Source organism: Nerophis ophidion, linkage group LG03 (assembly GCF_033978795.1).
Source record: "Nerophis ophidion isolate RoL-2023_Sa linkage group LG03, RoL_Noph_v1.0, whole genome shotgun sequence".
Lineage (NCBI taxonomy): Eukaryota > Metazoa > Chordata > Actinopteri > Syngnathiformes > Syngnathidae > Nerophis > Nerophis ophidion.
The window spans coordinates 52,755,999-52,828,087 of record NC_084613.1 but is presented as its reverse complement, the minus strand read 5'-3'; the positions used below and the strand labels follow the sequence as shown (position 1 = coordinate 52,828,087).

The 72,089-nt window shown below is 40.4% G+C and overlaps 1 long non-coding RNA gene across 1 annotated transcript; it reads right to left on the bottom strand.

Annotated features, from left to right (window-relative positions):
* Positions 1-30,260: 30,260 nt before the first annotated feature.
* Positions 30,261-34,788, bottom strand: LOC133548787 (uncharacterized). Its single transcript, XR_009805967.1, has 2 exons — positions 34,526-34,788; positions 30,261-30,412 (listed from the first exon to the last, which is right to left on the bottom strand). It is a non-coding gene; the product is annotated as an uncharacterized LOC133548787 (long non-coding RNA).
* Between the last annotated feature and the right edge of the window lie 37,301 nt (positions 34,789-72,089).

Here is a 72,089-nt window from a genome sequence, read left to right as displayed (position 1 = left end):
TCCAAAGTTTTAGAGTATATCCCCGGTTTTTAATAGTCAAAGGTCGAATCCATTGGAGGAATTAACAACATTTTTAAAACCTGATTACAGCAGTATATTGTAGTATATTGCAAAATCATCTACAAGTCAGTCCATATCGAAAATGATGTGCTGTATATCTGAGTCTCTGCAAGAGTAAACCCTGATGGAGACTAGTGGCACATGGCAAACAAGTCCAGTGTGTTTAAAGTTTATTGATTGCTGGGGTCATTCCTGGGGCATGGGTGATGCAACTGGAGAGGCAGACTTGCTTGGTGTTTCAGAGTTTATTTTTGGAATGAGGACGTGTAGCTAAACCATTCTGGTCTTTGACGCCTTAAAGGCCTACTGAAATGAGATTTTCTTATTTAAATGAGGATAGCAGGTCCATTCTATGTGTCATACTTGATCATTTCGCGATATTGCCATATTTTTGCTGAAAGGATTTAGTAGAGAACATCGACGATAAAGTTGGCAACTTTTGGTCGCTAATAAAAAAGCCTTGCCTTTACTGGAAGTAGCAGACGATGTGCGTGTGACGTCACCGGTGTGAGGGCTCCTCACATCCTCACATTGTTTATAATGTGAGCCTCCAGCAGCAAGAGCTATTCGGACCGAGAAAGCGACAATTTCCCCATTAATTTGAGCGAGGATGAAAGATTTGTGGATGAGGAAATTTAGAGTGAAGGACTAAAAAAAAAAAAAAAAGTAAAAAAAAAAAGGCTATTGCATTGGGAGCGATTTGGATGTTTTTAGAGACATTTACTAGGATAATTATGGGAAATCCCTTATCTTTCTATTGTGTTGCTAGTGTTTTAGTGAGTTAAATAGTACCTGATAGGTGAAGGGGTGTGTCCACGGGTGTGTTGATGCCAGTCTCTGAGGGAAGTCCCGGCAGCTGCAGCAAGACAGAAGCTTTGCTGATCCCCGGTAAGAGGCGACTTTTTACCACAATTTTCTCACCGAAAACTGCCGGTTCACATGTGGTCGGGATCCATGTTCGCTTGACCGCTCTGTTCCATAGTAAAGCTTCACCTCCGGGAATTTTAAACAAGGAAACACCGTTTGTTTGTGTGGCTAAAGGCTAAAAGCTTCCCACCTCCATCTTTCTACTTTGACTTCTCCATTATTAAATAAACAAATTGCAAAAGATTCAGCAACACAGATGTCCAAAATACTGTGTAATTGCGCGATCAAAAGAGACGACTTTTAGCCATAAGTGGTGCTGGGCTAATATGTCCCCTCCAACCAATAACGTCAAAAACACGCATCATCATACGCGTCATCATTCCGCGACGTTTTCAACAAGAAACTCCGCGGGAAATTTAAAATTGTAATTTAGTAAACTAAACCGGCCGTATTGGCATGTGTTGCAATGTTAATATTTCATCATTGATATATAAACTATCAGACTGCGTGGTCAGTAGTAGTGGGTTTCAGTAGGCCTTTAAGTCCTGTTTCTTTATTTTTTCCTATTTGGCATAGGGGAACTTTGTTATTGCAGTAATCATCAACATGAACACGAAAGACTAAACCAAAATGAGAAAGTGCAAGTGTCTTTGAAGACCACAGATCTAAGACATCAGAAACTGTGTTTCCATTACCCCAAATTAATGGGTAAATTGTCGTTTTCTCAGTCCGAACCACTGTTTTTGTTGGAGGCTCCCATTAAAATCAATGTGAATATGTGAGGAGCCCCCACACTTGCGACGTCATCGTCTGCGACTTCCGGTAAAGGCGAGGCTTTTTCAGGAAGTACCAAAAGTGGCAAACTTTATCGTCTATTTTCTCTACTAAATCCTTTCAGCAAAAATATGGCAATATCGCGAAATGATCAAGTATGACACATAGAATGGACCTGCTATTCCCGTTTAAATAAGAAAATCTCATTTCAGTAGGCCTTTAAATGCTTGACTACATCTTACCTAAAAGGTAGGATATATTTTTAATGATTTGTTTCTCTGATTCACTTGTCGGCTTTTGCTCTTGCACGTTTACTTTTATGTTTCCCTTGGTTAAGAGCAGGATTGAATCGATCTCAAGTTCAAGCCCTTACATACCTAGTACATCAAATCGTACGTGTGTTTCTTGAGTGAACAGCAACGCATAACAATTTGTACATCTAACACAGCAGCTCTCCTTGGATTTTGGTTTGGACAAAAATGTTTCTATGGGTAAAGACAACGTCAGATCTTCACCCTGGGAATTTTATTTACAAAATACCTAGTGGACACGGTTTATAACATTAAAATTAACATGTAAAATAGATTTAAAAAAATCCCCATGTGGAATAAACTAAGTTGACACAAATGGTTCCGTACAGTGGACTATCAGGGCAACATTAAAATAAATAGGAGAAGTGCATAAAAAGGTAGCCTTGATAGCACAAAACTATTCCAAGAGGGAGACACTTTGAAATGGAAGAATTCCTATTTTCTGTCAGCGCCTCAGCTCATAAGCTGAACTGGATATTCAAACCGTTTCACTCCGAGACGCTCTGATTTGCATAACCTTGACAGAAGCACTCAAGTGACTAAATTGAGCTATGATGGAGTCAAAAGAGGGACATGAAAATGAATTCCGCAAAAAATTTGAAGAAAATAATTACACCAAAGTAATTACAAAATTAGCCTTTCCTTCCAATGTGACATGCTTTAAACCCACTTTATCAGAAGGAATTTAATCATCTGGACTCAATTTAAAAATAAACTTTAATGGCAACAACTTATGTCTGTGGAGACAGTATGCATACGTATATTGTGGCATATTAAAACGTAAAGCTTTAAAACATGATTGTGAATACTTTCATTTTGTAGATCATTGTATTCTCAGTGTCGTGATCCTTCATGACTATTTTTGTTTTGTTATACACTTCCTTTGTTCCTTGTCGTTTCCTGTCCAACAATCTTATTTTGGTTTCAATTTCCTGTCCCGGCACCTCTGTCCTGAGCGCTGCCTCCCTCACCTGTCTCTGATTAGCCCTCAAGATCCACCTGTTCCTGGTCGCCAAGCAGGCTGCTAATATGCCAGCCTGTGTCGAAACCTTGTCATTTGTTTAGTATACTGGTATTCTGTTAGTGTGTTTGTGTTCTGTTAATCTTTGTTTCTACCTAGCTTTCCCGATGCTTCCGGTGCATTTCCCAGCTGCACTATAGATTTTGCTTTGTATAATAATTTACCTGCGCGCCGTGTCATGTCTCCTCATCTGGGGGTCACGTTGCAAGCAGCGCTCACCTGAGCACTCAGAGAATTAAATCTATCCCTTAGAATGCCTTAGAACACAGGTGTCCAAACATTTTCCCCTGAGGGCCGCACATTGTAAAATTAAAGCATGCGGGGGCCAATTTGACATTTTTTATTTCCAAAACCAAGTCAATGTATTTTCTAATCCTTAGGGCTTCCCTAAATTTTGGTGAACGTTAAAAGTTCCGTGTACCCAAAAGGATCATAGTCATGCTGATCCGCCTCCGCTTGGGATGTTTTCCTGCTGGCTCCGCTGTGAACGGGACTCTCGCTGCTGTGTTGGATCCGCTTTGGACTGGACTCTTGCGACTGTGTTGGATCCATTATGGATTGAACTTTCACAGTATCATGTTAGACCCGCTCGACATCCATTGCTTTCCTCCTCTCCAAGGTTCTCATAGTCATCATTGTCACCGACGTCCCACTGGATGTGAGTTTTCCTTGCCTTTATGTGGGCCTACCGAGGATGTCGTAGTGGTTTGTGTTGTGGTTTGTGCAGCCCTTTGAAACACTAGTGATTTAGGGCTATATAAGTAAACATTGATTGATTGATTGATGATTAAAAATAAGTCATATGTATGGTTTGTCTTAGAAGACGTTTCGCCGCTCATCCGAGTAGGCTTCATCTGTTTGTGCTCATAGACTAAGATTGGTCAGGTGTAGTCCAGGCGCAACAATCGATCTCCGGCTGGCTACATTTTACAAGAAAATATTGCAACAGCGCTACTTGTAACTATTATTAGGCTGCTAGTTCATCAAGAGAAGGACATACGAACAATATGCTGAAACATATTAGATTGGTCAGCTCTCATCCTAGGGAAGGGGTTGGCAACCCAAACCATTGAACGAGCCATATAAGACAAAAAATACATTTATACATTGCATTTATTTTCACAGTTTATGAACTTGCATTCATATTTTGTTGAAGTATTATTCAGTAAATATATTTAAAAAGGATTTCGAATTGTTGCTATTTTTAGAATATTTAAAAAAAATATCATGTATATACCCCTTGGCATACCTTCAAGTACTCCCATTTGAGAACCACTGGTCTATAGGTCCATACGATATATAGATATCTAATGTATTCATACATTGTTTATGTAGGATATACGCATGTATATATAACCTAATCATATTGTTTCTATAACTTAAAAATAGCTGACTGTTTTTTCCCCCCCTTCTCTGGGATTATATTCCCAGTTCTGATCTCAGACGTCTGGTCACTTATAGCATATAAGAATATTCTATTACAGTTAAGCAAATTATGAACAAGCCAAGACATGTGTCCTTTATCATAGTTACACGTATGACAAAAAAGCGCGTGAGTATCAGTGGTATTCAGTGAGGTAATATGAATTAAATGTGCTGACAGTTAATTGCTCCTGCCAAAGGAATTGCCCTGAGTGGATCGGATCACCACTCCAAGATGGCGGCCGCGCGTCACGTCAGCAGCAACAGGCAGTAGCGCTCGATGCTGCGTCTACTTATAAGATGTCTATAGTTATTACGTTAGCAGTGAGTTTAAAGCCTCACTGATTTAACTACACAACAAATAAAAGTTACGTTACTCAGCCAATAAACGTTAGCTTACATTCAAAACGTACCTTTCTTTGTGCAACTTCAAATGTCGAACGAAGTTGGAAGTTGTTGCGTCTCCGTCTGTAATCTTCCAACCGCATGATTTGCATATGGCAATTCATGTTTTGTTGACCAAGTCGTAGTTTTAATACCCGAACGAAACACTTTATGGCATCATTTCCTCACTTATTCTTCTGTTGTTTGAGAGCAGTTCTGCTTGGTTTTCCTGCAATTTGATTGGATGAATGCCGTGTGACGAATATAACGTGGATGTAATTTGATTAGCTGTTGTACTGACAGGTAGCGCACAGGCTGTCATCGCACACATGTTGACAAACGCGCGTACAAAATGGAAGATACGGAGCGCTCCTGAATAACTTTTTAATCGTTGGGTTTTGGGGAAAGTTGCAAGTCATGTCAAGTCAAAAGGCTAAAGTCCAAGTCAAGTCCCAAGTCATTGATGTTAAAGTCAAAGTCGAGTTACAAGTCTTTTTACATTTTGTCAAGTCGAGTCTAAAGTCATCAAATTCATGACTCGAGTCTGACTCGAGTCCAAGTCATGTGACTCGAGTCCACACCTCTGGCCTGAACTATGGACATAAACAAAACACTTACTGTGAAAAGTTAAAAACAACAGAGCAATGGCATGAGCACTATGGCATGGACCGCATAATCATTCGAGTATCAGGAGTAATGTCGCCAGCCTGACTACCTGGCAACTACAGGCTTAAATAGTTGTGTCATGATTGACAAAAGGTGCGAGTGTCTGAACACCAGCAGCATGTGAAAATTATGCCACCATGGCAACCAAAACAAACAAGAGTGCATCAAAAAACAGGAACTAATAGAGTCCAAAAACAAACTGAACATAACCAAACAAAACATGACCACAGAACATGACAGAATGCAGCTGAGATAGGCTCCAGCGACCCCCCCATAAAAGGGACAAGCGGTAGAAAATGGATGGATGGATGGATGGCTGGATAGTCTTCATAAGACTACATTCTATAATTAAGGCAATCGATTTGAGGGTCCCTGGCCCATTATCACCAAAGGTATATGTTTATAGCTTTTAGGATCAACCAATGACAGCTTTTGAAATAATGACTCTTGTCAAGCAACGGGGTTAACCACACCGCCTCACTGAGATAGGAGTTACTGTCCATTCCTTGCTCAGAGTTCTCTGAGAATGTTCTGGAATAACTTCTAAGCTAAGACTCCTTGCTAGGAATTTTTAAGTAAAGTTGGGCGCTCTCTGAGAGAATTCTCAGAATCTTTAGGAATATGGGCCCTGGGTTATGGTCTGCTAAGAAAATACCAGTTATAATCGGGGTCAATGGGGCTGAGGCAGTTCTTAAAAGAAAATGTGTTTACTTTATTTTTGTATCCTCTGTTAACAACGTTGCAATCAAAAAAAATAAAAACTCCCTGGAGAAATTTCAGACTGCTAGCTTTCAATCTAAACCGTCATCTCAGATAAGGAACAGGGTTGCACAAGAGATAGGATAAGCAGCAGGAAATAAATGAATGCAGAAAATGTAATTTATGATTGTTGCACACTTGCAGCACAACTAACTAAAGTACTCAAGGTGACCTATCATTTTATGTCATATTGGGTTGTATGAAAAAGTTATATTGCAAAGTAATTGTAGTGAATCATATCCAATTGCCAATCTGCCTATACATTATTGTCAGTGTATTATGGTATCAGCATGTAAGTGGCCTCTAACAAGTTTTGTTTTGCTTTGTTCGTGTTAATGTTGACATCAGCTGGTGTTTACTCTCTAGTCAGCATGCAAAGTGTGTTTTTTTGGCTTTTAGAAGTATTGTACGCATCTGAGTGTACCTTCAGCGTCTGTTATTGTGTGCTGTGCTCATGCAGTCAGGTAAGCTTCTCTAATTGCTGTGAGATGCATTAGCACTCAGCCGCCTCTCTCTCTCTCCGCCTGCGCCTTTGTTTTTCACCCTCAGTGGCAGTCTGCGGGCCAGAAGACAATCAGAGCAGAAGGGTCATTTTCTGCAAGAGCTCACCTCACTCCTCCTAGCATCGTCCCTGACAGCCTCACGCTCGGCAGGAGCCCTAAAATAACACTTGACGCGTGCGAGGCTCAGCCCTGATGAGGCTGCGGAGAGACAAAATGTCAGAAAACAAACACTCCATCATTTTTGCTTAATTTCCTCCGACACTGGAGAAACACACTCACCTGAAAGGGTTGGAGAGGGATGTGGTGACACTCAGCATTATCTCTCGATGTGGATCTGCTGCTTTTGAGGCAGAGGATAGAGCAATTGTGATAAATAAGGAGGGGTGTTCAGGAGAAACGGCTAATTGTGTAATTGCCATGACTGACTTCTGATTTAACCTCTTCTTGGTAAAGATAGTGTCTCTTTAATGAAACACAATATTGTACGGGAAACAAGGCTACAACAATTAGAGATTAAAATATACAAAATATCTTGGTGGTTTATCGTAATCTATTCTGGTATATTTCACATTTGTTCGGATCCCCCCAGAAAATGTTCTCATCAGAAACAATGGAAATAGGATTTGTCTTCTCCGGGGTCAAACTGTAGCCATCATAACAACTTGATTAACTCTAGATCTATGATAGGGCTGTCAATAGATGCAAATGATATAAACGGCCCCTCTAATGCTGACAACGTTAGCAGTTATTTCATAATTATGGACCTAAAAATGATGTCAACAGGTAAAATCCCACCCAAAAAAGACAGAGTATTGGTTTTAGGCTGACTTTCCAACACTTTTTGGAGCGTCCGATTTTAACTTCCAAATGCTACTGATGTGGCCACAGGATAGAGTTGCCAAACGGGAAAGGTTTTCTGAATTCTTTGCATGCATGTTATATAATTTTACATTACATTTTCAATAATAATAATGTCAGTAAATTATGTAAGAAACCCCCCCCCCCCAAAATTCTGAGGTACATTACTGTTTTTCCCGGACCACAGAACGCACCAAATTATAAGGCGCGCAACTTATTTTTGGAATGCGTTAAAATGTTGCATTGATTTTGTTTTACAGATCATCTTCAAGTCGCTTTCTGACAGTCATTTCAGGATGCACCGTTTTGTGGCCAGTCTTATTTACGTGGCTCACCTTCGACAGCGTCTTCTCCCAGTCATCTATGTTGTAGCGGTGTAGCGTGCAAGGACGGGAGTTGAAGAAGTGCCAAAAGATGAAGCTAACTGTTTTAATGACATTCAGACTTTACTTAAATCAATAACGGAACAGCATCTTCTCATCCGTGGATCACGAGTACAATAACAACGCCGGAAATGTGTCCCGTGAAAAAACGTCCGACTGGAGCGCGGTAATAACTAAAGTTCAGTGGTACAGAATACATTTTGTTTATTTTGTTTAGAGTTTAGGTTGGATTTTGGGTTTAGATTTTGTGCGCTGCATAGATTTTTCGTGCACCAAGGACACAGAGCAGTGTGCTATTGCGCAGGCGTGTACGTTAGAGGGAACCTTGACTATAACGTTGGACTACAATAACGGATTCGCACAAAGCTTTTTGGGTGAAACTTTACCATATGTGGAGATAAAGCTTTTTTCATAGTTATCTTACCTATTGGTAACTGTTGTTGAGTATTTTGGATCTGCATAAGTCCCATAAATTTGAAATCAAACCATGACCGATATATTTGGTTATGCATAATAGGTACTCTTTAAAACACACACAGCGATTATTTACAGCAGGGGTCTTCATTGTCTTTTCAGGCCAAGAATCCCCTAACTGATGGGACGGTGACCTACCACATCATTATCTTTATGAAATTGTGTTTAGATTTAAATTGGTCCTAAAAGTACCATCTAATGTTGTACCAATACCAATATTTTGGTACCGGTACCAAAATGTATTTCAGTACTTTTCGGTACTTTTCATAATAAAGGGGATCACAAAAAGGTCATTATTGGCATTAATTTAACAAAAAATCTTAGCGTAAATTAAACATGTTTCTTATTACAAGTTTGTCCTTAAATAAAATAATGAAAAAACAAGACAACTTGTCTGTCAGTAGTAAGTAAGCAAACAAAGGCTCCTAATTTAACGACTGACATATGCAGTAACATATTGTGTCATTTCTCATTCTTATATTTTGTCAGTAATATTAAGGACAAGTGGTACAAAATTAATTGTTAAACTATTTGTTCATTTACTGATAATATCTGGTTATTTTCTGTTTCAACATGTTCATTTGAAATGCAATATTTACCTATTCTTCTATTGTTTGATACTTTGCATTAGTTTTGGATGGTACCAAAATTTGGGTATCAATCCGAAACCAAGAAGTTCCAGGATCAGAGATTGGTCATATTTAAAGTCCTCATGTGTCCAACGACATATTTCCTGAGTTTATAAACATACTGTAAAAAATTAAAAAAAAGAAATAAGATTTTGTGATGCTAAAAAATATTGATGTCATCGTCGTAGTATTGACTAGATATTCTAATGTACTTGGTATCTTTACATTGGGCGTTAGGTGTAGATCCGCCCACGGTGTTTGTTTATATTGTAGCGTCCCAGAAGAGTTGGGGCTGCAGGAAATTCTGGGAATTTGTTCTGTAGCGTTTGTGTTGTGTTGCGGTGCAATTATTCTCTCAAAATGTGTTTGTCATTGTTGTTGCCATGGAGACAAGGATTAGGAATTTAGAAGTAACAACACTGCAAATGGTGCTTAAAGAAATTAGCCCCATGTCTTAAATAAAGCACCTCTTAATGAGGGTGTTTCAGTATTATAACTTCACATTTATCTTTAGTTATGAAGTCAAAATTCATCCATTCCCCCTTTTATGTCTACACACATTGTCTGCTTGTAAGTACTCCGTGATTGTACGCTGCCGCAAACATGCTCGTCTGACTGACACTATGTATCGACGACGACGGGTGGGGAACCGGTACTTTTTAGAGGCGGTATATTACCGAATATGATTCATTAATATCGCAGTACTATATTAATACCTGTATACCGTACAGCCCTAGTACCTTTTAGTTTGTAACTAGTGTACCAATCGTTATCTGGCAAATAGTGCGCTAATAGCTAGCTGGCAATGAGAGTTCTAATCGCTAGCGATTCGAATCTCCTCCTTTGGGGATCTCCATGCGGGTTCACTGTTGTGATCCGGTTCCCGGATCACATCTTTAATCTATGTCTGAGTCCCTTTTGTTGCGATCCGTTACTCGGATCTTCACGTTATTGTTTATTTTTCCATCTGTGTTTTCATTCTCCGTCTGACCTGCTTACTTCCCGCCTAGTCCATCACCATGGTTACCTATTAGTTCCAGCTGCTACTCCCGGTCCACACACACCTGTTTTTCTAATCACCTTCACTATATACGCCTGCCCCTTCTGTTCTTTCTTCCTGGGTTCATAGCTTGCTTTCACGCAACATTACATCTGGTATGTATTGTTTTTTGCTAGCTCATACGTTAAGCCATCTTGTCATCTTTAGCTCACATGCTAATCATCTTTGTTTTTACATTTATGTGCCTACGTGCCAAGTCTATGTATTTTTGTATATCCTAGCTCTCACGCTAGCGTCTTTGGTTTCCTTTTTCTTACCTTCAGTGTTTTTGTTTCATAGATCCCTTTTATTAAATAAATCGTTTAAATCTTACTTTTGTTGTGTTCACGTGTTGACTCATCCTCGAGGGAATCGATGCCAAACAGGCGCAATAGTATGAACCCACCAAGAAAGAATTCCTTCGCGTCAAACCAGAGGAAGGAGCCCTTCGACGAAGGTCTGCGGATGGAGTTTATGGCTTGGAAGAAGGAGAGACTCCGGTGTGGGCCGGAGGTGTTCTCCGAAGCCGCTTACGCTGCCCCGAAGAGACGAGGGGTCCAATGGAGGTTTCCCCCTCACGGCAGTAACGCTCCTACCCCACTTCATCCTTACTATGGACACAACAAACTTCACCCCGACCAGGATTCACCCTTCAGTACCGGTAATCCTGCTTGTTTTTTTTCCAACCATTCTTCCGACCACCATGACACTTTCCCTGACTCTAGCGATGACGACATTTGGGGAACGCCCACCGGTGACGCAACACCGGGCCCTGTTGTTGACATTTTTGCAGAAGATTTTTATATTGTTGACTCTCATTCTCAACAACTTTCTAACAATAACATTTATGATAAAATACAAAATTATCAGGACAGTTTTTCTTTTTATTATTCTGGTCAATCTCAGTCATCTGCCTCTTCTACCCCACCTTCTAAATCTCATTACCCACCCAAGTCCAAGGGTTTTTCTCTTTTTTCAAAAAAACATTCTGGACAAATTAAAGGGGTGACAAATCGCGCATTCGAAATGCGTCCGAAGCGTAACAGAAAACATCCAGGCAGAATTAAGGTAGCAGTTCGGTTTAAATACTAAAACAATAATCAAAAACAGGTGTGCGTCAGAAAGTAAGTGCAGGTGGAGCAAATTAAGTCGCCATGGTGACAAATACAAACAAGGAAGTGCTCAAACAAAGGGATCAGAAGAGTCCAGAAATAATCAAAACACAAAAAGGGACTCAAACATAGATTAAAGATGCGATCCGGAAACCGGATCACAACATTCACATGTTCTCCCTGTGAATTCAGGGATTTTCTACGGGTACTTCGTCCCACATCCCAAAATCATGCATATTAGGGTTAGTTGGAGACTTTTATTTGTCAATAGGTGAAAAATGGTTGTCTGTTTATATGCTGCCTGCGATTGGCATTGATTGATTGAAACTTTTATTAGTAGATTGCACAGTTCAGTACATATTCTCTACAATTGACCACTAAATGGTAACACCTGAATAAGTTTTTCGACTTGTTTAATCAATTCATGGTAACCAGTACAGGGAAGCGTACGCTTTCTTTCGCCCAAAGTATGTAGAAGTAGAAGCAGTACCTATTTTAGAAAAGGATTTGAAAAATTAATTATTATGGCTTTGTTTCAATCAATATTCTACTTGATTATGTTTTTGCACACATTAACAACCCAAGTAATCATTCCTCAGTTGGTTGAAAGTTTGACACTAGGACTCAACATTGTCGTGTTTATGATACTATGTGAAGCCTACTTCACACACTGTGCCCCCAGAGAGTTTGGAAAGACACCTCCTTTTATTATTTGCTTTATCGCTGTGCTGTGTGACAGCTCATTTGTTTACAGGAGAGGGATTGGAGGTTTGGTGATCCGAGCAAATTGCAGCAGAAAAGTACTTCAGATGGGAATGACTGTAATTAGTTTGCTCTTAAATATGGAACGCTCTCCTAATGTTTTTGTTTATGTGGGGCAGCTGATCTGTGACCTGGTGCGGGGGCGTCCCACCGGCAGGTTAAAATCACTTGTCATGCCAGAGATCATCATCATGAGCTTCCAATTGTTAGCGGGGAGGACCAATCAACGCAACACATGCAGGGCCAACTCTCTTAACACCATCCTGTGGTGTATGTTTGTGATTACTCTAAGAATATTCCTTTTGCTTTACATTTTCTTTCACTTAGATCAACCAGATACATTCCTTAGACTGAAAAGTATGTATTAATTCATTCATTTCTGGGTTCTATCTTTCCCTAGATACTCCAAAGATTTTGTTTAGTCTTACATGTTCATTTTGATGAATGACGCATCTATGTCGAACAACAACAAAAAGTACGGGATCTAAGGCATCAAATACAGAAATATTTTACCTATACATCATCAAGTCCAAAACAAACCTTGAAAATCACCAAGCAATTAAGCCAGCTGCATCACCCCTGACCCAATCATCGCTGCTCTATGAACACATTGGACTTGTCTTCCATCGTCCAATGAGGAGGATGACGACTTCCCCATCAGAGCTTATTCTAGCTCTTCACTGAACGGCAGATGCATTTTCAATAGAGACCAACGCTGTAACGTTTACCTGTGACCTGTTTTAAATAAATCTTCCATTTGACCCGATTCTTGACTGTTCAACAGGAGAACGCGGTGAACTTTAAGGATCATTTTACCCTTGTACAAACTTAAGATTGTCTGTACACACTAGTGTTGTCCTGATACCCATATTTTGCTACCGGTACCAAAATTATTTCGATACTTTTTGTTACTTTTCTGAATAAAAGGAACCATAAACAATTGCATTACTGGCTTTCTTTTAACAGAAAATCTTACAGTACATTATTAAATAAGTTTCTTATTGCAAGTTTGTCCTTAAATAAAATAGTGAACACACAAGACAACTTGTCTTTTAGTAGTAAGTAAGCAAAGAAAGGCTCCTAATTTAGCTGCTGACGTATGCAGTAACCTCCATCCATCCATTTTCTACCGCTTATTCCCTTTTGGGGTGGCGGGGGGCGCTGGCGCCTATCTCAGCTACAATCGGGCGGAAGGTGGGGTACACCCTGGACGAGTCACCACCTCATCGCAGGGCCAACACAGATAAACAGACAACATTCACACTCACATTCACACACTAGGGCCAATTTAGTGTTGCCAATCAACCTATCCCCAGGTGCATGTCTTTGGAAGTGGGAGGAAGCCGGAGTACCCGGAGGCAACCCACGCATTCATGGGGAGAACATGCAAACTCCACACAGAAGGATCCCGAGCCTGGGATTGAACCCAGGACTGCAGGACCTTCGTATTGTGAGGCAGACGCACTAACCCCTCTCCCACCTTGAAGCCTTCTATTATTTAGTCAACATTATTACGGACACGTGGTAGAAAATGAATTATTAATCCAATTTTTAATTTACTTTTATTATATACTTACTTTCTCTTTTAACATGTTCTGTTTAACAACTTTTGTTAAAATGTAATATTTACTTATTCAAAAATGTGGGTATCAATCCGATACCAAGTAGTTACGGGATCATATATTAATAAATGATAAATGGGTTGTACTTGTATAGCGCTTTTCTACCTTCAAGGTACTCAAAGCGCTTTGACACTACTTCCACATTTACCCATTCACACACACATTCACACACTGATGGAGGGAGCTGCCATGCAAGGCGCCAACCAGCACCCATCAGGAGCAAGGGTGAAGTGTCTTGCTCAGGACACAACGGACGTGACGAGGTTGGTACTAGGTGGGAATTGAACCAGGGACGCTCGGGTTGCGCACGGCCACTCTCCCCACTGCGCCACGCATATTCAAAGGCCTCATGTGTCCAGGGACATGAGTTTATAAACATAATATTATTTTTTTTTAAATGAAAGAAGATGTTTTGATGCCCAAAAAATCTAATCATGGTAGTATCGAAGAGATACGCTAGTGTACTTGGTATCATTACAGTGGATGTCAGGTGTCGATCCACCAATGGCGTTTGTTTACATTTTGATGCCGGTGAGCATCGGTGTGTAGTGAAGCATGTTTAGCTAATCCTCGTGCGGGACCGGTACTTTTCAAAGGCGGTATAGTACCAAATATGATTAATTAGTATCGCGGTACTTTACTAATACCGGTATACCGTACAACCCTAATACACACTTTTTCTTAAGGTCCAAAAGGGATTTGCCCATAAAATTATCTTTTGTTAGCAATAAATCATTATCATTATTATTATTTTTACTTTCAACGCTTGAAATATATTAAGGTTCGTATTATAATTTTTTTTCCTACATTTAAAACACTTATTTGTGGTCTACATTACACCTAATGGTTGTTCTTTGGTCAAAATGTTGCATAGATGATGTTTTACAGATTGTCTTAAAGTCCTTTCTGGCCCTCTCCTAAGTATGAGCCAGGTTGCTGCGGTTTTTAGCGCTTCCATTAGAAGTCTACTAACAGATAAAGTTACAACTACTGTATATGATAATCTGTATTAGAAAGGGCAACAGCGGAGGATGGATGTGCATGTATGAGCCAGTCTGCCCCACAACAAGAGGATAAAGAAAAATAAGGAGCTTGTTCCTACGCCGGACTACAATGGCGCACACGCGCAAAGCTCTACAGGGAAATCTCTACCAAATATAAAGATACACAATACAGAAACACGTCACAAATTGGGGAAATTCCAAACAGCTCGTTTGGAGGATGTATGAAGGAAGGCAATATTGTTTTAAAAATATTTCCACCATGCCTCAATGGTTTGATTTGAAATGTTCGGGACTTATACAGATCTCAAATCTCAAATACACAAAAACAGGTACCAACAGATAAGAAAAGTTGGTTTTGCATAAACAGTCCTTTTAACAACTTTAAATCTATCTCTAAATATTCAAATGCACCGTGTTTGATGGCAGTTTTACTTATTTAAGGTCATCAAAGCTCTGAAAATTATGCTCATGGCTTTCTGGTACCATCTGGTGGTTAAAGGGCGCAATTCCACCAAAATAATATGTTCTTCTTATTCAATCGACAATAATTATATCTTTTTTGGTATTCAATGAATAAGCATAGTAGTATACCAGAATTACAGTCTGTTAAAAATAGCACTTATAATGTGATTTTACTGGGCCAGAAAAGCTCCAAAGAGAAATGTATATTTTTTTGTCCTATTTTTTACAAAGTTACAATCAAAAAAACCATGCAATTTTATGTGTGTATCCATCCATCCATTTCCTACCGCTTGTCCCGTTCGGGGTCGCGGGGGTGGTAGAGCCTATCTTAGCTGCATTCGTGCGGATGGCGGGGTTCACCCTGGACAAGTCGCCACCTCATCACAGGGCCAACGGAGATAGACAGACAACATTAACACTCACATTCACACACCAGGGCAAATTATGTGTTGCCAATCAGTCTATATATTCTTTTTATTTCAGACTGCTAAAGTCAACAATGATATCACATAAGGAACACATGCAATGCCAGTTTTGTGCCATAGGTGTGCACACGGGTTTTAAACATATCGTTCTGCCTATTTGTGTTTGCATGAGAACATGCTCCTTCATTACGGCCTTTTCTTAATTTTTGTTTGATCTACTTTGAAGCATACTATATATTCCACAATGACACTGTTAGAATATTGTGGCAAATACACACTTAAATGTACACGTTTGTCTTGAACTTCATTTGGAAGAATGCACACACACACACATTTAGCTGCCATCTGCGGCCTGATTATCTTCTTTTGGGGATTTTTATGTGTGATTTGGTACGTCAATTTCTCTGGTACAAGGCTGAACGAATAAGGACTCCAAATTTAACCCCAAGGTCAAGCTGTCTTTTTCTTCTAAAAAAGAATGATACAAAGTAGGGCTGGGCGATATATCGATATACACGAAATATCGCGGGTTTGTCTCTGTGCGATATAAAAAATTACTATATTGTAATATTCGGGGATACATTCTCACGCAGTTGCTTTTAGCTGCATGCATTACATTACAGGCTCTTCTCGCTCTTTCCTGTCTCTCCTTCTCACAGACAGCAAGCGCACATTCTTACACACGTCACATACTCTCACGTCATACGTCACATACGTATATGCCCTCGGGGAGCAGAGAGGTAACAGCATGGGTAGCGTTAGCTGTGATGCTAGCAGAGCCGTGCGAGTGGTAATATGAGAAAAATAAGGTGCGAATGAAGGAATAATTAATTCCCTTGAAAAACAGCAGGGGGTCCAACTTCTGGCGGTGGTTTGGCTTCAAGTGAGAATATGTCCAACAGAAAACCGTGATTTGTCAAATGTGGGCCAAAAGCATTGCTTAAAAAAGTAGCATTACTGCTAATATGTAGCATCATTTGAAAAGTCACCTGCTAGAGAATGAAGAGTGATTACTCCGCATTTCAACATCTTCATCCGGTGCCAGAGGCCCACGCGATCGAAATGCCGAGGCAAACATTTCCACATCAACACCGTATGAAAAAATATTTTACTTAATAACGTCCGTAGTAACCTACCACATACGTAAGGACGAACACTATTTGATTTCCTATTATAGAGCTCATTTTTATTCGATACTTAAAACGTCTCTAACAATCTTGCACTCAGTTAGTGAGTGACTTGAGCAGCCCTTTGAGACATTCGCGATTAAGGGTTATATAAGTCAACTTTGATTGATTGATTGGTTGGTTGTATTTTACATGACAACGTCCAGGTAAATTAAAATTTAGTTCAGTCTTGGCTCCCTCTGCATCACCATTGCATCCCATGAAACAATTGAGATGTTATCATGGACCTAATTTAAAATATGCGAATCTACGCAATGAAATAATTAACCTTCACAGTGCAGGAAATACAAGCTGTCAAACCAGCCGTCGGATTCAGAAGTAGGAAACGCCGCTCTAAAGAGTTCTCGAGAGGCTTCTGAAGAGGAGCCACGAAAGGAGCAAAGAGGAAACAGGAAATCGGGGAGCATTGAATACGGGGTGCCATGGTAATCAGGTGACTGTGTGACAAAGTTGTGCTTGTTAAAATGGAAATCTTCCCAGACTTCCTCAATCCTACCGCCCCCACTCCCGGCATTGCAGGCACTAAGCTCCGGCATGTGAAGTGGCAACACTTGAGATGGTGAAAGTGACAACATCTTAACATAAACTGGAGGGAGAAAGAGTGAAAGTCAGTGCAACCCCCTCCCCCAAAACCAACTTTTTATCTTCCCAACATTCTTCACTCTCCCTAGGTCACATGTCTCGCCCCCCATTACCCCAAAAGGGCTGGCACTCCGCAATGAAATGTCTGTGTTCCACTGTCCATCCATGTTTGAAACCATAGGTGGCTCCAAGCAGAACTGGAGGCATGTAATCCGTGCAAATCCAGCCTCTTCCGAGGAGTGTTAAACCAGGAATGTTCTGTGCGGGTCACTGGATTAGACAGAATTCATGGTGGTAGCTCGGGCTTGAGAGGCGGATGGAAAAGGGAGAGGAGTCTCAACCGGTTTTGTATTAAAATGAGCTAACCAGGTGGTCTCCTTTCCCCAAAATGGACACAGTGTGTCAAGTAATCTGAAAAGCCCTCCGGGTGTTTGTCTCTCATTGGACGGAGAGAGCGAGGGAGTGCAGAGAAAGCGAGAAAGGCGGGATGGAGACTGGCCATTGAGGTCTCAGTGAAATGTCTGTCAGGCTTGGTTTACCACAATCACAGCAGTGATTAGCCCCCTTTTGATGACAGGTTTAGTTTTCTGTCCATTGGCAAGAGAGAGAAGGAGGGGGGGTAGTATCGGGGGGTTACTTTACTTTGGGAGACTTTGGGGTGGGCGTTTACACACGGCTGCAAGAAAATGGGTGGGGTTAGGATTTAGGGCGTGTATTAATGTCGGCGCTCCTACGTAATTTCCCAGCGGGTCGCAGGGTCAGGTTTGTATTTAGTTAGTGGTAATGATCTCGTTAGGTATCTGAATGGACCACCGTCTAAGCCCATTGAGGGAAGCGAGTGTGCCTCCCCATCCCCCACCTCTCCCTGCCTTGTGTGGGCTTACGCAGCCCGTGAACTGTGATTAATGGACTTCCAGGGCTTAATAACGTGCAAAACAGTATTAAACAAGGGAGGCCCCAGGACAATCGGAGAGGCTACCCAGGCGGGAGTAGGAGGTGGCCGTAAACAGCGCCCGGCAACAATTGCAATGCATGGAATTAACTGAGACGGGCCGCTCACAATGCTACAGCTGGCCGGTGGCGGGGAGCCAGGCCTGGGAGAGAAAAGCTTCACTGGTGCTTCCAGGTGGCCCAGAGCGGGCTGGGGCCTTTTCAGTTTTGTAAGTGTTAAAAAATAGAAGGGGGCGAGGGCTACATTTGAAGACAGTGAGAGGAAGCCATTGAGCAGAGACAAGAAAGAGATTAAAGAGCACAGAGAGTGATAAGCAGAAAATGGGGCAACACATTCAATAGAACAAGTAATCCTTGACATGCAAGCACAAATATGAAGCCTTTTGTCTCCTGGCTCTAATTCGAGCCCACGTTTGCACTGTGGCCAATCGAGAACAGCGATCCACAGAAATAAGTACACAGACAGATAAAACACATTCATGTGTCTAAGTGCACACGCACAACATCACCTGTGAGGCCTGCTGCTTCATCTCTTCTTATTTCCCCTCTTGTGCACTCTTGTGTGCAAACAACCATGGAGTCATGGTGGGTTTTAGACCACCCTCCACTCGATGCTTATTCGGGTTTACACTTTGAAAGGGAAATCTTTTAATGGACACACACACTTTTTTGATCGGCCCATGACCAGTGTTCTGAAAATGTATTTTTAAAAGTAATTAGTTACTTGTTATATTACAAAAAAAATTTGAATTAATAACGGAATTACTCTTTAATAAATGTAATTATTACTCAAGAAAGTCATTAGTACGTTACTTAAAAAAATAATCAAATAACTGGCAAATGCAGTTGAGGGACGTTTCATATGAGGAGGGCACAGTGTATGTGTGTGGAGTTGGGTTTGTTAGCTTCAGCAGTTAGCAGCGACTCACCTGCAATTTGTCGGGTTTGACATCAGCTCTTTTGATTATTTTCACCTGATTGTGTTATCTCTGGTTGATAAAGAGGCTGAATGTGCTTCGATGGCTGTAATATCTTCTTGTCAACAAACGGTGTATTGTTTGGATGGCAGGTTTGTCTCTTCAACCATTGATTTCTTGTTCATTATTCCCATTGTGTAATTGTGCGTATGTTTTTGTCTGCTGTGTCACAAAAGTATGATGGTGCCTCCTTCTATATGATATCAAGATCATTTTAGTGCGGTGCTGCTTGTTGCTTTCACTGGTAAAAAAATATATTTATGAACTTGCTGCACTTATGACGCTGTCTTGTTGTTGACATGAAACCACGTCAACAGTAGCGTGCCACTTAGCATCAAGCTATCGCTAACGTAAGTAATTATATTACTTGTTAATAGTAACAATAAAGGCGTTACAGTTTTTTCCATTGGCTTACACACTAAAAAAAATTACTCATAAGATTTACTTGAAAAAATTATTGTAAGTATTTGCACGCAAATGATTTAAGTAAAATTTAATGCTGCAATATCAAGTAACACTCACTTGCCAGTATCAAGTAAATTCTACTTACCATATAACATAACAGTTGTGAAGATATTAAGTAACAGTTACTTAATTATATCCAAGTTTTAAGTTTTATTTATTCAAACAAATTAAGTAAAGTCTACTTGTTTTTCATCGGCAGGAACATCGTTTTACTATAAGTTTTAAGTAACACATTATAAACGCATGATAAGAATTACCCATAATGCCACCCTGCAGTGCTCTGTGAAGTGATCCTAACGGCCGGAGCAAAGCCAGTCGGCCAGAGCCTGTTGTGCTGTGCGCATGCATCATCGTGCATGCGTTTCAAAACACTAGATTTTCAGAGTAAAGTTTATGTAATATTTTTAGGTTTATGTACGTACAATTATTAAACATTTAAATAGTATGGGAAACATAAGTAAAACTTACTCTTCCCCCATAATTCATGTATTACGTTAATAAAATGTTTATTTTATTTAAGAAACTCTAGTTCTTACTGAATGTTAAAAATATTAGGTATAAATTATGACAGTTACTCTAATAGAGTTTACCGAACCAGAAAGTCACTTTTTTCAGAGCATACAGTTTTACCAACTGTGTGTCTTTTTTCAAAAGATATACACACTTTTCCAAACACCAGATTCAATGTTCTTAATTCCTAGATTATTTAAAAAATGGCATATGCCCATTCATCAAAATAAAACAAACATTTGTAAAAATGCAGTTTTTTTGTCATCTCACTCACACAGACTTCAAATGACAAGACACTATTGGAGTGAGTTACCAAGAACATTGATAAATACAAAACACATCTGTAAAAAACCCTATTTTACTCTAAGAAATCTCAAGTTTGGGGCATTTAACCCGAACTTTTCAGAGTATATGATGAATGATTACTGTAACTTGACAAAATATATTGGCAAATCCTTAGCAGTCGTCATTGTTTACTTTGAAGTGGGCCTATACATAAGAACCTAAAAAGAAAGTAAAACTATCCTGTAATCTTTTCAAGAACTGCTCAACAATGATTCTGCCAACTGAAAGCATTTATTTTTAAAGTAACATATCACAATAGTTTGGACCTGCGATGAGATGGCGACTTGTCCAGGGTGTACGCCATCTTCCGCCCGATTGTAGCTGAGATAGGCACCAGTGCCCCCCGCGACCCCTAAGGGAATAAGGGGTAGAAAATGGATGGATGGATGGATATCACAGTAGTCAACAATGACATACAGTACAAATTAAAATCAGAGACAAATAAAAAGGTTTAAAAAGAGATCTGTAAATAAATAAAAATGACAGTATATAGTACAGGCTACATGTGCAGACATAGTAACAAACTTTTAATACTTCTACTTATGAGCTGTATTTCGCTCTTGACTCAAAACACTTGCCTCAAATCAACGTCGCCTATTGAAAATAATTACATTTAACTGGTGCTAGACCCCCCGCAAGGAGCACAATTGCAAAAAAAAAAAACTTTTATGTAGGAATTACTGTATAAAAAATATTTAATGTACTAATAACAACTACAGTAGTTTTATGAAGTAATGTTATAATACTGTACAGCATTTACCTCAGAGAGTGGACTTCTACTGCTTCTAGCTGCTTCTTCGTCCAACACACCTTTAGCAGCTTCTCCATATTTTCATGAATACATCTGAGCAGTTTAAATATTATTTTAACAATCCAGGCTGGCGTTATTGACTTATTCTACATCAGTATTGTGCGGACTAACACTAATACGCGTAACATGTTTTGGCAAGATGGCAACACACTCGGTCATGTTTCTAACTTTAATTAATTAATATTATCCACTTTTTCCTCTCAGCACTGTCCTTCACACTCACTTTATTCCCTCCCATTGTTAGAAAAATAAAGATATGTCTATCTTTATCAGCTAATGCTAATGTGTAACACCTGATGTTTTGGATTTTATGAGGTTGACATTAGCAAGGCCAAATAATGTCAGGTATGCTTGTAACTTAATTTTGTCCTTGTAACTTAAAGCATTACAAATATGTTGGATAGAGCAACTTGATTACGTCGGGGTCCACGTTAATCAATTCATGGTACAAATATATACTATCAGCATAATACCGTCATCACACAGGTTAATCATCAGACTATATACATTGAATTATTTACATTACTTACAATCCGGGGGGTGGGATGAGGAGGGTTTGGATGATATCAGTACTTCAGTCATCAACAATTGCATCATCAGAGAAATGGACATTGTAACAGTGTAGGTCTGACTTAGTAGGATATGTACAGCCAGCAGAGAACATTGTGAATTCAGATAGCATAAGAGCAAGTAAATACATTAGAAATACATTTGATCATTTACATTAGGTTATTTACAATCCGGGGAGATGGGATGTAAGGGGGGAGGGTGTTAGTAAAGGGTTGAAGTTGCCTAGAGGTGTTGTTTTAGAGCGGTTTTGAAGGAGGATAGAGGTGCGCTTACTTTTACCAGGAGGTGCAAGCGTAATCGAAAAAGGGTGGAAGGAGAGTTACCGCTAGAATCTTCAAGGTGCTTTTGTTGACCAGAGAGGAGATTCTGTAGAGAAATCTCGTTCTTTGGTTGACCTTTCAGACATCACATGTGGGATGGCTTAGTAAGTAGGAACTGTTTTAGTTATATTGTAAAATGTAAAAATGCTTGAAGTGATGAATGAAGAATGCTTTCGAGCAGAAACGCTATGGACGAAAAGTACACGAAACGGTTCTTCCTGTTCGAGACACGAAACAAGAAGTACATTTGCTGGCTGCAGCACCTGCAGTGAGAGAACTTGTCCAAAAGATGGTGCCATAGCTCAAAAAATAACGCACCTTTTCAGTGTTTCTGTCAGGGTTGAAAACTGTATGTATTGAATACAAAACTTCAAAGCCTTTTGCAAAGAAAAATCCATGAATAAGCCGTAGCGTTTTATAAACCACAGGATCTAAAGCAGGAGTGTCAAACGTACGGCCAGGTTTTATCCGGCCAGCGGGATGAGTTTGCTAAGAATACAAATTAACCCACCCCCTTCCTCCGTGCGTCGGTTGAGGTGGGCGGGGGTGTATAATGGAGCCAGGATGAGTCAGGGATGCATGGGATTCTGGGTATTTGTCATGTTTATATTGTGTTACAGTGCGGATGTTCTCCCAAAATGTGTTTGTCATTCTTGTTTGGTGTGGGTTCACAGTGTGGTGCATATTAGTAAGAGTGTTAAAGTTGTTTATATCACAACCCTTAGTGTAACCTGTATGGCTGTTCAGTAAGTATGCCTTGCAGTCGCTTACTATGTGTGTCTGCAGAAGCCTCATACAACATACAAATGGGCTGGTAAACTGTTTGTAACGTTTGTAGAGGGCGTTAAATACATTGTCATCATAGCACGCCCTTATTATTGTTGTTTTTGGGTGAAAACCAGCAGTCAGTCGAGAGAAAGGTTGCTCTGAAGCTCTGTAGTCTCCTGGAAAAATTGAGATGTTTGGCAAATGTGATGTTGTCAAGCGGTATTCAGATAAAGCTTGCACTTATATTAAATTTTCAAATTAAGGTGCGGGCCGTGTGTCTGAGACCCCTGGTTAATACATAGCACAAAGCAAAACAAAAATGTGTACGCTGTGTTATTTCATTTTAAATTTCAAAAGAGTGTTGTGGCTCCCATAGTTTCTTTATTATGTGAAACGGGTCAAAATGGCTCCTTGAATGGTAAAGGTTGACGACTTCTGCTGTAGATGATGGTACATATGTACAAAATCAACCACATGATGTTAGTACATCAATCGAGGAAAATGATCAAACTACATACATGGCATACTGTAATTTGATTTTGGTATTTTTTTATCTTGATAAATTGAAAATCTACACCATTGAGTTGACTGATGAACATTAGCACATCATTCGTTCAGAAAATATAAAAAACAAAAAATAAAGATAGAATACTATTAACCGCAACATGTAAGTGTAAAAAAACAACAATTTTATGATTTGTACATTTTCAGAATGTGCTTCTTCTATTTTTAAACACAGAAAACAATCTGAAGGTGTCTTTATTTTTAAGTTATCGTGCCGGGATTTTACCCATCCGGCCCACTTGGGAGTAGATTTTTCTCCATGTGGCCCCCCCATCTAAAATGAGTTAGACACCCCTGGTCTAAAGTGTAGGGACAAAGTAGTGACATATCTTCCAAAAATTACGGTATTTCAAATTAAATGTGTTTTATGTTAATATTGTTGCCATCTGGATTAAAATAAAATAAGAAATGTATTTATTTTCCTGCAATTTAGTTTTCATGTCACCCATTACTAACCGGGCCTGGGATACTACTGTGCAGTACGTTCATTTAGGAGTGACATGTTGGCTCAGCTGCGATGAGGTGGCGACTTGTCCAGGGTGTACGCCGCCTTCTGCCGAATTGTAGCTGAGATAGGCACCAGCGCCCCCCCCGCAACCCCTAAGGGAATAAGCGGTAGAAATGGATGGATGGATGTTTGCTCAGGGTTCACGGGATTATGAAGATTTAAAATGCAAATTCAAAACATTTTCCAAACAATTGTAAAACAAAAATGTGCTCATCATCGTTAAAAAAAAAACACATTTTGACCACAATAGTTTTTTTTTATTTTTTATTTGGTGCCTCTGACTAAATACAATAAATGTGTTTAATTTAATGTTAGAGACACATTTTTCTGTTGAGAGTGTAAATAAATACACACTTGAAGCTAAGCTGTGGGAGTTGTTTGACGGTTGTTCTCTGCGAAGTGTTTGTCTTTTCTCCGCTCTGTGTCATCTCCAAATGTGTGACACGGGGGTCATCCTAATCTTCTCTCGGTGCAGATTAGAGACAGCCCGCACAAAAGCTCGCTCTGCCATAGAAGTGCAATATGTCTCCGAAAATATTTGCCTCAACCATTTTACCTAATCATCGGCCGAGAGATTATTGATGCTCCTTCTGAGGTGAAAATCCAGTAATCAAAGTGAAGATACAATTCAAAATGCAAAATTGTGTTATTTGTATAATATCAAATTGTTTCAAAATGATTAATTATTGTGACACTCTTGCCCGTGTTATCACTTTATCTCTCTCTCTCTCTCTCTCGGGGCAGCAGCTGCTAAATCGACCACCCCCAAACCCCCCCGCTCCTACCCAGCTTTACCCTCTCATGCTTGTGGGAGCAAAGGCGACCGTGGGGGTCTTGGCCCTGACGAGGCCGAGAGGGGATCCACCGCTGTGCTAAGCCTCTGGCACTATTGCTCCCTCCCCACCTCGTTGCGTCATGAATAATGGAAGAGACAGATACATTTATCTTTTAATAGCCTCGACCCCCTCCCCTGGGTGAGAGCGTTCGGTCTGGCCCGGCTAACGCCACGGCGCAGGGCAGAGCGCTCCGCCCCGGCCGTGATTGTCTCTGCTCCTTTTGAAGTAAAGGTGCTTCTTAGTGTCCTAGAGATGGGTAATCAGGCTTGATTTTGGAAGGGTCAGGTCACCTTGTGAGGGGTGCAAGGGTGGGGGGTTTGGGTGGGTTGTTCATCCCCAAGTTCAATTTAGGATGTTTGTACTCGCAGTCTGTGGAAGAATTATTGTGTTGTTATCATGATAAATAGTAATTGGTCTGTTTTTATTTTGCGCATTACTGTACCTTGAATGATATTTAAAGCGCATCAGATTATACGTCACATTCACCCTCTCACACAAACGTTCACTAATCAGTGTGTGATTAGGACATGTCTACACTAAGTCGTTCAACCCTTTAAACGAATAATTATTTAGCCTAAGCCCCGTTTCAGCCACACTAAACCATCGTATGGACTCATTGATCTTTTACAAAGTGAGTTCGGAGAGGAAGTGACACCAAAAAGACCACACCCACACAGAAAGTGACATCAGAAAGAAGGCACCACAGCCAGCTTCATAATAAAGCAGTTTCGTAGCTCGGAGCTAACCACTAAAAATATGAAGGATAGTTATGCAGACATGCCCGTGTTTCTCCTTCTTCTACATGTACAGACACTTATGGAAATCACACATGAATACCTTAAGAGAAAGCGATTGCAGCTATTTCAGATACAACACTTCTCAGACGGCAAGAACATTTTTGAATGTCCGGCCGTGTCAGCTGTGATTCTACTTAGCGAAAAATGTTGTCCATTTGTCGAAGGAGAAACCATGAGAATCCGAGTTTCCAAGAATGTGATAAAAAAGGTAGCGTGTGCTTTGTATTACCAGGCCGTCGAGGAAAACGGTGAATGCATTTTGACTGGCAAAGCGGACTGTATCAGTTATTGTCCGCCACTCGACGTCTAGGTCCAGAGGATATAAAGTCACCAAAAACAAATGGACAGAGAAGGTGAAGGCAAAAAGTGAGGAGTGTCCTGACCAGATATCTAGATCCCTAGTTTGATTGATGTAAAATGTTCTTTATCACATTGTTTACGTCTCTAATAAAGATTTGATTTATTTATGATGGCTCAGGTGTGATTCACTACAATAGGGCTCCAGAGCACACTAGATTCCTGTTAATTGAAATACCACAACACTGGATATCGTTCCGATAAGTTACATTTAAGAACTTGCACACAAAAAAACCCACCGGCGATGACTATGACGTGTGCATTTTCCGCGCATCAGTATTAGGTCCCGTTGCGCCGGCGGACGGAGGGGTGCAGGGGTCTTAAACGGTGGCATTGTTGTGTGTGGACACAGAAAAGGTTAGGTGTGATTTACCCTGGATAACCTTATCTGGCTTAGTGTAAACGGGGCCTTAGGGTAAAACGAATCCTTCTCACGACAGTCTTAATCCAGCTCCTGTTTCCTATTGTGGCTGTGTTTGGAATTTGAGGCTGGCAAAGACAGGAATTAGGTCAAATAAACTGTAGCAGTATATATCTGGCAACAGAGTCATTTTTAATTTTAGTCATTGCAGTTGTTGGCAACATGACAGTATTAGGAAGCCGTTAATAGAAAAAATGGATGGAAATGTATGAATGATACATGTGATACATTTTAGGCACATACAGAAGGTGGGTATCGACAAAGGTGTTGAGGTAAACTACATGACTGTGCCTTGGCAGAGATCTGCAAGCCACTGTGGTCGTCGTTCTAAATAGGGTTTTGCAATAGAAATTACATCAATTTGGCTCTTAATCCCATCGTCATAGCAATGCTAACTGCTAAACTATGGCTTTTGAATGTATGGGTTGATACAAATATTGACAGTAAAGATACACAATCGATATATCGGCTTACTCCGTGGCCTCGTGGTTAGAGTGTCCGCCCTGAGATTGGTAGGTTGTGAGTTCAAACCCTGGCCAAGTCATAACAAAGATTATAAAAATGGGACCCATTGCCTCCCTGCTTGGCACTCAGCATCAACATTATTCCTGGGCGTGGCCACCGCTGCTGCTTGCTGCTCCCCTCCCAGGGGGTGAACAACGGGATGGGTCAAATGCAGAGAATAATTTCGCCACACCTAGTGTGTGTGTCACAATCATTGGTACTCTTTTTAACTTTCTCATATACAATACAACAGTGATTAGATCGATATTTTTTTACTCGAGCACAATCTTTTTTGTTGTTGTCTTTTTTGTTATTGTTTACAAACTTAGGAAATAAGTACCTGGATACAGGAGGGCTTTAAGGAAAAACTATATATATTTAAAATACATTCAATAGTAGTTTTTGCACATAATTAGTTGTTTTGCAATATTGACTTAGTTTTGCTTAAAATAAAAGGGAATAAGAAAATAATATGAATATTTAAGAGATTTTGTTGCGCTGTCATCCAGTGTTTTTGTCTAAATATAATTGTGATCAAAAAAAAAATCTAATAATTTAATGATCTTGAAAATTTGAAGTATTAGTACCAGCATTGAAATGACCAGTACGGACCCTTTAACTACTTTTGTATTCGTAGTATCGTATAGTACCATATGGTATTGTAGTACAACATTTGTAGTATTGCATAAAAATAATGTAAAGTATCCAAACAACTGAACAATAAATCGTCTTAAAATTTCAACAGAAGTGTAAATAGAAACATGTTATAAGATAAATGAACCGGACATTAACAGTAAATTAGCAAGTGGATTAACAACAGTTTTGGGAAAATAATATAACCAGATATGACACAATAGTGTACCACATACTCCGGCAGCCAAACTACAAAACTTTGTAACCTGTTTTAAAGGGTATTATCTCAGTAGGCTGCAATATATATTTAAATGTTTGACCATGTGTCTTTTCTTGCAGAGTTGTTGGAGAAGGAAATATGATTGCCGGGAGAAAACAAAGACGACGACAAAGTTTTAGATGACCACAATGACTTATTGAGTTTGCTGAGCTGTTTGGAGAGCAAGCTTCCGCAACTAGTAGGTCCATGACAGTGACTTCTGTTTTGTTTGATCAACCATTTTACTGATGTGTTTGCAGGCACCGTTTGGAAACAATTAATGTATGTAAATAAAAATTTACAGAATGTTTCCATGTAAATAACATATTTTACAATTTACAGTACATACTGTATCTGCGGCTTATCGTCCGGTGCGGCTACGGTAATATATGGAGAAAAAACATTTTATGGGTGTGCTTTATAATCCGGAAAATACGGTATGTTTAATATTTTTGGCCACTGTAACATTACACACAGTAATAACACTGTGTTTAAATATTTAATTGAGAGATTATTTTGGCGTACCACTATATAGACTCCATTCACAGTTTGAGAAGTGTTATTTAAGGGCTTTGTTATTCTTCCTAGTAGTGGAACCATGCATCCCATTGATTGACTGTCCGAAAATGCACATTTCTTGAACAGGCTATTACCTGAAATCCAATTATCATTATTTACCAAACACACACATACCCACACACACACCCACAAGAAGGAAACGGGCTGTTTGCATTGAAGTTGCTGTTGGAAAATATCAGCTACCTCCCAATGATTCCAAAGGGATTAATGCATCATAATGTGTGAAATAACATCACCTGTCTCTAGTTGACTTGCTTTTTATCTTATTTTATATTTTTTGCTCCGCATCTTCATTCATGCATGCATTCCCGGGGAAGAAGGCAAGTGCAGTTGAGTGCCAGAAAATTATGTTGATTTGAGGCTGAAACGGCTCAACCTTCAGCCACGCCAGCCCCTGAGTTTTGTTCAAAACTTAGGAGACAAACATTTTTGTAGCAAATTCCTAAGACACTAGAGTGCTCGTCTGTTGTATAGAAGAACTTGGACCCCTGAAAACCCATTGTCAGATTCTTGCATTGACATTTTAACCTTGCAAGCAAACATAGAACACTGGGGTCAAGACTTGTGGTCTAGATCAGTGGTTCTCAAATGGGGGTACGCGTACCCCTGGGGGTACTTGAAGGTATGCCAAGGGGTACGTGAGATTTTTTTTCAAATATTCTAATAATAACAATTCAGAAATCCTTTATAAAAATATTTATTGAATAATACTTCAACAAAATATGAATGTAAGTTCATAAACTGTGAAAAAAAATACAACAATACAATATTCAGGGTTGACAACTACATTTTTGTGGACATGTTCCATAAATATTGATGTTAAAGATTTCTTTTTTTTTGTGAAGAAATGTTTAGAATGAAGTTGATGAATCCAGATGGATCCCTATTACAATCCCCAAAGAGGGCACTTTAAGTTGATGATTACTAGTATGTGTGGAAATCTTTATTTATATTTGAATCACTTGTTTATTTTTCAACAAGTTTTTAGTTATTTTTATATATTATTTTCCAAATAGTTCAAGAAAGACCACTACAAATGAGCAATATTTTGTACTGTTATACAATTTAATAAATCAGAAACTGATCACATAGTGCTGTATTTTACTTATTTTTCTCTTTTTTTCAACCAAAAATGCTTTGCTCTAATTAGGGGGTACTTAAATTAAAAAAATGTTCACAGGGGGTACATCACTGAAAAAAGATTGAGAACCACTGGTCTAGATAACTGACATGTTCCTCAAACAACCTCTTTAAGTCATCTCCTTTCTGGCAGTTTTTTTTTTTTTTTTTTTTTAAATTGTGTGATTTATGTAAAGTGTTGCTGTACCTTGTTTACTTGAGAAGCAGTCAGTGGCTAAATGTTTAACTTTTTCAGTTATAGTAGTGGTGACCCTCAAGGTTAAGTTTTGGGTGCTTTCTTTTTCATCATTTGGAGTATTATTGGCCTGCGAGTTCACTTGAAAACACTTGCGACAAACTCACATTTTTCCAGCATATTCCTAAAAAACAGAATGCTGTCATAGAAAATGTCTGTGTCCATTTTTTTTGCTGAAATTCATTAAAAACATAATACGCTCCTGGAACTCTGATAAAATAAATCGACCAAAATTAAATGTCTACTGTAGATGCTGCTTCTCTGGAATATACAGAATAAGAAGGACAGACATGGGAGAAGTCCTGCCCCTTGGTCCTCAGCTTTCTGGAAATGTGGCAATTTATTTGACTGTCCCTGCTATATGTCATGCTATTGCTATGTTTGCATAATGAAAGAAAGAGAAAGAAAGAAAGAAATCCTTTAATTGTCCATTCCAACATGTACAAGACACATCAGAACTGAAATTACATTTTCGGCACAGTCCCGCTAAGAGCAGACATACGTTACAGGGGGGGACAAAACGAGACCGCCGATGGATCAGCCACCTCCAGCGCTCCTTAAAAAGAAGAGAAAAGGGTGACATTAGGAGAGGGGGGGGGGGGGGGGGGGGGTAAAAACATATCAGTCTAAGGCTAGACCAGGGGTAGGGAACCTTTTTGGCTGAGAGAGCCATACAAGCCAAATATTTTTAAAAGTATTTCCGTGAGAGCCATATCATGTTTTTTTTTTTAAACACTGAATACAACTATATGCGTGCATTTTTAAGAAAGACCAACATTTTTAGAGTATAATAAGTCTCTTATTCTTTTTAATAACATCGTTAGTCTGAGGCTAACCAAAAATAAATAAAATACTTCTTACCATTAATGCGACTTCTTGAACAGGTGCGGTAGTAACCGAATGGATGGATGAAAATGCATGAGAATGTTTTATATTTTGAACTTTATTTTTGACACTGTGATTACCAGCGGAATTATTCATTACTTATCGTGTTAAGCAATGTCAGCTAAGATTTATCTGAGAGCCAAGTGCAGTCATCAAAAGAGCCACATCTGGCTCTAGAGCCATAGGTTCCCTACCCCTGGGCTAGACCCTAGGAGGGGTCTAGACTGATTCCAAGGAAAAAACCTCACATAGCATGGCACACATTAAACATACATATATCACACCAACTTGCAACAGAGGGAGGGGTGGGTTTGAGGAGGCCCGCTGTCGCTCTTAAGCGCCGCTCAGCCATCCGCAGCCCCAGAGGAATTAAGCGGTGGTGAAGGCGTTGATTTCAAGGGTGGGGATTATGTGTGCGTATATGCCCAATTAACTTGGGAGAGATGATGAGTGTTTTTGTATGACTGAGGCCGATAAAGTTCGGCTACAGATGTTGTTGACAAAGAGGAAGGTCAAAAGCGTCTATCTTTGAGGAATCTTTGGGAGATTTTCTTCAGAACAGCCTGTTCCCGTATCAAGGCCATTCAGGGAGTCCAAATCGTAGATAAAAAAGTTGTTTTTCTTCGAGAAGACAAAATAGTGACTTATCTCCTCTGTTGTCTATGCTGGATTTTCTTTCATTCCAATTAATTATTCCTCCTCTGCAAACTTTTCCAAGATGAGATCTATTTTGCGATTCAACTCAGAAATCGCTCCAGTCTGTGTTCCCACAGCTGGACCCAATCCTTCCATTGCGTTGAACAGCCGTTGGGCCCATTGAGTGGCTGCCATCGTCTTCCGAATTTGTCGATACACCAGAGCAATGCCCAGCCCAATCAGCAAGTGTCCCGTGATCACAGCTCCAAATAGGTAGATGTCTTCGACGTCCTCGATGGAAAGGGCTGAGAGGCACATCGTCCTCCATGAGTTCCAGGAGTCCCGCACGTAACCTGCAGCGATGGTTCCATCAGGGCAGCCAGGCTCCCCGAAACCTCTTTTTCTTGTCAAAAAGACTGTGTCAATTGCGTTAAGAGTCCAGCTGATCATATTCATATTGAAATTTGGATTAGAGGACAGCGCAAAGAAAGAGGCTTTTAAAAAAGTTCAGACAAGGACAAAGACAAAGAGAGCAAGCAGGGAAGGAGGGAACGGAGAGTGCGACCACCCTCACCAGAGGCTAGAGTGGCTATATTTTAATGTAGTAAAAAATAAATACAATCTATATTTATTGAAGGATCATTTTGGTGTACTGGACTCGCTTATATAACTCTCTCTTTTAAATGCACACAATTAAACAAATCAACTGAAAAAATACAAAATAAATCATATATATATATATATATATATATATATATATATATATATATATATATATATATATATATAAATATATATATCCATCCATCCATTTTCTACCGCTTATTCCCTTTATATATATATATATATATATATATATACACAAGTATATATATATATATATATACAATTAATATATATATATATATATATACATATTAATTGTGTCACACAATTAATCGCATGGTGATACGCGTTTTTGTTCTCCCCAAGGATGCAAAGGACACTCCAAACGAAAACGTAAAGGTAGGGTGATTTAATAAATGATACAGAATACTAAAAGGACAGAAATGAACAAAAGATCAACGTGCTGAACGCACGGGAAGCTAAGGCTAATACTTAGCACAGAGACTGGAAAGACTGACGGGAGAAGGCAGGCTTGAATAAAGAAAGTAATCACAACACAGGTGCGCGTCAGGAGCTAGCGGCAGGTAAAATCAACGAGTAACCATGGTGACAAAATAAACAAGTAAGTACAACCAGAAACATAAAATCAGCTTCCATAAAATGCTAAGTAATTCACAAACAAGTATGGGGTAAGGGTCACCACTTTGTAAGCAAATTGTCGAACAGTTTTAGAACAACATTTCTCAACGAGCTATTGCAAGGAATTTAGGGATTTTACTATCTACGGTCCGTAAAATCCTCAAAAAGTTTAGAATCTGGAGAAATCACTGCATGTAAGCGAGGATATTACGGACTTTTGATCCGTCAGGCAATACTGCATCAAAAGCCAATATAAGTGTGTAAAGGATATCACCGCATGGGCTCAGGAACACTTCATAAAACCACTGTCAGTAACTACAGTTGGTCGCTGCATCTGTAAGTGCAAGTTAAAACTCTACTATGCAAAGCCAAACCCATTTATCAACAATATCCTGAAACATCGCCGGCTTGGCTGGGCCCGAGCTCATCTAAGATGGACTGATGCAAAGTGGAAAGGTGTTCTGTGGTCTGACTAGTCCACATTTCAATTTAAATTTGGAAACAGAGGACGTGGTGTCCTCCAGAACAAAGAGGAAAATAACCATTCGGATTGTTATAGGCGCAAAGTTCAAAAGCCCGCATCTGTGATGGTATGGGGGTGTATTAGTGTCCAAGGCATGGGTAACTTAAACATCTGTGAAGGCACCAAAAATGCGGAAAGGTCCATACAGGTTTTGGAGCAACATATGTTGTCATCCAAACAACGTTGTCATGGACGCCACTGCTTATTTCAGCAAGACAAGTATTACAACAGTGTGGCATCGTAAAGAAGGAGTGTGGATACTTTCCTGGCCCGCCTGCAGACCAGACCTGTCTCCCATCAAAAATGTGTGGCGCATTATGAAGCGTAAAATACGACAGCGGAGACCCTGGACTGTTGAACGACTGAAGCTCTACATAAAACAAGAATGGGAAAGAATTCCATTTTCAAAGCTTCAACAATTAGTTTCCTCAGTTCCCAAACGTTTATTGAGTGTTGTTAAAAGAAAAGGTGATGTAACACGGTGGTGAACATGCCCTTTCCCAACTACTTTGGCACGTGTTGCAGCCATGAAATTTTAAGTTAATTATTATTTGCCAAAAAAGATAACGTTTATGAGTTTGAACATCAAATATCTTGTCTTTGTAGTGCATTCAATTGAATATGGGTTGAAAATGATTTGCAAATCATTGTATTCCGTTTATATTTACATCTAACACAATTTCCCAACTCATATGGACACGGGGATTGGACTATTTAGAATGCATTCATAAAAAAATATCCGTCGTCATTTCCCTCATAAGTCATAGCGATTGTGAACAATAGGCAAAATTCATAAAAAATTAAGCTCACCTTTAAATTCAATGTTTTCGTTTTTCTAGTATCGATAAAATCGATCAATTTCCTTTTAAAAAACGATCTTGATCGATACCTACATTATCTCTGGGAAGATAAAATTGCCGAGCACAGACCCATATACTGGAAGTTTTGAAATATAAATACATCTATCGTTATATCGATTAGCCGTTAAACCCCTGCTACATATAAACAAAATGAATACACATTGAATAAAGTGGTTTATTAAAAAAAAACGCAGAACAGATCATTTTATTTTTATTTCATTTGTAATCCATAACTTTCTTCCACCCCCCCCCCCCAAAAAATGGTTTACTTGTATAAGTTTTCAGGTCAAATATTTCTACTTCTGATCAGCTTACCATGCAAGTGAAAACAAGAAAAGAACAACACACTTTTGAGAAATACTGAAACTGACATGCCTTTATCGGCCAACAATAATAGGTTGAAGCACACACTTGCCCAACATGAACTCTTCTCCTTCCCCCTCTCACACACACACACACACACACACACACACACACACACACACACACACACACACACACACACACACACACCTCTTACCCTCCACTCTCCAGCACCCAAAGCCTTCAAGCAGCCCTAAGCTGGTGTTGCGTCGGTTGCCCGGCTTCGGGATGAGGCCTTGCTAGCCGTTGGGTACAGGCCAGCATCTCCTCGGCTACCTACTCCGCTCTGTGTAGAAGCCGAAAGCTGCCATTTATCATCACTTGTGTGGGCAGCATCACCACGGCAACGCTCTGGCTGGCAAATGCCACCGCTGTGAATACTAATGAGGCTCTTGGCAGGCCTGCGTTGGCGTCAGTGGATTGTGCTGTATGTGTGTTTGTGTGTGCAGGAGTGAGCAAGGCTTGGCTCCGGGAGAGCTACAGTAGAGGTAAACAGTCCAAAGGAAATCAATTAAGTGTTTCCACGGCGTTTGGCAGGGCCACTAATCTTCAGCAGCACATTTTTAAATAAGGGAGGAATCTTACTTTAATGCATTCTGCATGACAATAAACAAGCCGCAGCAATAAATAGCTGAGCACAGCCGAGCTTGACTAAGTCCTCCAAGCTCTACTTGGAAAAAACACATATGATTGTTCCTGACGGTTCTTTGCCCCGACCTCATTGAAAATAAATAGTTTTTAAAGCGTTATGCTCGTATACACTGCAGCAGTTCATTCTTCCGCCTGTATGCAATTTACACTAATGCATCCCGTTTTTGTAGTCCAGCGAGTCAAGCGCTGCTAAGCAGCAGGCGCCTTTGAGGGTACTATAGAAGCTCCAATATTTACTGCTTATACATCAGAAATGTCAGCAAAATTATGTGCATTTTGGGTAATATGCACCATTATGACTGCTTACGAACAAGAACATACATATTATGATTGTAATATAGTGTATGTAAGTAATAGTAATAACAACCTTCAACTTGCACAAAAAAATAACTACATTCAAAATAGTATGTGTGTGTGTGTATATATATATATATATATATATATATATATATATATATATATATATATATATATATATATATATATATATATGTTTGTCTAGTTTATCCATTATACAATGCAAATACACATAGAGTGGAATATACGTTAGGTCAGGTTTCAGGGAAACCTGCGAAACAGGCTTGTAGGTATGATATAGCCTCTTGTGTTTTTTCCTGACCTAACATATATATTTATATATATATATATATATATATATATATATATATATATATATATATATATATATATATATATATATATATATATATACATAAATGTATATATACATATATAACTATGTTAAGTGCATTTATTAATGTATTTATGTATGTATATATACATATATAACTATGTTAAGTGCATTTATTAATATATTTATAAATATATACATACAGTATATTTATATAATATTCTAATGATATAATATTACAAAATAGTTTATCCATATCGGAAGCATGTATACGGCGAAACCAACGTAAATTAGCATCGGGCAGAGATATTTTGAAAAACGGAGCCGTACTCTAATTTCAAGTGCCTTCCAATTGCTTTGTTGGCATGGGCAATTGTGTAAATATGAATATGACACCAAGTTTAAGTGACTTTGGTGGGTACCTAAAAAAGTATCAAATTCAGTACCCATCCCTTCATCAAATAAATCTAGTTCCGACGTCCACATTTTATCCAAATTAATACCACAAGAACGCAAATATATAATTTAAATAAATATAAACATAATGCATTCAGTAGGTTATACATAGCATAGATTAATAGTAATGGATAAAATAGGTTGTGATCCATTTTGATATCTTTGATGTTTTTATATTTTTCATAATATTTAAAGGCAAAACTTTATTAATAAGGACAACGAAACTGATGAACTGAAGGTTTGTGTGTATTAAAACGTGCAAACTTGATATCACACGCAAAGCTGATCTATTAACTAAAAACTCTTGTGCAGAGGATAGTTTCTCTTAAAGGGGAACATTATCACCAGACCTATGTAAGCGTCAATATATACCTTGATATTTTTTTAACCGATTTCCAAACTCTAAATGGGTGAATTTTGGCGAATTAAACGCCTTTCTATTATTCGCACTCGGAGCGATGACGTCACGTTTTGACGTCACATAGGTAGTCAATCCGCCATTTTCTCAAACACATTACAAACACCAAGTCAAATCAGCTCTGTTTTTTCCGTTTTTTCGACTGTTTTCCATGCCTCGTCGGTGTTTTGTCGGAGGGTGTAACAACACGATCAGGGACGGATTCAAGTTGATTTACGTCAATGGTTCCCAAACTTTTGCAGGCTGGCGCCCCCTTGGCTCTCCAGTGAATTCCTAGCCCCCCACAGACACATATGGAAACAAACACCTCTTTCTTGATATTTGGTATGCTGCAATTTGAAAAGAGAAAGGTTAAACACAAATGTGTATTTCACAAATAAAACCCAATTTAGTAAACCAATTTATTTTTTAGCAGTTTTAACTGTTTCAGCAACATAGAATGGTAAATACCACCCTAACCAGCTCAACACAACACAACACGGCGTGTTCTGGCGAGTCCCCAGTTTCATGTTGACTTGAACTCAAGGTGATGTTGACCGCCAGAATGCGGTTTTTATTATAAGATAAAATTCTGAACATTACAAGCTTGAAATTACAAACCTGAGCTTTTGCTTTTGTAGTCTATGCTGTCGGATCTGACTGGGCCAGAGCGGCGTGTGGTAACCGGACCCTGATGCGTCGTCCACTGACTCGTCCTGCTGCACGTGTTGTGTACAAATCGTCAAACAAACGTTCGAACTTCTGACTTCGACTTCGGACTGCCGCCCCCCTACCGCCCCCTTCTTCCTCATCGCCCCCCCAGATCTTTCCACCGCCCCCAGGGGGGCGGTACCGCCCACTTTGGGAACCACTGATTTACATGGAGTGTGCATCGATTAGCACGGCATCATGCTAATCGGTGCTAACATGCTATTCAGGCTAGCTGTATGTACATTTGTAGCTATATTTGCATCCAGCCTTTACCTCCACCCACATTTAATGCCAAACAAACACTTACCAATCGACAGATTTAAGTTGCTCCAGTGTCACAAGATGCGAAAGTCCCGATCGTTTGGTCTGCACATTTTACCGGCGATGCTAAGGCAGACATGGCACAGAGATGTATGGATATCCTCAGATGCATTTCCAACGATAAAGTCAACGAAATCACCAAGGTGAGTTTTGTTGATGTTATTGACTTATGTGCTAATCAGACATGTTTGGTCACAGCATGACTGTCAGCTAATCGATGCTAACAGGCTATTTATTGAGCGAATAGCGTCAACAGATATTTGCTCAATAGCTTCAGTTTCTTCTTCAATTTCATTTTCGCTATCTCCCTCCATACTCCAACCATCCGTTTCAATACATGCGTAATTTGTTGAATCGCTTAAGCCGCTGAAATCCGAGTCTGAATCCGAACTAATGTCGCTATATTTTGCTGTGCTATCCGCCATTTTGTTTGTATTGGCATCACTGGATGACGTCACAGGAAAATGGACGGTGGCTTCACAGATAGCGAAAATCAGGCACTTTAAAGCCTTTTTTCGGAATATTCCATGATGGGTAAAATTTGGAAAAAAACTTCGAAAAATAAAATAAGCCATTGGGAACTTATTTTCATTGGTTTTAACCCTTCTGAAATTGTGATAATGTTCCCCTTTAAGTGAGCAAAATAAGGGGCGCAATCCATTTAGCGTGTCTGTCTTCATGGATATGCAGAATATATGCTGATCAGCGCAGCCACAATACTGGGAGGAGAAAATGCAAATACAAATATTTAGTACAGACAGTGTGATTTAGCAAGACAAAAACTGTTCTGTGGAAGCTCTTTTGCGACTTTATTTAGCACGTCTGAAATGTGTGTGCAAATTGATAGTTGCACAGAAATAGCTGTGAGAAAGTAGGCGATCGTACTGTAGCTCTGTCCTACGTGTACTTGTCAACATACATGGACTGTCAAAAATTTGAAATATTAGACATACTGGCTATTCAGCAATATCCTTTTATAATTATTTAGCTGCTGGATGACCAAACGGCTATTTAAAATAAATGAAATTGATGCATTTAGGTTTCTGCTGGCATTTGTGTAATGGTTGTATTTTCGTATATATTCTTGCAGTATGCGTTGTCTTGCATCTGAACAATGCCAGTACACTCTCACACAGTGAATCTTTTGGCACTGTAAAAAAGTGGTTTCCATTGTAGATGCACCACAGGACTGCTTAAAAAATGCCCAAAAAAGTAGTATATGCCTTCTGCACGTTTTAAAGCAAAGCAAAACCCCACAGGTAGGAGCACGATAAAGAATAAGCAGTAAATGAATGTTTCCATGAAGAAAGCCACTCAGTACAGGAAAAAGCCTGATTTCAATAAGGCATTCTGCGCCAGTTATCAATTGTAATTGCATTCATAGCAGATCACAAGCAACATGCCCACTGATAGTAAACACAACTTTATAGTTTGGAACGGCCAATTTGAGGAGGCGGCGACCCCTTCATCACATCCTGTACGCACAGGCGCAGCTTTGACAGCTTCAGCACTTTTGACAAGTTTATTTCCACGGACGTCGAACCTTGGGTCAATCAGAGCTGTGTCTGCCTGTCCTAGAGATCACTTTGTGTGATCAGAAACGCTTTAAATGTGTCCAAACTCACAGAGTCTTGCTGTATAGCTTCAAGTTGCTCGACAACCACTTTGAGTTTGTGTTTTAGCTAATACGGAACACAAATAGAAACACAACACTTGTTTTTTTGATTAAAAACTTTTAATACTTATACAAAATACCAATTCCTCTCAAATAGTGTTCACAAATCTGTCTAAAAAATTTTGTGAGCACATCTTCTTGGCCAAAATAAACCATCCCACCTAACAGGTGTGGCATATCAAGATGATGATTAAACAGCATGATTATGGCACAGGTGTACCTTAGGCTGCCCACAATACAAGGCCACTGTAAAAAATGCAGTTTTGCTTTAATGGGGATATGGGGAGTCAGAAAAGCAGTCAGCATCTGGTGTGACCACTATTTGTCTCACGCAGATCTGTGAGCAGATCCTTGCAACATGGGGCTGAGATGCACCTTTTGTATGTGGAGGTCCTGGGCTGGTGTGGTTACATGTGGGCTGCGCTTGTGAGGCCGGTTTGATGTACTGCCAAATTCTCTGAAATACCTTTGGAGACGGCTTATGGTAGAAAATTAACATTCAATTCATGGGAAACTGCTCTGGTGGACACTGTACGCTCCCTTAAAACTTGCAACATCTGTGGCATTGTGCTCTGTGATAAAATGGCATATTGCAGAGTGCCCTTTTATTGTGGGCAGCCTAATGCACACCTGTGCAATAATCATGCTGTTTAATCAGCATCTTGATATGCTACACCTGTGAGGTGGGATGGATTATCTTGGCAAATAAAAATGCTCACAAACACAAATTTAGACCGATTTGTGAACAATATTCAAGAGGAATATGTATTTTGATGAATGCAGTAAAAGTTTTAGATCTTTGAGTTCAACACGTTTATATTTTTGTTTAGTATAGTTTAGCTCTCTGGCTTGCGGCAGCTTTTGGTCATGGATTTTATCATCGAACCGAAGGAGGATTTTTTCCGCAGCAAGTTTTTAATTGTGATGAGACCCAAAAAGATGCCCCAAAAAAAAAAAAAGAACAGACCTTTATTACAGCGAATGACAAATCAATACTGGGCCACAACATGAAGAAGGACCCTTACAGTGCTAGTTTGTGAAGCCACTGCTTGTTTATAACTCTGCAACTCCCAGAGTGTTCAACTATGCTACAAATATTTTCAAACATGAGGTAAAATGATTTTCTGTTTTTTGTGTATTTGTATTGGAGAGTACCAACAAAATGTGTGTGTGTGTGTGTGTGTGTGTGCATGTGTGTGTGCGTGTGTGTGTATGTGTGTGGAGTAGGGTTCAACGGTATACCGGTATTAATATAGTACCACTATATTTGTCCCCCAACTGCAGGTAAAAATCAGGTCTGGACAAAATATGCTTAAATCACAAATTTTAAGTGCCATTGGTGATTAGGGGACTCCCCCGCATCTAAACATGTTTTCAGCTTCTTTCTAAACCATTCAGAAAGCGGTGTCCCCTAAAGTGGTATTTTTTTCCATGTGACCCAAAAGGTGGCCTAAGAACGTATGTGTGTGTGTGTGTGTGTGCATGTGTGTGTGCGTGGTGTGTGTGTGTGTGTGGAGTAGGGTTCAACGGTATACCGGTATTAATAGTACCACTATACTAATGAATCTTGTTCGGTTATACTGCTTCTGAAAGGTACCGGTCCAACACCCCCTCGCATCCTCGTCTTTTGTCACATCATGACATTGCTGGTTTAGGAGCCGGCGAGCATGTTCGATAGCGCACAATCACAGAGTACTTACAAACAGACAATGTGTGTAGACATAAAAGGGAGAACAGACGCATTTTGGCTTAAAAACTAACGATAAACATTGAAACGCCCACCGGAAGAGGTATCATCCCTGCAGGACGAGGAATAGCTAAACATGCTTCACTACACACCGTACTTTACCGGAGTGACAATGTAAACAAACGCCATTGGTGGATCTACACCTAACATCCACTGGAATGATACCATGTAGGGGAGCGTATCTCTTCAATATTACTATGATCACGTCAATAGTTTTTATCATCACATCTTCTTTCGTTTTTTTTTTTTTTTTTAATTATATCATGTTTAAAAAACTCAGGAAATATGTCGCTGGGCACATGAGGACTTCAAATATGACCAATGTATGATCCTGTAACTACTTGGTATCAGATTGATACCTAAATGTGTGGTATCATCTAAAACTAATGTAAAGCATCCCGACAACAACAACGTGACTATTACATTTTAACAGAAGTGTAGACAGAACATGTTAGAAGAGAAAGTAAGCAGATATTAACAGCAAATGAACAAGTAGATTAACAACTCATTTCCTTAATCATTTTGACAAAATAATAAAATGACACGATATGTTACTGCATATGTCAGCAGCGAAATTAGGAGCCTTTGTTTGCTTACTTACTACTAAAAGATGAGTTTTCTTGTATGTTCGCTATTTTTTTTTAAGGACAAAATTGCAATAAGAAACATACCGTATTTCCTTGAATTGCCGCCGGGGCGCTAATTAATTTAAAACCTCTTCTCACTCCGGCGCTTACCAAAGGCATGCGGTAAAGGTAAGCATGCGTTAATTATTTTAAAACCTCTTCTCACTCCGGCACTTACCAAAGGCATGCAGTAAAAATTTGAGTGTGATGTAAGGATACCATCATGAAAAGCCCATTTAATAAAAAAAAACGTTATTATGGTCTACCTTTACTTATACATGAAGTCCATGCCAGCTCCTTCTGATCAAAAGCATTGATAACTTGTTTATAGAAGTCTTTGTTATCTTTCTTAAGTTTTAAAAGTTTCTCTGTCTCGATGGAGATTTTCCTTTATTACCTCCTGCTTCGATTGAAGCAGAAAACTGCTATCAGACTGCCGCTATTGGTTAGCTCAGCTCCTCAAGTGCTCTGCGACGACAGAATTACCCTCGGACAACTCCCCCTCCCGTTCTGCTCCGTGCACCACTCGCGTCATATCTGTCCCAGCTCATATCAAGTCACTCATTGTCACTTCTTTTGCAACCGAGTAGTCGCAAGAAGGATCACTAGCGCCCTCTACCACCAGGAGGCGGGAGTCATTTAATGACTTATATTTGACACACGTAGCTACGGTATATTAATAAAACATAGCTGCTTACTGTTCTTTTTAGCATACCGGTATTCAATAGCTTGGACGTTAAATCCTACTGAATAGCTCTTAATCTTCTTCCCTTTATGCAATTTCAAATTACCGATATTGAAATCAGCCTCCTCCATTTTGAAAATGATCACAGGCGAAGTGTCACTTGTGACGTCACGAGTTTGACCCGGCGGTAATACTAAGCATGCGCTAATTATTTTGCGAAGCGAGTTGGACAGTAATTCAAGGCAGGCGCATACTACATGTCCGGCGGCAATTCAAGGAAATATGTTGGAAGTATGTTTAAAGTACTGTAAGACTATTTTGTTAAAATAAAGCCAATAATTCCAATTTTTGTGGTGGCTTTTGTATAGAAAAGTATCAAAAAGTACCTAAAAGTACAGAAATAATTTTGGTACTGATACCAAAATATTGATATTGGGACAGCACTAGTGTGGAGACATTTATGCTTGCTGTAATGTTGTGTTTTTTGGATAAAAAAAACGATGGATGTTATGTTAGTTTGGTACATACGATATATACAGTAAATATATACATTAAAGTGTCTTCAAACTATGCAAATTTTTACTAAAAGAGGGACTTTTGTTAACACTCCAAATTATTATTTATTTTGAAGGGAGTTGAAAATAAAGCTAGTATGGTTTGGTACATTGATTCTTATGGGGAACTCTGCTTCACTGTACAAACTTTTTGGTTTGCGGACAATTTTGGAGAACCAATTGAGTTTGTAAATCGATATTTCACTGTATTAGTATAAAAAAATTAGATTTTTTTCATTGTATTACATTTCTTTGATTTTTTTTACATTGTTATCATTGTTTTTTATTTATTTATTTCAACAATATGCTGCGGGCCAACAAAACTCAAGCTGCGGGCCACACATCACCCCTGAGCCACACTTTGGACATACTGCTATATTTTTTTGCCTGTGACTCTAGTGTTGGAGTGACGTTAGTAAACTCTGCTGCAGGAAACCATCTTATTGATTCAGTAAGCATCCGATCGAGTCCTTAGAGAAAGTGAGAATTCTTAGAAGGATTTTGCTGTCTACTCTGCACCTTAAGGGTTGACGCCATGAGTGTGTTTTGTGAACAAATGTGTTTGTGCGTATGCGAGGCAGGGGTGTTTGGGCACACAATGCTCGTTCATCCTCACTTATTAGCGCTAATTGGGAAGGACAGTTGTAACGAGCACAGAGAATAGGCAGTCACACAAGCGTGACATGAGTATAGAGAGGCGGGCAGTACCGGGTGTTACTACTGGCTTCACTCCCCCCCTCCCTCTGGCGCTCGTCCTGGTTGTCCCTGGCCCCCGGCCTGGTCCTGCCAAGTGGCCACAGAGTGGGCTCTTTGTGAGAACAAGGCCATTAGCAGTCAGTGGACTTCAGAAATGTGAGCGGGACAAGGCAGTGGACAGAGGCACAGACAGAAAGACGGCTGTCTGAGACACTTAGGAAGTCAACAGCTGACGGAAGGGCCGACACAAAGGATGAGCGGCTGTAGCATGAGGAGCGTGATCTGCATACAATCCAGACCTGCACTCCAAATCATGCCCAGGCACACACATTATGCGGTGAAATCCCTGACCTGTTATTGAAGTACACACGCATACAAGACTGCACACAGATGTGAATACGCTTCATTAGCTTGTGCACAGAATGCACTGACACTGACACTGAAGGCGATCCTGATGTCCCAAACCTGAGGTGTCCAACATTTTCCACTGAGGGCCGCACACACACAAAAAAAAATAATGATCCAGGTACCATTTGGATATATTTCATTTGCAAAGTCAAATGCATAATTTTAAATTTTTAAAAGAAAAAAAATAGCCTGCATCTCAGTTTGTAGGGTTAAATACCGGACAGTTAAATGTTGCGTCGATATAAAGAAATATGACATCCCACTAGGGCTGACCCAATACCAATTTTTGGTATTGGTCGCAAAATATATTCTGATACTTTTTAAAATAAAGGGGCCACAGGGTTATCTTTAACAGAAAACTTCCGATATATTAAAAATATGTTTCCTAATGCATTTAAAGAACAATTTTACAAAGATAATCATTTTTTTCAACATTAAAGGCCTACTGAAACCCACTACTACCGTCCACGCAGTCTGATAGTTTATACTATACCACCACTTCCCGAAGACAGCTGGCACTCCACTCGGTGACGGAAAGTTTCTGTGACTATGGCTTCCTGCGCTTCGTGCACTTTACTCATGGATAGGTTGGCTCTGCTAGAGAGCCGTGTCCGCCAGTTAGAGCAGTGTAATTTCGTAACTTTAGATGTTGCGGACACATCTGCTAGCATTAGCTGTAGCGAGCTAACTAGCCCAGCTTGTAGCAGCCCTAAGCGGCCTACAAGCTACGGTGTACCGGTTGAGATGCATAAAAGATTTAGCCCTTTAGCTAGTCCTACACCCCAGTCTACCGGGCATCACACTTTAGTCATAGGGGACTCCATCAGCCGAAACATAAAGTTTAGCAAACCAGCCACAATTAAGTGTATTCCCGGGGGCAGAGCACCTGACATTGAAGCTAATCTTAGGGAGCTAACTCGCAACAGGCCTAGTAAACACGTACGACAGGCAAACCGCACCACTAGTTATGCGAATATAGTAATACACGTTGGCTCCAATGACGTTAGGATGAGACAATCAGAGATTACAAAGAGAAACATAGCCAGGGCTTGTAATCTCGCTAGAAAGATGTCCAGGCATCGAGTAATTGGCTCTGGCCCCCTGCCTGGGAGAGGCAATGATGAGAGATATAGCAGATTATTCACTCTTAACAAGTGGCTGGATAGCTTCTGTAGACAACAGGGATTTACATTTATTGATAATTGGCCCTCTTTCTGGCGCAAACCTGGCTTGCTGAGGAGAGACGGCATTCACCCTAACCAGGAAGGCGCTATCCTCTTGTCTCGGAACATAGATTTCGCATCGAGCCACATTTGACTAACTGCACTAGAGCAAGCCCGGTCACAGGCAATTACAGAGCCTGATAGCCTGGGTATGGAGTCAGTTAAATTAGAACTAGCCAGCGCCAGGCTGGATAATCCCTGTACACATAGCAATTTTCTTAGAATAATACACAACTCACATAATGTTTTTTCTGCTATGACTATGACTACGTCAGGGTTAGACATGCGTTCTACTGAGGTGGCAAAATATGATGCGTTCAGTTTATCGCAGCACCAAGTAGACAATCTGAAAATTTGCGTCATATCAATTCCTAGATATGGTCGTAATTATTTTAAGTGCACTGCGCATAATAAACGTAACATTATTAATATTGCTACTACGGATAATTTGATCAACAACTCCTTAAAACAGCCCACTACCTATAATATGGGCTTTCTAAACATCATATCTTTGTCTCCCAAAACGTTATTAGTTAATGAGGTCATTAGAGACAACAACCTTAACGTCATCGGTCTTAGCGAACCTGGCTTAAACCAGACGACTTTTTTGCGATAAATGAGTCATCCCCTCCTAAGTATACGAATGCGCATATTGCCTGTCCCCTTAAAAGGGGAGGGGGGGTCGCACTAATATACAACGAAAACTTTAACTTTAGTCCTAACTTAAATAATAAATATAAATCGTTTGAGGTGCTTTCTTTGAAGTCTGCCACACCGCTGCCTCTATACCTGGCTGTTATCTACCGCCTCCCAGGGCCCTATTCGAACTTTATCAGTGAATTCTCAGAGTTTGTTGCTGATCTAGTGACGCATGCCGATAATATAATTATATTGGGGGACTTTAATATCCATATGAATACCCCATTGGGTACGTGGCGCTCCAGACTATAATTGATAGCTGTGGTCTTACACAAATAATAAATGAACCGACGCATCGCAGCGGTAATACGATAGACCTAGTGCTTGTCAGAGGTATCACCGTTTCCAAAGTTATGATACTCCCATATACTAAAGTAATGTCTGATCATTACCTTATAAAATTCGAAGTTCAGACTCATGTTCGGCAAGCTAATAACAATAATAACTGCTATAGCAGCCGCAACATTAATGCTGCCACAACGACGACTCTTGCTGGCCTACTGCCCTCGGTAATGGCACCATACAAGTATGTGAGCTCTATTGATAACCTCACTAACAACTTAACAACGCCCTGCGCGAAACCATTGATAGTATAGCACCGCTGAAGTTAAAAAAGGCTCCAAAAAGGCGTACGCCATGGTTTACTGAAGAAACTAGAGCTCAGAAATTATTATGTAGAAAGCTGGAACGCAAATGGAGCACGACTAAACTTCTGGTGCACCATCAAGCATGGAGTGATGGTTTAATAACTTATAAACGCATGGTTACCTTAGCTAAAACTAATTATTACACAAATCTCATCCGCCTTAATAAAAACAATCCAAAATTTTTTTTTAGTATTGCTAACCCAACAAGGGACTCCTTCCAGTAGCTCCACCCATTCGGCAGATGACTTTATGAATGTCTTTAATAAGAAAATTGAACTTATTAGAAAGGAGATTAAAGACAATGCGTCCCAGCTACAACTGGGTTATATTAACACAGATACAACTGTATATACGGCGGATACTGCAAATATCCAAAATAGTTTCTCTCGTTTTGATGAAATAACATTACAAGAATTGTTACAACGTGTAAATGGAATAAAACAAACAACATGTTTACTTGACCCACTTCCTGGGAAACTTATTAAGGAGCTCTTTGTATTATTAGGTCCATCAGTGTTAAATATAAATGGCACTGTTCCTCAAGCATTCAAAAAAGCGGTTATTCATCCTCTCCTTAAAAGACCTAACCTCGATCCTGACCTCATGGTAAACTACCGACCGGTGTCTCACCTTCCCTTTATTACGAAAATCCTCGAAAAAATTGTTGCAGAGCAGCTAAATGAACACTTAGCGTTTAACAATCTGTGTGAAACCTTTCAATCCAGTTTCAGGGCAAATCACTCTACTGAGACAGCCCTCGCAAAAATGACTAATGATCTATTGCTAACGACGGATTCTGATGCGTCATCTATGTTGCGGCTCCTCGATCTTAGCGCTGCCTTCGATACCGTCGATCATAATATTTTATTAGAGCGTATCAAAACACGAATTGGTATGTCAGACTTAGCCCTGTCTTGGTTTAACTCTTATCTTACTGACAGGGTGCAGTGCGTCTCCCATAACAGTATGACCTCGGACTATGTTAAGGTAACGTGTGGAGTTCCCCAGGGTTCGGTCCTTGGCCCTGCACTCTTCAGCATCTACATGCTGCCGCTGGGTGACGTCATACGCAAATACGGTATTAGCTTTCACTGTTATGCTGATGACACCCAACTCTACATGCCACTAAAGCTGACCAACACGCCGGACTGTAGTCAGTTGGAAGCGTGTCTTAATGAAATTAAACAATGGATGTCCGCTAATTTTTTGCAACTTAACGCCCAAAAAACGGAAATGCTGATTATTGGTCCTGCTAGACACCGACCTCTATTTAATAATACAACTTTAACATTTGACAACCAAATAATAAAACAAGGTGACTCGGTAAAAAATCTGGGTATTATCTTCGACCCAACTCTCTCCTTTGAGTCACACATTAAAAGCGTACTAAAACGGCCTTCTTTCATCGCCGTAATATCGCTAAAATTCGCTCCATTTTGTCCACTAAAGACGCCGAGATCATTATCCATGCGTTTGTTACGTCTCGTCTCGATTATTGTAACGTATTATTTTCGGGTCTCCCCATGTCTACCATTAAAAGATTACAGTTGGTACAAAATGCGGCTGCTAGACTTTTGACAAGAACAAGAAAGTTTGATCATACTACGCCTGTACTGGCTCACCTGCACTGGCTTCCTGTGCACTTAAGATGTGACTTTAAGGTTTTACTACTTACGTATAAAATACTACATGGTCTAGCTCCATCCTATCTTGCCGATTGTATTGTACCGTATGCCCCGGCAAGAAATCTGCGTTCAAAAGACTCCGGCTTATTAGTGATTCCTAAAGCCCAAAAAAAGTCTGCGGGCTATAGAGCATTTTCCGTTCGGGCTCCAGTACTCTGGAATGCCCTCCCGGTAACAGTTCGAGATGCTACCCCAGTAGAAGCATTTAAGTCCCATCTTAAAACTCATCTGTATACTCTAGCCTTTAAATAGACCTCCTTTTTAGACCAGTTGATCTGCCGCTTCTTTTCTTTTTTCTCCTATGTCCCCCCCTCCCTTGTGGAGGGGGTCCGGTCCAATGACCATGGATGAAGTACTGGCTGTCCAGAGTCGAGACCCAGGACTGACCGCTCGTCGGGACCCAGGACGGACCACTCGCCTGTGAATCGGTTGGGGACATTTCTACGCTGCTGATCCGCCTCTGCTTGGGATGGTTTCCTGTGGACGGGACTCTCGCTGCTGTCTTGGATCCGCTTTGAACTGAACTCTCGCGGCTGTGTTGAAGCCACTATGGATTGAACTTTTACAGTATCATGTTAGACCCGCTCGACATCCATTGCTTTCGGTTCCCTAAAGGGGGGGGGTTGCCCACATCTGAGGTCCTCTCCAACGTTTCTCATAGTCAGCATTGTCACTGGCGTCCCACTGGATGTGAATTCTCCCTGTCCACTGGGTGTGAGTTTTGCTTGCCCTTTTGTGGGTTCTTCCGAGGATGTCGTAGTCGTAATGGTTTGTACAGTCCTTTGAGACATTTGTGATTTAGGGCTATATAAATAAACATTGATTGATTGATTGATATATCAATGATGAAATATTAACATTGCGACACATGCCAATACGGCCGGTTTAGTTTACTAAATTACAATTTTAAATTTCCCGCAGAGTTTTTTCTTGAAAACGTCGCGGAATGATGACGCGTGCTTGTGATGTCTTGAGTTGGAGGGGACATATTAGCGCAGCACCACTAGCGGCTAAAAGTCGTCTCTTCTCATCGCGCAATTACACAGTATTTTGGACATCTGTGTTGCTGAATTTTTTGCAATTTGTTCAATTAATAATGGAGAAGTCAAAGTAGAAAGATGGAGGTGGGAAGCTTTAGCCTTTAGCCACACAAACACACGGTGTTTCCTTGTTTAAAATTCCCGGAGGTGAAGCTTTACTATGGATCAGAGTGGTCAAGCGAACATGGATCCCGACCACTTGTCAACCGGCAGGTTTCGGTGAGAAAATTGTGGTTAAAATTAGCCTCTTACCGGAGATCAGCGGAACTTCTGTCGTGCTGCTGCTGCCGTGACTAATTCCCTCAGAGACTGGCGTCAAGAGACCCGTGAACACACCCCTCCGACTATCAGGTACTATTTAATCTCACTAAAACACAAGCAACACAATAGAAAGATAAGGGATTTCCCAGAATTATCCTAGTAAATGTGTCTTAAAACATCTTAATCGCTCACAATGCAATCGCCTTTTTTTTTTTTAACTTTATTTTTATTTTTTTCTAGTCCTTCGCTATCAATATCCTCAGCCACGAATCTTTCATCCTCGCTCAAATTAATGGGGAAATTGTCGTTTTCTCGGTCCGAATAGCTCTTTTTGTTGGAGGCTCCCATTATAAACAATGTGAAGATGTGAGGAGCCCTCACACGGGTGACAGCATCGTCTGCAAATTCCGGTATAGGCAAGGCTTTTTTATTAGCGACCAAAAGTTGCCTGCGATGAGGTGGCGACTTGTCCAGGGTGTACCCCGCCGTCTGCCCAAATGTAGCTGAAATAGGCGCCAGCGCCCGCGACCCCAAAGGGAATAAGCGGTAGAAAATGGATGGACCAAAAGTTGCAAAATTTATCGTCGATGTTCTCTACTAAATCCTTTCAGCAAAAATATGGCAATATCGCGAAATTATCAAGTTTGACACATAGAATGGACCTGCTATCCCCGTTTAAATAAGAAAATCTCATTTCAGTAGGCCTTTAAACAAATTGGGCATGCATAATATGTATTACATGTAGCCTACCATAATCTAGGATTAAGTTACAATATAATGTAATGCTTTATTGACATTGGAATACATGCCTCATGATTTATGGTTCCCACTCCTTGTCTGTGCTTTAAGACAAAAGCAATCATTAGTAAAGACTAAAAACAAAACTATGGGTCAAACTGCACAGACATGTAGCAGGTAAAACAGACATTGTTAAAGATAAAACACAAATTTTAGGAATTTTTAACAACAGTCAGTCATTAACTTGCATTAGTTTACGCTATGTGGGAGGTTTTGACTGTACTAATAACTAGCAACATGCCCACCACGTCTACACACAGTATCTATGTGCACAGCAGGGAACCTTGTTAACTACATTACCTGTCGCTCTTTAAACTCTTTACACAGATCTGACTGCTTGTTGTTTAATATTTTAGCTAAGTTTGAAGCAAAGGTGGTAATACTGTATTGCAATTTGCCACCTTTGCCGAATCATGTATTAAAGCAGAGCTTACAGTGCAGCGCTTCGTAGTTAGAAGTGTCACCTTTATCTATAGCTTTGAAGCCCAAACATCTTGATATTGCACTTCACACACACTCTTTATTAACCAGTAGAACTTTTGTTTCTTCTTATCCACACTGTTTATGTTTGTAGGCGCTTTGTGTGCGTGTTTTGACACAACCAGCATCATTCGGAATTTCTACTGCTTTATATGGAGGTATCTGGGCTTCAAAAAGTGTGGCTCTTTCTCAGCCTCCTCAGACCACAGGTGCAACATGCCCAGGACAGCCTGCAGTTTGCATACCAGGCAGGCGTTGGTGTGGAGGATGCTATCCTTTACCTGCTGCACCGAGCCCACTCACACCTGGATAAGGGAAATGGCACTGTGAGGATCCTGTTCCTGGACTTCTCGAGTGCCTTTAATACCATCCAGCCCCGCTTCCTCCAGGACAAGCTGGACAGAATGCAAGCGGACCCCTGCCTGGTTGCCTGGATTTCGAACTACCTCACCGACAGGCCACAGTACGTCAGACTGAAGGACATCACGTCCGACACTGTGATCAGCAGCACCGGAGAACCGCAAGGAACGGTGCTGGCCCATCTTCTCTTCACCCTGTACACCGCTGACTTCTGTTACAACTCAGAGCTGTGTCATATCCAGAAGTACGCAGATGACAGCCATCGTCGGGTGCATCAGGGACGGCAGAGAGGAGGAGTTTCGGAGCCTGGTGAGGGACTTTGCTCTCTTGTGCCACACAAACCTCTTGCAACTCAACCCGTCAAAGACCAAGGAGCTGGTCATTGACTTTGGGAGGTCGAGTCCACGGTCACAACCTATTGTGATCGAGGGAGTTCAGGTATAGACCATGGACTCATTCAAGTACCTCGGGGTTTGGGTGGACAATAAGCTGGACTGGACTGTTAACACGGACCAACTGGACTGTTAACACGGACCACCTGTACAAGAAAGGACAGAGCAGGCTGTACTTCCTCAGAAGGTTGCGCTCCTTCAACATTTGTAGAAAACTCCTGTGGATGTACTACCAGTCTGTGGTTGCCAGTGTTCTGTTCTACATGGTAGTGTGCTGGGGTGCAGTACATCTAAGAAGGACAGCTCCACACTGGAGAAACTGATCAGGCGGGCCGGTTCTACAATCGGAATGAAACTGGACTCACTGGTGACGGTGGCAGAGAAGAGGACTGTGGACAAACTAGTGAGCATCCTGGATGATGCCAGTCACCCTCTGCATAGTGTTATCAGTAGCCAGAGGAGCCTGTTCAGTGCTAGACTGCTTCATCCCAAGTGCAGGACCAATAGACTCAAAAACTCCTTTGTCCCACACGCCATTAGACTGTACAACTCCTCTCTGGGGAGGGGGCGGGAGGTACTAGGATGACGGGGGATGCAAAACAATAACAATGCAATACTTTTTAATAACATGGTAACTACTGCCTAGTTTCTCTTGTTATATTCTCATTTTACTGTTATATTGTTATTCCCATTGTTGCTTTTTATTTTTATTCTCATTGTAATATTTTTCTATTTTGTTTCCATTTAAACCCCCATTATTTACTTTTTACTTTTTAAATTGATTTCAACTCTGTACACTGCTGCTGGAATTTTAATTTTCCTGAAGGAACTCTCCTGAAGGAATCAATAAAGTACAACCTATCTATCTATCTATCTATCTATCTATCTATCTATCTATCTATCTATCTATCTATCTATCTATCTATCTATCTATCTATCTATCTATCCATCTATCTATCTATCTATCTATCTATCTATCTATCTACCTATCTATCCATCTATCTATCCATCTAGTTTTTGGACCCATTTATCATATCACAATATCATTATGATAACTTTTTTATGAAAGCGAATAACTCCCTTTTTTTTTTCTTCCTGTAACTCTAATGTGCAACCTAAATCAACAATGAGTAGAACTGCACATATGAATTCAAGTTAAAAAAAAGAAGAAGAAAAAAAAGGATGTATGCCTCACCTGGTGTTTAGTTCACAGCATGTCACTGGTCTAGAGTCTTGAGAAGGAGGACGTTATTTCATCTGTATCAACTTGGAAAAATTTTCATCGTGCATCCCTTGTTTTTTGGGTCAACATTTCAACTTCATTCATTACAATATTCCTTGTTGCTTTAATATTCCACCTAATATGTGTTTTTTTTATGTTTTCGAAAGATTGTTAAAACATCAAGTTTAGGACACCGCTGTACTAAACTGTCTTGTTAACGTTGAAACTAGCCCCTCTTTGTGCAAAATGCTCCATACCACTATGTAGCGGTCATTCTCTCCCCCCGGAAAAATGCTAATTCCAATGATTAGTTGGTGCCATAATAGCAGCAATTATATCTAATATAACATATAAGCACCAATTACTAACTGGTCATTATCTGTGGTGAGTGTGAAGTAATAGGCAACCATTCTGTAACCCTTGCTGGAAAAATGACTGCATAGTGCCTGAGTAATTAGGACAGAATATTTGCCTTTAGCCTGTCTCTTTACTGACCTGCATTGCAACTTATTGCTTGCAAATGGATCTCCCTATGTCACAGCTTTGCACAATCATTCCCGATTTGCATGTATGAAGAGTCAGCTTTAAATGAAGCATTCCATTTAATTTACATTTCCACTATGTGCCATGAATTGAATGTTAAGTCATTTCAGTGTGTATTTTCTCCGGACACTTTACTTGTTACACAATCAAAGACTAAAGATAATTATAAATTTGATTGTCAAAGATAGAGATGCATGTATATTGATATTTTGGACGGCATGTCCAGAAAAGTCTGCTGTAGTGCAAAACCCAAGTATTATCTTTCTATCTGTGTGTTTGTAATTGTTTTACAGCTTTTTTTTATTCCTTCTCAAACATATGTATTTAGTAGTCTCATCAAACTTACAAAGCACCATCTCTCTGTCTCACTGCCTCTCTCTCAGCTACCTGCTAAGCTAACAAAGTTAACACTAAATTGGCCTAGTATACTCTTTAAACAAATGTGTTGGAAATAACACAATTTTGTCACAACAGTTTAATTGATACTGTGGATACCTTCTTACTATCAAGCCTCACCTTAGTAATGTTAGCTAACTTGTGGAAACAAACCAGCAAAATAAAAAGCCTAAATTAATTTAGTCATCAACCAACATTATGCAGACACAGCATAACCAGGCTACTATTTGAAAGAGCCCTAAAAAATAGTAATAATCGAGGTTTAGTATAGTTAGCAATATTGCTAGTTGTTCGTCAGCAGTTCATTTGCACATGCAAAACGTTACATCTTGTCAGTAGGTTACAGTCAGAATATCCCAGCAAAAGTACAGCTATTACACCCCTTAATATACAACAGTGTGCAAGTAGACTGGAATATGCTTACTGTCATGAAGACATTTGGACGGATACAGTCGCAGAGGTCCGGTAATGGCCACGTAGATCCATGAAAAGGCGCGATGTTTTTTTTTTTTCAAACCCTATGGCAACCCAGCTGATTGGTCAAAGCTCATGACAAAATGTTGTGTAGATTGTCTGTGTAACTTTACCCTCAGGAAAACCCTGCGACTTAACACAACATTTGTTGAAATCATCATTACACAAAACGTGTTGATTTCCAACACATTCGTTTTAAACTGCATGTGAATGTGAGTGTGAATGTTGTCTGTCTATCTGTGTTAGCCCTATGATGAGGTGGCGACTTGTCCAATGTGTACCTCACCTGCCGCCCGAATGCAGCTGAGATAGGCTTCAGCACCCGCCACGACCACGGAAGGGAAAAGGTGGTAGAAAACTGATGGATAGATTGAGTATGTTTAATTAAAATTGTGCAATTATATCTACTATTTGTTTTTATTGCTTTTGGCAAAACAAGAACATCTGACACTACGTAATGGCAGTTGAGTGTCATGTCTTGTGATCATGTTTTGTTTACTTATGGTCTGTTTTATTTAAGACTCTTTTAGTTCAATCAATCAATGTTTATTTATATAGCCCTAAATCACAAATGTCGCAAAGGACTGTACAAACCATTACAACTACGACATCCTCAGAAGAACCTACATAAGGGCAAGCAAAACTCACACCCAGTGGGCAGGGAGAATTCACACCCAGAGAGACGCTAGTAACAATGATGACTATGAGAAACCTTGGAGAGGACCTCAAATGTAGGAAACCCCCCGCCTCTAGGGGACCGAAAGCAATGGATGTCGAGCGGGTCTAACATGATACTGTGAAAGTTCAATCCATAGTGGCTCAAACACAGCCGCGAGAGTTCAGTTCAAAGCGGATCCAAGACAGCAGCGAGAGTCCCGTCCACAGGAAACCATCCCAAGCGGAGGCGGATCAGCAGCGTAGAGATGTCCCCAACCGATACACAGGCGAGCGGTCCATCCTGGGTCCCGACGAGCGGTCGATCCTGGGTCTCGACTCTGGACAGCGAGTACTTCATCCATGGTCATTGGACCGGACCCCCTCCACAAGGGAGGAGGGGACATAGGAGAAAAAGAAAAGAAGCGGCAGATCAACTGGTCTAAAAGGGAGGTCTATTTAAAGGCTAGAGTATAAAAATGAGTTTTAAGGTGAGACTTAAATGCTTCTACTGTTCCTGTTTGTGCATCTCCCTGAGTTTGTTTTGGTTGCCATGGTTGCAAATTATTTTCACCTGTCTCTGATTAGTGTTCTGCCGCTCACCTGCTACCCGATCACTAATCAGAGGCATTATTTAAGCCTGCCATTGCCAGTCAGTCGGCCTGGCGTCATTGTTCGTTTCATGCTCTGTTCTTGCCACTGTAGGTCTTGCTTGTTTCATGCAATCCCTCTTTTATTTTCATGCCATGCCAAGTAAGTTTTTGTTTATTCACGCCACAGTTAGCTACTTTTGTTTCATGTCCATTGTTCAGTCTAAGTGTTAATTTTGTTTCCTGCGTCAACATGTCATTTCACCGTGTGCGCCTTTTTGTTTTCACCTTTTTTGAGATTCAAGATTCAATCATGTTTTTTACCTACACGCCATGTCCCGTGTAATCAGTTTGCCTTCCAGGGAGAACGACCCCGCAGCAAACTGCGACCTCCTCCCACCCCCCCATTATGACATTGAGGGAGGGTGTGGCGCAGTGGAAGAGTGGCCGTGCGCAACCCGAGGGTCCCTGGTTCAATCCCCACCTAGTACCAACCTCATCACGTCCGTTGTGTCCTGAGCAAGACACTTCACCCTTGCTCCTGATGGGTGCTGGTTAGCGCCTTGCATGGCAGCTCCCTCCATCAGTGTGTGAATGTGTGTGTGAATGGGTAAATGTGGAAGTAGTGTCAAAGCGCTTTGAGTACCTTGAAGGTAGAAAAGCGCTATACAAGTACAACCCATTTATTTGAGTACAACGCAACGCCATACAGTGCTAAAATGATTAATGTAAAATAATTGGGCTGACATTTAAAGCACTTTCTTCAAACTATTGAAATGTCACCGTTGACCTCCACGGCTGTCTTTACAGGATGTATGAATCCCTACTAATAAAGTACCACTTGAAAATGTTGATTAACTCATTTGGACAGAAAGTTGAATGCAAAATAGGCAATGATAGAGATACTGTAGTTTCTTTGGTGTCAGTTACTGTATATAGATCACGATTGCAGTTGACAGGTTCTCCACACGTAAGACATTGGCATGTGTCTGAGTGAGCAGTTTCTTTCAGCCTCTCGCTCCTGTGTCAAGTGCTGCAAACAATACACACTTACAACAAGCACTGCTCAACTCAGACGGCAAGCTCCATCGACAGTGCCTTTGCTCCAACTGTTTGTGATTGACGAAGGCTTGTGTTATGCAATATTCGTGTTCACTCACTAACACGCAATCTCTGTGTATCTCTTTGCGAGAACAAACAGGCAACAAAGGACTTGCTTGCGTTTTCCCCACAGCCTGTCAATCACATAGACACAAGTACTGATCCCTGTGTGAGAGAGCTTAGAGCTGAACTAAGCCAGTAAATACCATGAAAGCCATAACTTGAGGAAAATTCAGTGTGGAGATTCAGTTTTAAACCCACCGTAGGAAAAGGAAGAAACACTAAAATGTAATTACTCTAAAGCTGGGCATGAAGTGTGAAATCCATTTTTCCAAGAAATTGTTTTCCTAAATATTGCATATTCATATTTATTGATTCAATGGAGACATTAGATAGGTAATAGGTCACAAATACAGTGGAAACTGTTGCTAAAATGCCAGTCGCCTAAATTTCATGAGAGGCAAATGTTGATGGGTATTGAATTCTTTCAATAGCTGTCTTGCCTTCATCACACACATCATCGTCCTACCAGTGAACAAAGGAGTTGAAGACCAATTATTGAGAGATCCCCACAACCTAGTGAGCTCGTTAAATATTGTCAACTCTCGCCAAATTCCCATTTTGCAGCTATTAATTAAACCATTTAATCATTCACGGCAGTAATTGCATAATTAAATCACTGGCTCCTGGGTGTAAAAAAATATCAACAATGTGGGTTGGTTGATAATGTTAATGAGTGTTGAGGAGCACATCAGCGCACCAAAATAACGTGATTTTAAAAAACACAATTGGCTATGTTTGTGATGCTTAGAGTAAATTTTAGGAAATATATTGTATTTGTTTAGTGAATATACTGTACTTTCCACTCTGGGCCTATCTGACTTATTCAATTCTGGCTCGTGGGGATCTTGAGCCTATGACAAATAACTTTTGGCAAAAAGCACACTACATTTGGACAGGTTGTTAGTTAATCATGGGGCATAGTAATAATGGGGTGTATTATGGTTTGTCAGTGAATCATGGATTTGTGAAATATAACCTATGGACCTGTTGCACCTGTGCAGTATCGAGTCTTTAGCCTTTTTAGGATCACTGTACCTCCAGTTCATGTTTGATAATGAAAGTCAAGTATATTTTTTATTTGTATAGTGTGGCAGATACTACGACCTATGTCTCTCACCCAGTAAGTCTCAGGTGGGCACATGGTTGGTTCAAGTGTCAGTGACTTAAGACCTTCCTGTTTAACAGATTGTGGTCGGAAATCTTTGAACAAAGAAATGTTTTGAAGCACTGTGTTTCTGTCAAATACCTCATGCCTTTGCGCACACTCCTTCACTCCTTTTCGATGTGGCGAACAACCCCAGCAGCCCGCAGTAAACTTTGTGGTGGGCATGCTCCCAGAGTTTTTCCTGAACAACCCAGCTTTGTGGTTCTGTCAGGCCGAAGAGATGTTCTCTGTAAGAGGTACAGCTGCTGACGAGACATGGTGGTGCAGGGGTGAGCGATCATGCCTCACAGCGGGAATGTGCTGGGATGAATTCCCGGGCTCAGAGTCTGTGCAAGACCTCCCACTTCCAAAGGCATGCACCTGGGAATAGGCTGATTGGCAACGCTAAATTGGCCCTAGTGTGTGAATGTCTGCATTGGATGAGGTAGTGTCTTGTTCTGGGTGTATGTACCCTGTCTTCAGCCCGAATGCAGGTAGGATAGGCTCCAGTCTGCCTGCGACACCAAGAGGGACAGGCGGTAGAAAATGCATGGATGGAGACCAAATATTACCTGGTTGAAGCTTCCTTCGGCCAACAAGGCACAAAATGGGTGATAAAGTTGTTGCGCCCCCCGTATTCCTGGTTGGGTGCCTATGTCATTCCGAGCTGCTAGAACAGTTGAGGAGGTCTCCCGCCCCTATGAATGAAGTGACCACTGCCAACCTGATCCCGCCTCCTCTATGCTGCTAGACTTTGCTTGGCTGGGGACTACCAAGCCAATGTGGAAAGTCTAATGCGGGAACACCCGGGGATCCACTGCATCACCAGGTGTCACCTGGGCTTGTCCAGCAGCCAGACATCATTGCCAGTCGCCCGATCCGCCCAAGACCCACGCTACAACCGCCGTCACCTTGTCTTTTCCTCGCTGCGGACCTGGCAAACAGCAGAAGCGGCCATTCTGCGGTTCCCCTCATCCTCCACCGGCAGCGGCCATCAGCCGCTTGTCATCCTATGTGCCTGCAGATGAAGCGGCCATCTCTCGCTTGGCTGTCTGGACTTCTGACGTGCCTACCTGTCACATCGTCTGCTGCTGTATTGATTGGCACACACTCTTTATTCTTCCAGCCGGCTCCAGTGTCGTTCTACTTGACGTCGTCACGTGGCTGTTTCTTGCTGGCTGTGTGAAGCCAGAGCCTGGATCAGATCATGTGTCGCCCTAAGTTTCCTACTGGGTGTTCATGGCAAAGTAGGGGGGTGGTTCAAGTTCTGCCGCACAATAGAGGTGTCTTAAGCATCTCCTGCATGTTTTTGTCTTTGAAACAGCAACATGTGCTTGTTCCAACTGCCACAATACCACCAATTCATAACACAAGTTATTTTAAGCACTTTAAACATAGAGCAGGTCTAGAACAACATTCCCTATGAATTAAAGAGAACCAACTGAACCCTACTTGAGCAAGCACAGGGTGACAGAGATAAGGAACAACTCCATCTTGAGAAGAAACCTCAAACAGAACCAAGGCTCTACGGGGTGGTCATCTGTCTATAGAGAGGCTATATACAATTGCCCACTTGCTTAAGACATTGCAAAGACTAAAGACGCCCAAATAAGGCCCATCAAGATGGTGAACGAAATATGGGGCACACGTGCCCCTCCCCAGGTGACTTCCTCTCCAATGAGCATAAAAAGCGATTTTGAGTAACGGGACTCTTGCCTTCACGTAATCCAACAAGCTTGGTAAACATATTGTCAACAGCCACGGAGTGCCTTTGTAAGTATTGTTGATGCAAATAAATAACTGATTGGTCATTGCAATATGTGTCTGACAACCTTCACTTTTCCTTTGATTAAATAAAGTTCAAGTTAAAGTACCAATGACTGTCACTCACACACTAGGTGTGGTGAAATTTGTCCTCTTCATTTGACCCATCCCCTTCACCCCCTGGGAGGTAAGGCGAGCAGTGGGCAGCAGCGGGAGCCACACCCGGGAATCAGTTTTTGGTGATTTTACTCCCAATTCCAACCCTTGATGCTTAGTGCCAAGCAGGGAGGTAATGGGTTCCATTTTTATAGTCTTTGGTAAGACTCTGCCGGGGTTTGAACTCACAACTTATCGATCTCAGGGCGGACACTCTAACCACTGCGCCATTGAACACACGGTGCAGACACACATGGAGCCGAGGTGTTTGGGAGTCCCCGACAAATCATATCCCAACTTTGTCCATACCACACTGAGAAGGTAAAATATTTTTTGCCAATGTAATTATGGACCTCATAAATGGCTTCATTTACTCGTTGCTCATCAAACTATTAATGCTAATGATTGGTCCTCAAAATACATTCTTGGGTAAGACCCCAGAGTGCAAGCAATTAGTCCACAAGGGTTGTTTGCGTGTTTCTTGCTAAGTACTGGCCTGGTATGCACCTCACAGCATTGTGAGACCTTTCTGCTGGTCCTTGGCCATGCTGTTTCTATGTGAAACTTACCCCCCAAAATCTTGCTTTTACTAGGTTGTTGTGCACAAACATACCCTAAGAGCCAATTAAAACAAAAACGATGTAATGAATGGCAAAATATACAGCCCTTTATATTAACTGGTCGACACCACGGGAATGATATAAACACCTTGTGTGCTGGCTGGCATTGTTAGATTCCCTGCACAAGCCTCGGTGGGTCCCTCGAAGCATTTAAATTCCTGAGAAGCCTCCAGAAATTAGTATGTAAGTGCCGCACTCTACAGGAACAACGGGCCATTATGCCTTTCTACTGACTGTACTTGGCTTTCACTTGGCAGCTAAATAATGCACACAAAGGTCAAAGTTCACTAGCCATTCAAGTATTTGCCCCCACTCTTGCTTTAAATTAAGTAGAAGGACAAGTATGAATAATCACTGAGGATAATGCACATCACAAACCATTTTCACCGATCTCCCTTCCCTCCTAAAATTGCTGCGGACATTTATTGACAAAATACCATTTACACTATTCTTTTTTTTTAATGTGCAATTTGCCAGCTTTTGCAGCCGCAATCTGATTTTGATTTGTGAGCAGTGCACTGTATTATTTTGATGCAAATTTCCTTCCCAGCTCATTGCTCAATGGTCCTAATTTCACGTTTGTTTTGCAGCCTTTGAGAAAATAGCCGGGGACAAATGGGTAACTTTAATCAGTGTATAATAGAATACAAAATATCCAATGATTGCAAAGCCTAAGAGAGGCTGGCTGACTGTGCAAACAGGATCCCGGATGTAATACCCTAAGGGTCTTTATGAGACAAAGAGACCACACCCAACTGAGCAGGCTTTCTTTATTTTTTTTTTTTGAGAAAGAGAAGATTTGAGGTGGAATCTATTTTCTTGGGCTTGGAGCAAATGACTGCTAATTAATTCAAATACACTGCAGTGGACAGCCAAAACCGCAAATATGAGCCCCCAAGGGTGTTCATCCAATGTGATATATGCGCCGGCTAATTTATTACACCAAGACTAATTTCCATTGCTTGCGCTTGTAGTTGTCTTATTCATTATGAGATTTTTTTTTCTTCTTGTAAGCGTTTTTTTTTTTTTTTCTTCTTTTTCCTGCTTTATAATTGCAAATCTACATTCAGGGGCAGCTTCTTTGCAAATAAAATGAGCCCTTGCCATTTAGCAAAGCCCAGGTGAGGCCACAGCACACACAGGGCACAAGATCATCCCTGCCCCCCAAAAAACAAACAAAAAAAAACATCCTTCCATTTGCATCTGCATGGACCTCTGATGTTGTCTGCCCCCAGAACGACTATGTACACCTCAGAAATATCACATAGTCTGGTCTGTGATTAGGCTTGGGACTCTAATTAGGAAAAGTTAACTGTTAGATGAAAGCTGTAACATCTGTGATACTACTGCTGGCTCAGAGGATGATTCCCTGGGGGTTCTGCATCAAAGGGCCCTTCCCTGCTGAGCAGGCCCTCTCTAGCGTGTTCTAATGTGCCAAATCAGCCTCTATGAGTGGCACCGCATATGAGGGGAGTGAAAAACAGAGGCGCAGACACAAATTAACTGCAAAGGAGGGAAGGAGAGGAGGATAGAGAAAGTGATGGCGGTAAAAGAGAGAGAGGGAAGAAAGAGAAAACGTTGCAGTTATGCTCAGCTTTTTTGTTTTGTTTTTGAGAACAGGGCACACATACACAACGGGATCTGAGGGAAAACAATGTTGCTTAACAAGACATCACTGGCTCATCATTAGCAATTTGTTGTGGGCAGAGTTTTCCCCATGCCCCTGGCATAATAGGTGCCCGGGGATCCGGCTGGCACTTTTGTGTGCTCTCATTTGGCTATTTATTTACTTGGCTCATGTCACAAACGAGATCTGGCCACCACGAGCGTGAGCCAAGATAACACTGTTATGGCTCCAGATCAGAGCTCCTTTAATTGACTCCCTCGCTCATTGCCAGACCCGATCCCACCCAGCCAATAAAGCCCCCCGCCCACCAAGCTGCACAGTTTTGTACAGTATGCAATATTTTGTGTTTTTATTGTCAAAATTGAAAAGGGTACCAACATAGTTGTTGCATACTTTTTGTCAACATCACATTGTATGGTGGAATGAATTTAGAATGGGTCTTATTGTGATATATATATATATATATATATATATATATATATATATATATATACATATATATATATATATATATATATATATATATTCAGGGACGGCGTGGCAAAGTTGGGAGAGGGGCCGTGCCAGTAATCTGAGGGTTACTGGTTCAATCCCCACCTTCTACCATCCTAGTCACGTCCGTTGTGTCCTTGGGCAAGACACTTCACCCTTGCTCTTGATGGGTGCTGGTTAGCGCCTTGCATGGCAGCTCCCACCATCAGTGTGTGAATGTGTGTGTGAATGGGTGAATCTGGAAATACTGTCAAAGCGCTTTGGGCTCCTTAAAAAGGGGTAGAAAAGCGCTATACAAGTATAACCATTTACCATTTACCATAAACCAGTTCACAAAAACACCTTCCATCCCATCCATTTTCTACCGCTTATTCCCTTTCGGGGTCGCGGGGGGCGCTGGCGCCTATCTCAGCTACAATCGGGCGGAAGGCGGGGTACACCCTGGACAAGTCGCCACCTCATCGCAGGGCCAACACAGATAGACAGACAACATTCACACTCACATTCACACACTAGGGCCAATTTAGTGTTGTCAATCAACCTATCCCCAGGTGCATGTCTTTGGAAGTGGGAGGAAGCCGGAGTACCCGGAGGGAACCCACGCATTCACGGGGAGAACATGCAATCTCCACACAGAAAGATCCCGAGCCTGGATTTGAACCCAGGACTGCAGGACCTTCGTATTGTGAGGCAGACGCACTAACCCCTCACCTGTGTAGTCCAAATGTGCTGATGAGAGATGACACGTCATTCTCTCTACAAGAATGTTCAAGTTTGTTCTGTGACGAATACCTGGTAATCTACAAGATTGTTATCCGATCAGAGCCTTACTTAAACAAATGTTCAATAAACAAGGGACACTTATCTCTCTCCTCATCAGATGTGCATGAGAACAATGAGTAATATTCATCAACATACCTACATGTGGCAATTGGGATACAATAAAAAATAACAATAAAATATTCAGCAACATGCCAAGAAACAAAAAAAAAATGTTCTGTACCCTCCCCTAATTCAAGATATATTATTTGCGAGATAGAACCCGTCACATTTGTTACTGATCAAACACTTGGCGAAGAAGCAACCAATTGGTCTCAGAACGAATTCAGCCAAACACATTTTAGGTAATGTTACATTTTTAAATGCCAACAAAGCATGAATGCTTGATAGAAAATGCTCGAACATAAAGTCAGGTTCCACTTTTTCGAAATGCACGAGCTTGATGCTAATTTACATTGGATTGCCACATACATACTACTGATTAGTATTACTGATTTTACATGGCAATTTCAACACCTTCAGACTTAATAATGTAAACTACAATTGTGTAACAAATAAAATACACACACTACAAACACTTTGTGGGGTGCAACATGAAACTTCACTGGCAAAAAGGCTGGAGAAGACGAGTATATTTTACAATAATACTTGCAAATGAAACCCAGAAATGTATTATGAACACAAAATGTTTCCGCCCGAAGCAGCTGAGATAGGCTCCAGCAGCCCCCGCGACCCCAAAGGGGGCAAGCGGTAGAAAATGGATGGATGGGTGGATGGACGAAAAATGCAACTATGGACAGTACAGTTACCATAGTCAGCTCGTTTGTAAATATTACATAAACAATATTTTATTATCAAACAATTAAAATGTATTTACACCCACAAAAATACAGAAAATTGGGTACCAGGATCAATTTCCACGACATTCCCCTTCAGATGTAAAAAGTACAGCTAAGCGACTCCAATTACAAAGATATGTTTTTGTCACGGCTTGTCACATCACAGCGTGCCTTTAAGTTTCTTAGTGAATTTCTGGGTGTAGTTTTAGTTTCTGTCTTGTGCTCTTATTTTGTGGTTGTTCACTTCCTGTTTCGAATGTACAAACTTACTGTAATTGAACACAAACCTAAAGCTAAAAAATGTTCCAATCATAATTTATAACTACAAACCTTATTTTTAAGTGCAAAGTAAAGTGTAGGAACATACACTGTTTCAAGAAAATATAAAAAGAATACTTAGTTTCTTGTCTTGAAAGTGACAGGGTAATCATCCATTGTAACACAATAATGTTCACTTTAATGTCTTTCAACTTTTACTTTCTGACAAGCAGTGTCTTCCACAGTGGACATGTTTATATCAGTCTGAAATATGTTTTTTCTCAGAAAAGTTAACTAACAATGTAACTTTTAATAATGTAAATTCCTCACAAAGTGATGTTTGGCTTCGTTGGCCTCAAATATTTTCTGGATGATAATGAAGCGTTAAGTCCAGGGTGTACACTGCCATCGGATAGGCTCCAACCCCCGCACGACATCCAGAGAAACAAGCAGTGGAAAAAAGGATGAAAGAATTTAGGACTTACCAAAGAGTTTTTAATTTTTTGGGGTAATTACCTTTCTGCACCGGGCCATGACCGCAACCTGAACTGCTGGCTCTATGTCAATTTTAAAAACGAAAATGTCGCTTCAACTTTCTTACTTCCGCCAAAATGATTAACAGGCTGAATATTACATTTTATTAATTAATAGAGAATGTTAAAACATTGTCATGCAGCAATTTGAAGACCATTAAACTTGTCCAATATGTAATGTACAGAATATCAGAAGCATTTATTCGGGTGGAAATATCACAGATTAAAGCTGAGATAGGCTCTGGTCCCCCCGTAACCACAAAAGGGACAAGTGTTAGAAAATGGATGCATGGATATTACCAAACATCTTGACCAATCAAAGCATGATCATAACAATGTGTGTTATGTGTGCGTGAAACTTGTATCTAAACATGGAAGTGTAACTCCTCCTCTGACTGCAAGTGCTCCTAAAGCAGGAATACAACTTCTGTATTAAAAAACAAAATATGGCAAGACACCAACACACAAAATATGTTTTTTTAATGTCATTAAATAATTGTTTGTCCTTTATTCATTTCATTAAAATAAATTAATTGTCCATTCATTTTGTTAAAACTTGAAAATGATCTATCTAGGGTACACTTATAATTGATGAAAATAACATTATATATATATCAGCGAATAAATAATTAATTGCAAGTAATTTTGAGTTAACTATGAACAAAATTAAATTAATCAAGGTTGTATATATATATATATATATATGTATATGTATATATATATACACACACACGCACGCACGCACACACACACACACACACACACACACACACACACACACACACACACACACACGCACACACACTCACACACATGCATCAATCAATCAATCAATCAATAATTTTTTATTTATATAGGCCTAAATCACAAGTGTCTCAAAGGGCTGAACAAACCATGACGACTTCCTCGGTAGAGCCCACACAAGGGCAAAGAAAACTCACCCCACTGGGACGTCGGTGACAGTGACAATGATGACTATGAGAAACCTTGGAGAGGACAGCATATGTGGGCACATGTTAACTTAACATAGTCCGAGGTCACATAGTTATGGGAGACGCACTGCATCCTGTCAGTAAGATAGGAGTTAAACCAAGACAGGGCTAAGTCTGACATACCAATTCGTGTTTTGATACGCTCTATATTAAAATATTATGGTTGACGATATCGAACGCAGCGCTAAGATCGAGGAGCAGCAACATAGATGACGCATCAGAATCCATCGTTAGCAATAGATCATTAGTCCTTTTTGTGAGGGCTGTCTCCAAGGAGTTATTTGCCCTGAAACAAGATTGAAAAGTTTCACATAGATTGTTAGATGCTAAGCGTTCATTTAGCTGCTCTGCAAATATTTTTCGAGGATTTTCGAAATAAAGGGAAGGTGAGACACCGGTCAGTAGTTTCCCATGAGGTTAAGGAGAGGATGAATAACCGTTTTTTTGAATGCTTGAGGAACAGTGCCATTTATATTTAACACTGATGGACCTAATAATACAAAGAGCTCCTTGATAAGTTTCCCAGAAAGTGGGTCAAGTAAACATGTTATTTGTTTTTTTTCTATTTACACGTTGTAACAATTCTTCTAATGTAATTTCATCAAAGCGAGAGAAACTGTTTTGGAGGGCAGTATCCGCCGTATATACAGTCGTATCTGTGTTAATAGAACCCAGTTGTATCTGGGACGCATTGTCTTTAATCTCCTTTCTAATTAGTTAAATTTTCTTATTAAAGACATTCATAAAGTCATCTGCCGAGTGGGTGGAGTTACTGAAAGGAGTCCCTTGTTGAGTTAGCGATGCTACTATACTAAACAAAAATTTAGGATCGTTTTTATTAAGGCGGATGAGATTTGAGTAATATTTAGCTTTAGCTAAGGTAAGCATGCATTTATAAGTTATTAAACTATCACTCCATGCTTGATGGTGCACCTCAAGTTTAGCCGCACGCCATTTGCGTTCCAGCTTTCTACATGATAATTTATGAGCTCTAGTTTCTTCTGTAAACCATGGGGTGCGCCTTTCTGGAGCCTTTTTTTAACTTCAGCGGTGCTATACTATCAATGGTTTCGCGCAGGGCGTAGTTAAAGTTGTTAGTGAGGTTATCAATAGAGCCCACATACTTTGGCAATGGGGCCATCGACGAGGGCAATAGGCCAGCAAGAGTCGTCGTTTTGGCAGAATTAATGTTGCGGCTGTTATAGCAGTTATTATTATTATTATCTTATTAAACATGAGTCCGAACTTCGAATTTTATAAGGTAATGATCGGAGATTTTTTTAATACACGGGAGTATCATAACTTTGGAAAAGGTGATACCCCTGACAAGCACTAGGTCTATCGTATTACCGTTGCGATGAGTGGGTTCATTTATTATTTGTGTAAGACCACAGGTATCAATTATAGTCAGGAGCGCCACGCACGGTGGGTCCGATGGGGTATTCATATGGATATTAAAGTCCCCCATCATTATTATATTATCGGCGTGCATCACTAGATCAGCAACAAACTCTGAGAATTCACTGATAAAGTCCAAATAGGGACTTGGGGGGGCAGTAGATAACAGCCAGGTATAGAGGGAGCTGTGTGACAGACCTCATAGTAAGCACCTCAAATGATTTATATTTATAAGTAAACATTGATTGATTGATTGATATTATTTAGGTTAGGGCTAAGGTTAAAGTTTTCGTTGTATATTAGTGCGACTCCCCCACCCCTTTTAAGGGGACGGGCAATATGCGCATTCGTATAGTTAGGAGGAGATGCCTCATTTAGTCCAAAAAAGTTGTCTGGTTGAAGCCAGGTTTTGCTGAGACCGATGACGTTAAGATTGTTGTCTCTAATGACCTCATTAATCAATAACGTTTTGGGAGACAATGATCTTATGTTTAAAAAGCCCATATTATCGGTAGTGGGCTGTTTTAAGGAGTTTTTGATCAAATTATCCGTAATAGCAATATTAATAACGTTGCGAGTATTATGCACAGTGCACTTAATATAATTACCACCATATCTAGGAATTGATATGACGGGAATTTTCAAATTTTTTGCTTGGTGCTGTGATAGACTGAACGCATCATAATTTACCACCTCAGTAGAACGCATGTAAAACTCGGACACAGTCATAGCAGAAAAAACATTATGTGAGTTGTGTATTGTTTTAACAAAATTGCTATGTGTACAGGGATTATCCAGCCTGGTGCTGGCTAGTTCTAACTTAACTGACTCCTTACCCAGACTAGCAGGCTCGCGTCTTCCATTTAAATCCAGCTTCAGGTAGTCCAGCTAGTTCTCCAGGGAGCGGACGTTTGAAAGCAGGATTGAAGGAAGCGGCGTTCTGTGGGGATTAGCCTTTTGCTTTGTTGTAAGTCCCACTCGGCATCCCCGCTTCTGCTTCCGATCACACGGCTTACGTGTCTTCCGTTGACGGTCCCCGCTGGTACTATACTCCGCTGCGTCAAAAGCCGCTGGATGTAGCCGGCGAAGTGTTCCCATGCTAGCGAGGTTGTCCAACGTACACAGATCTTTCAGTCCAAAATGGCCGGATCCATCCACATCCAGAATTGTCTGGCGGTCGTAAGTGACCACAGAGTGTCCACGCTGTAAGCCAGCTATGACATTTTCAGAATTGTCCGGTATGTTTGCCAAATGTTCTCTTTCTACCATGAGCGTCTGTAAGCCGCAGCCCGTCAAGGCGCCGCCATCTTGACTTTTATATATATTTATATATATACATATATATATATATATATATATATATATATATATATATATATATATATATATATATATATATATATATATATATATATATATATATATATATATATATCCATCCATTTTCTACCGCTTATTCCCTTTCGGGGTCGCGGGGGGCGCTGGCGCCTATCTCAGCTACAATCGGGCAGAAGGCGGGGTACACCCTGGACATATATATATATATATGTACTGTATATGCCCTCATCCGGCCAGCACTGTTTACAAATACAAAAAATCAGGTGAAAATCCGAACAATGGCCAAGAAGACTAACAAATACACAAACTGCACACATAACAACATACACATTTAATGATACATTTTATTAAGTTTTAACTACCTACTGCCACTAACTCTCACTTTATACCTTGTTATTCATTCTGGGCTCTGGCGCAGTTGTACATGTATCATTTGCATGCCCAAGTGTGTTTTGGGGTGTGTTAAGTCAACTGGGGCTGCAATAATCAGGACACATTATGTAGAAAAGGAACTAGGTACTACCAGTACCAACCTATGCAGTCATGTTTTGATGTATTGTCGGCAGGTCTACAGAAAAGCAAGCTAAACTATGTTCCAAAACAAACCCAAAAACACCCAAACCTGCAAAATTTCCAAGCAACTTCAGAAAAAAACAAGCCCAATGTCGCTTATGATAAGATTCAAATTTGCAGAGGCTAGCTCTTGTTTGCTAGCTTTTGGTGTGTTGAATGCAAAGCATTTAATTTGCTAGACGGCACAAATTAATATATAACGAATTCTGATTGCATCATGCCAGCAAGACATCTTTTCTCAAAACAAGAAATAATGTTACGTTTTTAATCTTGCCAGAGCTTGTGAAAAAAGATCTCGTCTCACCTATAGGAGCAATCTGAGTTAGCTGACATTTTTTTTTTACTGTGACCATAAATTTTACAAATGAATATCTATCAAGAGCTGGCAGCTTGGTGGTTGGGCGGCAGGTTTAGAAAACCAGAGGATTGTCTGTTTGAACCTTGAACTCCCTCCACACAAGTCGCTGTGTTGTGTCCTTAGGCAAGACATTTACCCACCTTGCCTCCCATGCCACCCAAACTGCTGTATAAATCTGATTGACTGTTTTGGTGGTGGTTGCAGAGTCGAATTGACAGCCACTCTCTTGTTTGTCTACGCCTGGAGCAGGACACAGGCTACAAATATAGCTTCCTACCAATTTGTAAGTGCGGACTGAATGAATAATGGGTTTCAGTGTAAAGTGCTTTGGGTCTCTGGAAAAAGACACAATGCAAATTCTATCCATTATTTGTATTATTAGCGAGTAGAACCATGCAGGAAAGGTGCATTCAAAAAAGAGAACGTGTCTGTACTTAAAAAAATACACTGGCTGCAAACTTCGACAGCAGCGTTAAATATGGTGAAACATCTTGAAGGGTAGCACTGCCGCTAATTACAAAAATGAGGCGACAGCATAAGCCTTATAATTTAATTGTGAGCACTTCCTATTTACTCATGTTCACAGATGGTCGGACCAACACACACTGTTATTTCATCGTCCCTAATTTCTGTTTGTAGCATAGACACTGAACACATGCACTAGGGATAGATGGATGGCCAGATGGATGGCGTTGAAGTTACTATTTTGGAAAAACAAAAAAATACATTTTTGCTGGAATGGAAAGGAATTGATGATGCTAGCTTTGCTCAGTGTTGACAGATTGTGATGACTATAAATGTGTGCAAGGACATGCTGGACTTCCTCTGACTTGCCCTCTTTTTCCAGCCCTCGTGCATTTTGAATGACAATATTCACAACAGTGTCACTGTAGTGCAATTGTGTCTTTTTTTCAGGAAATGAAAATCAAGTATTTGACCTTTGTATCTTATAAGTGGCACTGTATTATGCTGTGGCAGACGTCAGACTTATAGTGCACATCATCTTTTCATGCCTCCATTCTCCCTTTATTTTCCCAATCATTTCATAAGCCTTCATTTGAAGACTAAACAGCAATAATGTATTCCGTCAGGCATTGCTGGAATTTGCATGCATTTCCAAAGCTTAAAGTCAGGTTGTCTGTTCTTAGTCCTTCATTGCCTGAAGTGTGCTAAATGTACACCCATGCACACAGCAGCCCTACGTCTGCTACTTCGACATAAAACTGAGCTTTGCCAAGGCCAAATGAAAAGATAATGAAATCAATTTCCACATTGTGTTTCACACCCTTTCATCAGGCCCGGCCCTTGTGGCTGCAACGCTTGTTATTTCAAAAGCACTTAACATACACCAGCGCCTTTGTTCAAGAAGCAAACTGCTTCTAAGGGGACATCAATGCAAATAAAGCAACTAGTGCAGCGAAAGAAAACTTGAGGTGAAGAACACACCAAATTACCCGTAGTTAATGCACCTTCATTACATTTCCTCTGCGTCTTTCTCTTCAGTATAGCAGCAATTTTCAGTCTTCATGATTTTCTGAGTATTAAAGAGGCACCCACTGCTTTCACTTTGGATATGAAACAAGAAAACAGATTATTGTCGAGATCACCCACCGTGAACACCCGACTGATACTTAAAAATAATGATGTTCTTAACCATTCTCATTAACCGCACGGTGTAGGGAAGAACAATACCCTCCTCCAGGACAGCAAAACTGATTGCAAATTAGTGCATAAAGCAGAGAGGCAATCAATTTGAAAACGCATAAATGAACAAACGAAAAAACGCATGAAATGAAGCTGTCAGTGTGATATTCTGTTCCAACAGAAGGATTTGTGTAGACGAGCAGTGGTTTGGCTATAACTCCTTTTTTTATCTGTATGAAAAAAACTTTAAAACAGGCCAGGTATCGACTCACATGAAAAAACAATAATTACTGTTTTCCTACTCTGTTCATCACTTTAAACAACTTGTCTATATGGTAGGTTTGAAAAACAAAACTTTTTTTTTATGATTAAATAATTGTCGCCATATGGTAGGACAAAGAACAAGCTGTTGTTTGGGATGACATGTATCAACATATTTTTTTTATGTTTAATAGAGGCTTTGCAGTTTGATCAGAATCAAATCAAGCAATTAATCAAACTTAATTTATAAAGCTCTTTTCATAAATAAACGAAATGCAACACAAAGTGCTTTACAGACTTACAATACCCCGATGACCCGCATGATGTGGGATGCGGGTCATCGGGGTATTGTAAGTCATCAAACACACACACACACACACACACACACACACACACACACACACACACACACACACACACACACACACACACACACACACACACACACACACACAAACACTCTCGCATAAATGAATGCATGGCTGAATACAGAGGAGCCAGGTGAAGAAACACTATCACACTATCACAGGAGCCATCCGTGATAGGTCGTCGACACAAGGGGCCTTCACACCCATGGCCGATAATCCCTGATGCAGAAGGCTCTCTCTGAGGAAGGCTGGAAAATATAACATTAATAAATCATGTAAAAAATTGTTAGAGCCTATAATACAAGTAAAACATATTATGAAGATGCACAAATGCACAACTACAGTGAAGCCTAATTTATGTGGAACAGGAGCATGACTCAAACACATGCC